Below are 70,546 nucleotides of genomic sequence, written 5' to 3' on the forward strand. Positions count from 1 at the left end.
GTTTCTTTTTCTCTTTTTTTTCCCCTGTTGCTATTCACCCTAGGCAATGGACTTCTTCCAATAGAATATAAGCTTACTGAGAGCATGGGGTGTTTCCTTTTTGTCCATCAGTGTGTTTTGCATGGTATATATTAGGTATTTAATGTACTTGGATTTACTATCAGTATTTAGATAATTTAAATTTAAATTCTTGACAAATACTTTAAAAATCACTTTTTACAGTGGATAGGGCACTGGCCCTGAAGTCAGGAGGATCTGAATTTAAATCTGACCTCAGACACTTAACACTCCTGGCTGTGTGACCCTGGGCAAGTCACTTAATCCCAACTGCCTCAGCAAAATAAATAAATAGAAATCACTTTGTAAATATGATATGGGGGAAACACAGATATTTAGCATTTTGGATGAAAAAGCTCTGGGGGGAATGTCTGGAGTGGACTGCAAGCTCCAAATGGGTCAGTCGTATGACACGGCATCCAAAAAACCATATGGGGCTTTAGACTACACGGAGAAGCATGGGGTCCCAATCAAAGTGTCCTGAGCCCAGGGCTGGCAGCATCTGTGATATAGTGGTCATTAACTGATTGACAAGGACTTGTTAAGCACCTACTTAATGCTATTCTAACACATGAGACTTGACCCATCACTAAACAAATACCCTCCATAGAGAGCTGTTTTCCAGCATCAGAGTATGCACGTTAATCAAAAGTAGCATGGAAAGGATCACTTGTGGCATCCTAGTGTGTGTGACGTCTGGAGCAGCTCCCCACATGGACTACTCCTAGTTCTGGCTTTGATAGAACGTTAAGCTTTCTGGAGTATTTTGTTGAGGGTAGTGATGGTAATGAAGGCTGAGGAACATAAGGGCCAGACAAAACCTCCAAGACGAGGAGGAAGAAGTCATCCCCTACCATGATGTACATGTGTGTGGCCGGGGGGCAAGGGAGGGAGGGTGGTAGGGGTAATAGGGTGTGGGGATAATGGGAGGGCTTCTTTCCACAAAATATCAAGAGGAAGGATCTTCCGTGGGGAATACTCCTTTCCATAGCACCAGGATCTTTCAGCAGAGCAGGGGTTGGTCTCTTTTGCTTTTGTCTTGCTTGTGTCCCACAGTACTTGGCACACAGTGGGTTCTTAATAAATGTCGACTGGGGAGGCAAACCAAGTACAGCTGGTGGTGAGATTTCCCCCCCCCCCCCCAGTTTTGTCTGTTCTTCTCCACACATTCCAGACATGGGAGGGGTCCCCCCCGGATGTGTCAAAAGGATTTCAAAAATAACCTTGGGGCTGTTGAGCAAGCTAACGAAAACCTCACTTCCCTCCTCTTGTTGAGAAGTCCTTCAGGTTCCTCATCACCTGTTGGCCACAGGAACTGCAGAAAGCTCCCCCTCCCCTCAGTCCTTCTGAGACCCCCTTCTCCCTTTCCTCCTCTCCTCACCCCCAAACTGTGGCCCTTTTCTGGATATTTTTCACAAGCAAACTTTATGTAATATAGATGCTATATTTTAGGAAAAGGAGGAAGGAAGTATATATATATATACACACACACTTTAACCTGAATGATTGGTCTTGAATAAAACCACTTATTTTTTTTCTAAAGGCTATCCTTTCCCATCCACTAAAGATGGAGGAAGAAGAGTCCCGCTCCTGTTGTTTCCCATCTTCCCGCTGGCCAATTTGGAGGCCTGACCTTCATTCAGCCAGCTTTAATCAGCTACCTCTCTTCTTTTTACATTGATAGAATGGAAGCTCATTGAGGGCAGGGACGTCTTTGTCTTTGTGCCCCTCGCACTTAGCACAATTTCTGGCACTTGGTAGGTAATGTAGAAATGTTCATTGAGGGACAACTAGGTTATGCAGTGGTTAGAGCACAGGCCCTGGAGTAAGGGACTTGAAATCAGATCCAACTCCAGACCCTTGACATTTAGTATCTGTGTGACCTTGATTAACTTAATCCAGATTGCTTCACCAACCCCCCCCACCAAAAAAAAAAAAATCCCAAAGCCCAACAACAATAAAAGAAATACTTGTTGAATGACTGATTAATTTTGAAGTCCAGGTAACCAGATTATTCTACTCTCTCCCCATCCATTCCACCAATGGAGTGGAAAACCCAGCACTACCTTGTCCTTAAAGAACTTACTGCCCAGCTACTCTCCCCTCTCACACTTCCTAATTATGAGGATCCTCCCTTTCCAAAAGCCTTTCGCTTCTGTGGGCTGTACGTATCAATAATTACCATACATAGGATGTACTAGTATCATTATGAAAATAGTTTAGACCTTACAGATCCCCTAAAACGGTCTCAAGAAACCCCAGTTTCCTTAGACCATATTTTGGGAACTGTTCTAGAGTATCCCACCTCTCCCTTGCTTTCCAGGCTTTCTGCCAACTTCTGGCTTGGCTAACCTCCCTCCTCAGGATGGACTCCACCATTCTCTTGACCTTTCCCTCCCTCCATCCTCCCCTTCTTCATAACCCATTCAGTTACTCTGTTCCTGCCTGTCAAGCCTGGAAGAAATTTCCTCGACTTTGCTCACCACAAATTCACGTTATATAACTGCAGCTACATCCTCCCCGATGCATGGAAATCTGCTTTCTCTTTGGTGGCCTCCCAGCCTCCCAAGTACTTACTCCAAACATTTTCAACCCCACTCCCCACTCATTTTCAGCAGATGACTGAGATCCTGATTTTACCAAGACAAAGAGGCCATCTGTTGTAATTACTCGACCCGTCACCATTTTACCTTGACATTTCCCCCCAATGTCTCCCCATCCTCTCTTCTCAGAGGAAGGATTCCGCTTCCCAAGACTTTTCCACGCTCCCACCACTGCTTTTGACTTAATCTCTTCCATCTCTTCTTTGACCTTACTCCATTTCCTCCTCCCTCCACCCGTTAAATGTTTCCAATAAGAAGTTCCAAAGGCATGTCCTACTCCACATGTGCAAACCAGAACTTGGTCTTCTTTCTCCCTAAATATATCCCCCTTCCATTATTACTTCCACATTTCTTTCAGAGGCACCAGTCATCCACTCATAACCTCAGAGTCATTTTCAACTCCTTGGTCTCCAACCAAACATAGGACAAGTCTTGTTAATGCTACCTACACAACATCTCTTGCACATGGCCCCTTCTCTCTCCTCACATGGCCAACATCCAGTTCCAGCCCTCGTCTTTTCTCACCTACACTATTGCCAAAGTCTCCCGAGTGGTCTCCTCCGGGATCTCCCCATTCTAATCCATTCTCCATACACCTATCAAAGGTGGCATAGGGGGTAGTCATGAGTTCAAATCCTGATTTGGAAACTTAACTTGCTCTGTGCTTTGAGCGAGCACTTAGCATCTCTTACCCTCAATTCCTCCATCTGCAAAATAGGAGAGTTGGACTCTAAAGTTCCTCCCAGGTCTAAATTTATGATCCTTTAAAAAAACAAAAAACAAATTCCTAAAGCACAGTCTTTCTGTGGGGTCATTCCTACCCTCAAGAAGTCCCAGTACCTCCTTGGGATCAAATATAAACTCTTCTGTTTGGTATTTAAAGATCTTCCCAATTTGGTACCTAGCAACTTTCCAGGCTCATTACATCCAGATCTTTAACTGCTCATCTATGATTGTTTCCAAGCTCAACATTCTGTTTTCTGTCTCCCAGGCCATCTCCCCATTGCCTGGAATTCACTCCCTCTCTTCTCACCTCAGAAATTCTAGCTCCCTTCAGAGCTTACCTTAAATGCCATGTTTCCTAATTGTCCCTCCCCGACCGCTAATCACTCCCGAAATGACTTACTATTTATTTTCTTCGTACAAATCAATTTTGCACACCAGTGGGCAAATCGCTTAACCTGTCCTTAGGTATTCCCATAGTCAAAGAGAAGATATTGATGTGATTAGTAGAGTTCCTCACCCAGGAGTCCCAAGATCAACGAAATCCCAGCTTTAGTCCCTAGCCCTTAAATTTCACATTTACCTAGTACATGTACATGTTATCTACTAGAACATAAACTCCCTGAAGGCAGGAAATTTTACTTTTGGCTTTCTGGCCGAGTATTTGGCGCAGAGCAGGTGCTTAACAAACTCCTGTTGATCACTTATTGCCACCACTCCTCCAATGTGTATTGTCTCTCACAGGGCTAGAACATAAGCTTCCCGAGGGCAGAGGATATCTCAATTTTGTATTTGTAATCTCAGAACTGAGCAGCACTGCCTGGCACATAGTAGGCTCCTAAAAACAATTGGCTAATCCTACAAGCCCTGACAGACTTTTCTCTCCCTTATGCCCTCCTCAAGCTACCATTTATTTTTCCCTTCTTTGCCAAATACATCAACATTTCTGGCTGGAAATGGTACAAGGCCATTGTACTTGTAAAACCAAATCCCCCAGCTTTCCCTCCCCTTCCCGACGCCACTATTTTTATCATCTTAAATCATTCTCCCAGTCACCGAGGTTCAAAAATTCTGAGTCATCTTCATTTCCTTCCTTCTCCCCCCCCCCCCAGCCAATTAGTGTCCACCGCCTGTTAATTCTACCTACAGAGCATAATTCAATTCTCCTTCCCTCTCCGCTCCTCCTGCCTCCACTCTGGTTCAAGTGCCCATTACCTCTGACCTAAGACTGTTGCAATAGCTTCCTAATTGGTCTCCCTTCTTTCAGTCTTTTCCTCCCTGCAAGCCATCCTGAATTCCACTGTCAATTAATCTTTTCTAATTATAGCTCGGATCGCAACCCCTTCCATTGCTTCCCATCGCTCCCCAAGAAATTGGAAACTTCTGAAGCTGGTTTTAAAGACCCTTGGGAGCTGAGCCAGACTTCTGCTTATCTCACAGTATTCCCTGCATCCCCATATTTGTCAAAATAATCTCCCCAAAGCCCAGGTTCTACTGGCCGTCTCTCAAGCTCAGGGATCTTTGGTAGTTCTTTGTTTCTCATCTCTGGAGAAACTGCAAAGTCCTCAGTGTCTAGGTTAAAGCCTCCACAACTGACCTTTGCAGATATCTTACATGGTTTCCTTGAATGCAACCTTTGTTTTAGAACCCAGACGGCCTCCTGGAGGTTCCCTGAGTGTTATGTTCTAGGTCCCACCTCCATGACTTTGCCCTGGTTGTACCTCACATAGAATACACTCTCTTCCCAGCATCTTAGAATCTTTAGCTCTGGTCAAAGTCCATTTCTTCTATGGGGCTTCCAGTTTTTACTTTTGCCTTCTTAAATCCTCTTATTTACTCATCTCGAATCCTTCCCGTTCTTTAGGAGAGCGTAATATCCTCAAGGACAGAACTTGTTTCTCTTTTGCGACCTCAGTGTCTTGCCTGTACTATGGGCCTACTAAATGCTGGTTGATCTGAAGTCCACGGAATAATATGAGTGTGTCGGAGGCAGATTTGGCAAAGTGGTGAGACAGCTGGTTTCTGCTAGGAAAACCCGAGTTCAAATCTTGCTTCTGATAGAAACTGATTGAGCCAACCTGTGGCCGGGTAATTTTCTCTATGACTAAAAGCTGTAAATCAGGAGCTCCTGTGTATTAGTAGAGGGCATTTCCTCGCCTGGAAGTACACCGAACCACTGAGATCCCAGCTGCAGGCTGTATTATCAATTAAGGATGGAGATTACTTACTGCCTCACAGCACAGTCCGTCAGAGTCATGGCCACACACAGAAAGGGGCAGACCAGGGGCTACTCTCCATGTGGTCCCCGGATGCTAGGCAGGGATCGCTTCCTTTGGGTCATTAAAAACCCAGGTGTTTGAACGTAACTTAAATTACAATCCCCTCCCTCTCCATCCAGAGTTTGTTGGCTCAAGAGATCTGTTGGGAATGACTTAGACACAGGAGAAAAGCTGCTTGTCTTGGTGTCAGAATTGGTGTGACTTTGAACTTTCCACTTAGGTTTTTCTGACTAAGGGTCACTTAGTAGGGATGTTAACGCGCCTATGACCTTCCTGACTTGCTTTCATGTGTTAGCTAGCATTAATGGGGATGTGTGTGTTCTGGGAGATAAAAATTGGCTCAAGGGGTCAAAGGTGAAAACTCTGGCCAGCTCTGGGGATTTAAGACACATATTGGGGGGGGGGAGAGCGATGACCTTTCCCAAAGCTCCATTCTCTCCAGACGTTGTGGGGGAGCTCATTCTAAAGGACTATTTCCAGGGCTGACCTCCTTAGGGACACAGCCCCTCCACAGTCTCCATGGCTGCTGGAGGGAAGCAGCTGGCTTCAATCAATCCCCTCCCCACCCCACCCACCCTTCTCTCTCCATCCAGAGGCAAAGTCTGGTTCAGCTCCTCCCTGTTCCCAGATCCTCTTTTCAGGCAGAGGCTCTTGGGGACTTTTCTCCAGAAGGTCTGCCCTGGCTTCCTCTGGACACAAATGGAGCTTGGGAACACACACAGTTACTTGCCTCAGAGCAGCCACCCAACTCCACAAGTGGACTCCCTTGTCACGGGTGCCCACGGCAGTGGAAGGCGCTCAGGGAAGTCACAGGATCCGGCTTCAAATATCAGCTCTGCTGCTTCTGGCTGCATGTCACTTACCTGTCTGCATCTCAGCTTCCTCTTCCTCGAGGGGGCCTCCAATCAGACACCTGGGAGTCCCTGGTTTCTGATCTTCACCTACTTCTACCTGATGTTATATCCCCTACCTGAATTAAGACACCCAGAGGCTTCTGGGAGCCACAGCTGGTTTCTACTCTATTTTCCCCATTCTCTACTCAAGCCGCTCTTTGTAACTTCTCCTACCAGTCTAACCTGGAGGGCATTTAATTTTGGGAGGGAAACCTCCCCCGGACTTCAGCAAACAAAATAAATCCAACCCCCCAAATCATCCTTCTGCCTTTCTTGTCTGAGGTCACTCCTCCAAAGTAAGCTAGGGCCTCCACCAAGTGTGAGCGAGAGAACGAGGACGCCTCATAAGGAGGCAGGAAGGCCTCGATGAGGAGGCTCAGCAGCAGAGGAAAATTGAAAAGGAAGAGGGGGCAAGTGGGGGAGCAGCCGGGAGAGCTACCCCTAAGACCATTCTTCTTGCCTGCCTGTTGCTCAGGGGCTTCTAACTCAGGGTCTGTGGAGAAATTTCAGAGGGTCCTTGAACTTGTGTGGAAAATAATGCAATAATGACTTTTGCAAATGTATTATCTCCTTCAGTTATGGATGTAGCAACAAATAGTCATTCTGACAAAGGTTCCTGGACTTAACCGGACCACTCAAGGGGTCTAGAACACAAAGGGCTAAGAAACACTGTGCTAGATGGACAGAGGGAGCCTCCAAGGGGGTGGATTTCCTTCAGAATCCTGCTCAGGTGCCGCCTTCTACAGATAGCCTTTCTTGACCCCTTCCCAACTTCCCCCTCCCACAATCTTGTTTTAATTTCATATACTTATAGATGTTCCTATTCGAGCGATTCTGGGAATTGCTTTCATCTCTTTCGGGCCCACCTTCTTCACCCTCTGTCTGCCTCTCCCTTCATCTTGAATCATAATACTGAATTCAGTCAGCTAATTAGCCACTCAAAAATAATCAATAGGGACATAGGCTGTTAAGTTACTAAGAACATAGGAGATCACAGAGTCCATCCCCAGCCTCCATTATGTTATGGCAAAGAAAGCTGACCCCCAGACAGATCAGGGCACCTTTCCCAGGGCAGGCTCAGAGTTCAAGTCTTTGGGAGCTTTGGGAGTCCCCCAGAATCCCTTGCATGGTTAGACCATTCAGTCCGTACTTGTTGACTGAATAACTGATCACTGCCAGCTTCACCTTGGCTATGTGGGTGTGTTTGGGGAAGGGAGATCAAAGGTTCACCCATTTCTACTGGATTTGGGTTACACCTGGATTTGAGAACTGCAGGAGCCCCAGCTCAGAAAGGGCCCTTAGGAGGCCAATGGGGGACCAGATGAGAATTTGAGCCGGATGGGCCCAAGGGTCACTGGATCTCCCAACTGGTCACTGGCCATGAAGATGATGAAATGGTTTGCCCAAAGTCACACGGCCCCTAAATGATCACGCAAGGAATCTTTTGGCTCCAAATCTCAAGGACTTGGGGGAATCAGAAAGGCCCGGGTTTGAAACCTGCCTCAGAGCTTACTGACGATCCAACCCTGGGCAGATCATGTAGCTCTCCCTGCCCCAGATCCCCAAGAAAGAAGGGAGGGGGCTCCAGAGCCTCCAAGGGCCCTTTCCAACCCACACCCGTGATGGTCTGTTACCTCTTATATTTCTCCTGAGCCGACCTGCAGGGCCCTGCTCTCCCACCCGAGCACCTCTAGCTCCCAGCGTGATGCTGGCAGACGCCCAGCACCTGTCCCGGTCTCCTTCTCCTTCTTCTCCAGATCAGAAATCAGGGGCCCAGAAAGCAGGACATGGGGCTAGCAAGTGGCAAGGGCACCAGAAAGGGAGCAGCCCCGTCTGCCGGCCTCCAGATCCTCTCCTCACTCAGACGACAGGGGCTGGAGCCGCAGGAAACTGGGGGAATATCGGGGTGAGGGGGAAGAAGAATGGAAGACGGGGAGAGCAAAGAAGGAGGCCCGGAGCTCGAGAATTGCTGCAGTCCCTAAAACAGGCTCTTTAATCACATCCATATCTTCACTGAAGAGCTTCTGATAGAGCACTCAATCTCATGACCCATGGGCCGCTCCATGGGGGGAGGAGGGAAGGGAGGACGGAGGAGTGGGAAAGGGACAGCGGATCCTGGCCACGCGGCAGTGGCCCGTGCCCCCTCCCCCAGAATGGGTCAGGGGGCATGTTTCCAGAGCAGTGACCCAGGGAGGTGTGACCAAGACAGAGAGAAAAATGGGGGAGGGAAGGGGAAGAAAGGGGAGAGGACGTGGCCAGCTCCGAAACTCAGAGGATTCCTCTGGAACTGTATTGGGTCAAACAGTCCCCGCCCCCATCAGAGAAGGGGGTGTCCTTGCCCAGAAGCCCCGGGGACTCTGCTCCCTGGGCCTAGTAGAAAGAGTACTGGTTCTCTACTGCCCGGGTCCTGTTGCGGGCACCTTCACTGTCATGATAGTCCTCGGACCCGGGGCCAGGAGGCTCCAGGAGGCGCTCGGCACTGTTGCTGCGGCTTCGGGCGCTCAGCGTGCCCTCGGTGCGATGGTACTGCGGGTGCGGGACGGTGCCCGAGGAGGAGGAGGCCGAGGAGGAAGAGGCGCCTCCGCCCTCTGAGGGGGAAGCCGGCTGGAAGGGCCCGGGGCCGAAGCTAGAGAAGTAATGCTGGGTGGGGGGCTCACTCCAGCAGCTGGGAGGCGGGGGGACCGTGCCTGGAGCCGGGCCAGGGTCTGCCAAAGCAAACAAAGAGTGCGTCAGTGGGCACGCACTGGAGCCCTTCATTCCCCATTGCCCCCCCTTAAGCCCCACTCTGGGCCCAGCGGTCCCCTCCTTGTCTGCTGGGGCTACCAGCTACACTTGCGCCCCACTATCCCTTTGCCCAAATGTTTTCCCCACTCAATTGGCTAGATCTTCTTTATTCGTCCTTTGTTCTCAAAGACATCAGGGAGGTCGGGCTATGAATCGGACTGAGCAAGGGCTGGGCAAGGTCCCCAGCCTCAATTTCCCTCCAGAGCCATCTGGGCCCAGGGGCTGAGAGATCAGGACACCTGGAGATGGCCCTGGGTGCCCTTCGAGGCCTACTTCTTTCGTGAAGCCTTCTTCAATTACCCTAGCCATCGGATTCTCTAGTAACTAACCAGTAAGCATCTATTAAGCACCTACTGTTAAATAGACAACAAATACAAAAACAAAACTCTCCTTGCTCTCATGGAGCCGATATTCTACAAGTCTGGGACCCGGCATTCACAAATGGAATTGGGAGGGAGGTAGCCCTAGAGATGCTCCTGGAGGGGAGCCAGGGATCAGTCCCACTCCCATAACGGGTACTGGGCTTGGAGTGCGAATCCTTCCTCAGAAGCTTCCTACCTGTGTGATCAAGTGATTTCATCTCTCTGTAAAATGTAAAATCTGCAAATCTGCAAAATGAGAGGCCTCTACAGCTCTAGTTCTGGGATCGGGTCTTTTTGTCGGCTTTTTGGGGGGTTTGGGTTTGGATTTGCCTCTTACCTGGCTCCACCTAGGCATCCCTAAGCCAAGGGGAGACACTGAGGAGCTAGAGTCCAGGCTTACCCTCCTGGCTCGAAGGTCGATTATAGAGCAACAGTCCTAATAATGGGGCCACATGCTGATCCACAGCCCGCCTTCCTCCCAGCAGCCCCGGGAAGTGGCAATGAGAGGAGCCATTTTCCAGTGAGGAAGGGCGGGTGCAGGGTTAAGCAGCAACCCCAGGACCACACAGCTTTAGACTGGAAACCAGAAGTCTTCCAAGTGGCCGTGACAAGATGCTGCCGGGGCTCCCTACCTGCCTCGGTCTGACCCCCCTGGAAGCCCCGGGGATGGAGAAGGGAGGCTGGAGATCCTGAGGCAGCCTAGTGTTGCCCATGAGCGGTTCCCTCGGCCCTGGGCATGGCCAGGGCATGCTTCTGCCAAGCCAGGTTACCCTATTTCTCTCTCTATGAGTTTCTTCCAAAGGAATTCATTTTATATTATATTGAGACATATTTATATTATATAGAGACATATTCTATATTATAATGTAATATAAATAGTAAAATTCAATAAAGAAACAAAACTAACTTCATGAGCCCAAGGTGGGGGAGCCACGACTAGATAATGAATAGTCTGAAGCAGATCTGGGGGTCTGGGTGGATCTTAAGCTCAGCAAGATCTTAAGGCTGCCTCAGAATTCAGATTAAGGAAACTCTGCCCTAGCCAGGCGACGTCTGTAATAGACAGTGCTGGGCTCTGGGCCTCCACCTGGTGTCTTCAAAGTCTTAAAGCTTAAAACTGCACAAAGGTTGTGTGCTGATTAACTGGTAGCACCTGGAGGCAAGTGATCAAGACAGTGAAGGGCCCTGAGTCTGTCAACACGGAGGCTCGGTTGGAGGAACTCGGGATACTGAGGCTGGAGAACTTCCCGGGGGAGAGAGGAGAGCCGCCGCCTCCACGGATCTCGGAAAAAGGATTCGAGTTTTTTCTCAAGCCTTTTCCCTTTTGTTCTGATTCTTCTTTCACAATCCGGCTAATGTGGAAATATGTTTAATATGATTGGACACGGCTAACCCAGATCAGGTCTCTCCCGCCCCAGCCGGCTCCCGGAGGCCTGGGTCCCTCTGTTTCAGTCTGACACTGTGAACCTGGCAGAGGTGCTTCCTAAACCTCCACGGACCAGCTGAAGGGGGTCCTTTTAGCCTTGGGGTTCCCTGTTTACTTTCCTGGGGGCAGGGAATGGGATCTAAGCCCCCACCAAGATCGTGGATTGGGAAAGACTTTGGACAGAAAGTGCTGGGCAGGACTGGTGCTTGACACTGCCAGAGAGAATATATGGGGTTCCCACACATCCCACCAGAAAGCCATATACACCTCTGCTCCCTGGTCCCCACCCCCCAACCTCACCCAGGGGGAGGAAAGCAACTGAGGCAGACCCAGCCACTCCTCCTGATGGGGTGCTGGCGGCCTGTTGGCAGGAGAGGAGCCGGGCCCTCCCAGCAGCCTCCCAGCAGGGAGAGAGGCTCCGGAGCACTCAAAACAGGGGGTGGGGGGTGCCTCTTACCAGGTAAGGGGGCCTGGGCCAGCACGTAGCTGCGGAGGGTTATGTCGGCAGCTCCTCCAGACTCCAGGGGGATGGGGTGGGTGTGGAAGTGCCTCAGCATGTCAAAGATGGACTGGAACCAGAGGTGCTGCACGTGGCACTGGCCATTCTCATTCAGGGACAGGCGCAGGTGCTGTGGGGGAAGACCAGGGTCAGTAAGAAGGGAGTGGAGGGAAGGGAGCAAGAGAAGGAGGGAGAAAGGAAGGAAAGAAGGAAAGAAGGAAGGAAGAAAAGAAAGAAGGAAAAGGAGGAAGGAAGGAAGGAAGGAAAGAAGGAAGACAGGAAGGAAGGAAGGAGGGAAGGAAGGAAAGGAGGGAGGAAAGGAAGGAAGGAAGAAGTGAGGAAAGGAAGGAAAGAAGAAGGCAGTGTGGTGTAATAGCAAGAGCCCTGACTCTGAAGAAGAGGTTTTGGGTTCAAATCCTGCCTCACGGCGTCTACCTATGTGACCTTGAGCAAGTTATTTAATTTTGGTTGCCTCATCTACAAAATGGGCACAAGTGGGGTTAGACTAGATGGTCTCTGAGTCCCTTCAGCATTAGATATTATAATCCCAAAGCAAGTTGGGAAGTGTATCAGTCTCGATTGAAGACCAAGGTCTCTGCCATCATGGCTGCTCCTCCTCAATCGGTCTCTGCACTGAGTTGGAAAGAGATGCCGTAGTATCTGCTCTGAGAGTCCCCAGTCCAAGGGGGAATCACAATCCCCTTGAAGACAGGAAAAAATAAAAGCACATAAGCGTAAATGACATAAGGACCCTTGGCCGAGAAGAGACCGTGTGCTGGTTCCCAAGCTGTCAGAGATGACAAATGGAGCACAGTGTGGAGCCAGAGATCAATCACTTTGAAGAAGGCTGACCCCTTTCAGTGGCTCAGTTTCCCTCTCTATAAAATGAGAAAGTTGGACAAGGTGTCTGTCTTCTGGGTCTCCTTCGCTTTCATCTGTGATCCTTTAGTCCAATAATAGTTATGAGGTCAAGGAAAGTTTTCTGGGGAAAGTGAAACTTGAGCAAGTTAGTCTGGAGTGAAGGTGAGTGAGGGAAAGGGAAATAGGCAGCTGTGGATGGATGAGGAGGGAGAGTGAGGAGGGAGTGGGCTGGTTTCTGTCCCGTGGAAAGGTCAGCTTGGCTGGAAAATGTGACAAGCAAGGGGAGTCCTACTAGCCTTTCTTTGGGCTCTCCGGCTGGGCAGGCCAGGAAGAGTGCGGTTTTCTCATATTTACAGTTTTTAACTTTTGTCTCTTCCGAGTGGAAGCTGAAGAAAGGTCAGCCAGCCCTTGGGTCAGGCCCAATTTGGACAATGGGACAATGCTGGCCTGGCTTGGGTCCCGAAGCCCTGAGCTCTCTTTGGGGTTCCCACTGGAGGCAATCTTCCTGTGGTTCTTTAAGGACTTTCCCCCTTCACCCAAGTCCTTACTCTCCCCTAGAACTCCACCCTGCAGGCCCCAAACGTCCAGGCCGGCTGCAGCCCCCACGCAGCGAGAAAACAAATTGCCCCATTTCCTCCTGGGAATTCATTAATCACCTGGTTATCAGAGAGCTGGCTTTTAAGTTGGCTGGCAAGAGTGCGCTGGATTCCAAGAGAAGGGCCCCTGAGGGAAAGGCATTAACTCCGAGATGATCTTTAAGATGTTCAGACATCGCCCAGGCTGCCAAGAGCGCGGCGCCGTGCACGGCGAAGGGAGGAGGTGGCCCAGCCGTGCACCGGTGCTCTTCCGAGGAGAGAGCTCAAGGGCAGGGCCCAGATTGCAGCCCACAGGGAGGGCAGTGGACACAGCAGCCACCTGCTCCTTCCTATGCGGACGGGAGGTTCCAAGGCCGCCATCTGGGCTGCCCAGGGGAACGCCTGTGTCCTTATTACGGCCAACTAGGACAAGATGACTTCTCAGGGCCAGATCAATGACTATGAACGCTCAATTAGCCCTGATGGGGGGGCAGGGAAGGACTAGTACTATAATACAAAGAACCCCCAAATTATTCTGACAGGCCTGAGAGAGGAACGGCAGCAGTATTCATCTCCTGTCTGTGGACCAGTGAGGAGAATAGTGGGGTTCAGCAAAAAAAGTGGGTTCACCCACTGAGTGATCGATTATTTGGCCATAGCGATTCAGGGAACAGTTGTAAAAATACAGATAAGAGCTCCTTGGACTCAGTGCTAAAAAAGACTTCAGGGGCCACTGAGTCCAACCCCTTCATTCTACAGATGAGGAAACTGAGGTCCAGGGAGGGGAAGTGACTCACCCAGTGTTATCCAGACAACAGCAGAGGCAAAATTTGGGTTCAAATCCACCATTTTTTCCCTGTTACACACAGTGTATGTGTGTACAGTGAAAGTGGCAGAAATGGCAAGAGATGGGAAGAATCAGTTTCCCTTTAAGCACTACAAATATTCATTTAACTCTCAGGATTCTAAATGTAAAACCTTTGGCCAACAAAAACAACAGGGAGCATTTATATAGCACCTACTGTGTGCCAGTCCCTGTAGTAAGTGCTTTATAATATAGCAATTCCTTTGATCCTCACAGAAATCAAATTAATACACCCTGGGAGAAACTGAAGCATGTCTATACTTTATGATATAGCACCAACTTTGACCCTCACAGCAATCAAATTAATACACTTTGGGAGAAATTGAGGCACGTCTATACTTTATGATATAGCACCAACTTTGATCCTCACAGCAATCAAATGAATATACCTTGGGAGAAACTGAGGCACGTCTATACTTTATGATATAGCATCAACTTTGACCTTCACAGCAATCAAATTAATACACCTTGAGAGAAACTGAGGCACATCTATGCTTTATGATATAGCATCAACTTTGATCCTCACAGCAATCAAATTAATACACCTTGGGAGAAACTGAGGCACGTCTATGCTGACATTCTTAGCAGGAAGGAAAGCAAAAATCAATCAAATTTCTGCTAAATGAAAGAAGAAACTGAGGTTCTCCAAAAGGAGGTGAAAAAAAGAGCTGGTCAAGTTAACTGCCTGGTAAATCTCAGGACAACAGACTTGTGGAATCATGGAATGCTTGATCACTGCACTCCAGAGGGTTCATGGTGAGCACAGCATGGTGCAGTGAAGGGGCTCAGATTTGGAATCAGGTAACAGTAACACCACCAGCAGCAGCAGTAACACCACCAGCAGCAGTAACACCACCAGGAGCAACAGTAACACCACCAGCAGTTAACAGTAACACCACCAGCAGCAACAGTAACACCACCAGCAACAATGAAGAATTGGCATTTACATAGTACTTCAATGATTCCAAAGCCTGCCTGGGGAGGGAGGTGCTATTCTTTCTATTTTATAGATGAGGAACCTGAGATAAAAGGCAGTCAAATAACTTGCCCAGGTTCACACAGCTGTCAGCGTCTGAGAGAGGGTTTGAACTCCTTCCTGACTCCTCCTCCAGCCCCCTTTCACACCACCTAGGAGATTGAAATTCTAGCTCTAGCACTCAGCACCTGTGTGAACTTTGGGCAGGTTCAGGTCTCAGTTTCTTCATCTGTAAAAGGAGAGAGTTAGACTAGAGAGCGGCTAAGATCTCCCCGGCTCTAAAGCCATGATTGTAAGGGGATTGCCGTGACTACATCTGAAGTTTATGAGCTAACTCTCATTGAAGAGGTTGAAATAAGGGAGTTCTAGGAAGAATTCAATATTTTTCAAACCAAGTCAAGATAGAAAGCAGGTGATGTAAATGCAAAGGTGGGCACGGGGAGGACCGCTTCCCCCAAATCTCGGAAAATATTATTCACAATTAAGCAAATTAAAGAGGCCAAAAGCTTGCTGATTACTCAAAAGATTCACAGCTATATACTGTGGGATCAGGTCGGCGGTGCAGTGGAGAGCACGCCAGGCATATGTTTACAATAACCCCAAACCGACCTAATGGATGACTGAAAAATAGGAACTGGATAAAGAGACTGACGGATTCTTCTTCTTACCGAAACTAAACTCATGTAAAACAGTCACCACAATGGTGAGATTAAGAGGTCCCAGAAACTGCCTTAGACAAAGTTTGATATTCCTCTAATTTGAGTGTTGTGGCCATCGAGGGAAACACTGGTGTAGATATCTAGTTTATTTGGTGCCAAATGTGAAGGAAAGAAGGATGTAATGGACAGAAGACCAGCCTTAGAACCAAGATGACTGGGCTCAAGTCCTGGCCGTATGACCCTGGGCTTATTTAACTTTTACATTTTCCTCAACTATAAATGGGCTTAACTAATAACGGCAGCCACTGAGCAAATAATTAGAAACCGAGGGGATGCCCATCAGTTGGGGAATGGCTGAATAAGCTGTGGCATATGAAGGTAATGGAACCCTGTTGTGCTCTAAGAAATGATGAGCAGGTGGATTTCTGAAAAAATCTGCAGAGACTTACATGAACTGATGCTGAGTGAAGTGAGCAGGACAAGGAGATCTCTACACAGTAACAGCAACGTTGTGCAATGATTGACTATGATGGACTTATCCTTTATCAGCGATACAACGATCAAAGGCAATTCCAAGGGACTTGCGATGGAAAATACCATCCACATCCATAAAGAACTAGGAAGTCTGAATCAGATCAGAGCATACTATTTTCCCTTTTCCCCCTTTCTCTTGGTTTTCCCCATTTGTTAAGAGTCTTCTTTCACAAAATAAATAATGCGGAAATATATTATACATATATAACTTCTACTGGATTGCTTGTTGTCTTGGGGAGGAAGGGAAAAAAATTAGAACTCAGGATCTTATAAAAGTGAATGTTGAAAACTAACTTTACATGTAGTTGGAGAAAAATTAAAACACTATTAAGGGGAGAAAACACATTTTCCTATTATCTATCTATCTATGTCTATCTAATCTATCATTTATCCATATATTCATCTGTCTAGTCTGTCTATCTATCTATCTCTGTCTAGTCTATCTGTCTTTCTAATCTATCATTTATCCATACATTCATCCATCTATCTATCTGTCTGTCTTAGCTATGTCTATCTAATCTATCATTTATCCATACATTCATCTGTCTAGTCTGTCTATATATCTATCTATCTGTCTGTCTGTCTTTCTGTCTAGTCTATCTATCTATCTAATCTATCATTTATCCATATATTCAGCCATCTAGTCTATCCATTTATCTATCTTTCTATAATCTTTCCATCCATCCATTTATCCATCTATCTGTCTGTCTATATACACATATATACAAATAGCACTTACCTTCCAAGATTATTGTGAGGATGGAATGAGATACTATATGTAACGTGCTCAGCACAGTTTCTGGCATGTTTGTACTTCAATCTTAGCTAAAAGCAACTTGAGAGTGGGAGGCAGGAGAATGCCTGAAGTACATTTCGCAACAAGATCAAGGGAAGGAAAATGCATGTTTGAACTCATGATACATTCTTCCTTGGCTCCCAGTGGATTTTATTCATGGAACAATTTTTAGATGGAGAGAGAAAAAGATTCCCTAATTATGCTGTTCAATTCAGCTGTGTCTGTCTCACTGTGACTCTATCTTAGATTTTCTTGACAGAGATGCTCAAGTGGTTTACCATTTATTTCTCCAGCTCATTTTACAGATGAGGAAACTGAGGCTGAGGGGATTAAATGACTTGCCAGGATTCTATAAATAGGGATGGCCCGAGGTAGGATTTGAACCCTGGTTTTCCTGACCGGAAGCCTATGAATATGGAGAAAGCTTGATTTGAAGATTTAGGAAGGAGAGGTGCTAGCTCCACGTTCAGAGTCATCCCATTCCAAGTCCCCTCTCAGTCAGGAGGAGAATGCTGACTGCCCAGGAGACCCCCAGGCCCCATTTTGTTCCAGGGCTCTTTCCTTCACTACACCCCTACCCCCGACCATCCAACCCACGGCCCATCCACACTTGCCTTGGCCTTGCCCTGGAAGTTGAAGGTCAGCACGTACTCGCCTGGCCGAGTTTCGCTCTGGCGGATGACAAATAGGCCGTGGTTCCGGGCTCCTCCTGCCAGCACCAGCTGGGCCGCCTTGATCCTGGACAGAGTCCCATGGAACCAGGGATAGTCCGAAAGGACTATCTCCACATCCACCTGGCTGCACTCCTCCCCTGGGGAGAGAGATACGGGGCTGTGAGTCGGGGGATAAGCCTGACGGACGCCCTCCTCATTGGGCTTGGCTGCTCCAGGTGGGACGAGGACACAGACATGGAATGAGTGAGGACAAGGAAGTCGGTTGGGTGGGGAGAGGGGAACTCGACAGCACTCAGGGGATTCAAGGTGATGGAGTGTCCTAAAAATCCTGGATACGAGGGCCAAAATAGTGCACGGATGGGGCGCAGCGAAGAGCGGGATGGCCTTAGTGTGAAGGAGACCCCGGTTCAAGTGCTCCTGGATATGAGACCCTCAGACTCTGGGCGACTCTGGGAAACTCTAGGCTGCAGAGCAGGTCCGGACCTGTATCGGAGAGCTCCCTGCAGCCACAAAGTCCTAGCTCTGGGATAAAAACTGTGGGGGACCAGCTAATGAAATGTAGTGATTGGGGGGGGGGAGGGTGTGGAAAGACAGGAGGGGCCCTGGAGGCCAGGTCCCCATAACTTGGACTTGATCCACTGAAGATGGCTGGGGAGGGCAGGGGAATGACATTCGGAAAGAGTAACTGCCAGGGGCCCGGGAGTCATAGTCAGGAGGCACTGCACCACAGCAGAGGGACGTGGGCTCTGTGTGACCCTGGTCTCGTCACTGCATTCTCTAAGGTCTGTGGAAACCCATGGGTCTGTGAGCAGATCTGAGGGCATTCTTGTACTTGTAGGGAAAAAAGGGCCGAAACTGAGCATTTCCCCCATTGTGACCGTAGGGCTTCATGGAGGGCTCCATGGCATTCGCCGGACCAGCAAAGGGCCCGTGGCACCAAAGCAGGCAAGAGCCCTGCGGTGAATAAGGGTCTGGGGGGTGGAGTAAGTGTGACACCGGACACGCCGAAGCATTGACCTCCCCGGGAGCTGCCCACGCAGATGGAAGCAGGGATCTGGGAGACTCAAAAAGGGGCCTCACACGGGGTGATGGGCCCACTGAGACCGCCATGGGCTTGGAGAGCAAAAGGAGAAGCCGTCAACCGTTATTCCCAGGAAGGAGAGCAGGTACCTGTGTGGCTGGTGCTGGCGGGAGACTCCAGGGTCTGAAGGAAGTTCTCGAGAGGGACGTGGGTCAGGTGCTCGCCCGTGGAGTCCCTGGCCCTGCCATGAGGGGCCGTGACCACGGCACCCAGCGAGGATTCTGGGGCTCCAGAGCACCTCTCCGGGGCCCGCGGACCATCTGCTAACGGGAAAACAGATTGGCGGGTGAGCTCGGGATCCCATGTGAAGCCCCCTCCTCAGTGGCCCAGCGAGGGGCTACCCTTTCACATACCGTCGGTGAGGAATTCACAGCTGCAGGAAGACACCCGGCCCGGGAGGCAGCCTCCCTGTGCACAGGACGAGAGTTCGATGTCGTCTCCGCTGTCTCTGCAGAGGAAGGGCAGACATTCTAGACTCATGATCCATTCCCCCCCCCCATCTCCCCCCATAGCGCACACATGAGCTCGCCGAACACTGTGCTGTCTGCTTTAGCAGCGGGAATAGGACACAGACTTGGGTGTAAAAGTCTGTCTTCTGTCATCATTCCCGCCATCCCATCTTTGCTCAAGCCATCCTTCCTGCATGGAATTCTCTCTCAATCACATTGTTGTTCAGTAGTTGGCAGTCCTGTGGGACTCTTAATCCCATTTGGGGTTTTCTTGGCAAAGATACCAAAATGCTGCCATTTCCTTCTGCAACCCATTTTACAGTTGAGGAAACTGAGGCAAACAGAGTTAGGTGACTTGCCCAGGATAACACAGTAAGCACCTGAGGCTGAACTCAGGAAGATGAATCTGCATTTTATCTACTGCAGTGCTCCCCAGCTGCCCACTTTCCAGTCACTGATTCACAGATTTAGAACCAGAAGAGAATCTCTGAGGTCCGCTAGTCTCATGTCTTCCTTTTTACAAATAAGGAAACTGAGGCACAGGAAGTAAAGTGATTTACCTAAAGTCCTTCTTCTATACTGCTATGTGCATCATGGTTTAGGGCTTGCTGGTTTTGCTGGGGGACTGCTGTGTGTATGTGTGTGTGTGAGTGCGTGTGTGTATGTTATGTGTCTGAGTGAGTGTGTATTAGTGTGTAAGTGAGTGTGTCTGTGAGTGTGAGTTTGTGTGTGTGAGTGAGTGTGTAAGTGTGAGAGTGTGTGTCAGTGTGTCAGTGTAAGTGTGTAAGTGTGTGTGAGTGTGTGTGTGTGAGTGTGAGTGTGTGTGTGTGTACCCAGCCACAGGGGAGCACATCTGCTCCCTCTCCCTCTCCAGAGTCCCTTCCTGCCTCTGACCCTTGTTCCCTTGTGGTGGCTGTTACTTCCCATATAAAGAGGATTTGAACTCAGGTCCTCCTGACTTCAGAGCTGGTGCTCTATCCCCTGCGCCCCCTAGCGGCCCCCTTTTATGTAGATTGGACTATATTATTATCAACCTATGATTCCCGTTTCCCTTTGGAATTTATGGGTCATTTTCTTTGCATCTGATATTTTGTCAAATACCGGGACAAAGTCCTAAGATTGTAGATTTACAGATGCAAGAGATCTTTGAGGTTGTTTCTTCTCCTTTTACAAAGGAGGAAACTGAGATCCATAGAAGTGACTTAGCCAAAGGCAAAGAGTTCCTTGCAGGGAGTAACACTATTTCTTTTATTGATTCAGCAAACGCTTATTGGGGACCGAAAGTAACCCTAAAGCTAGCTCCGCAATCAGACCGAAGCTGGGGAGTGGGAGATGCTCAGCCCGTGCTCAGCAAGCCCTCCCTCTCAGCGAGCCCTCCCTCTCAGCTTTCTCACATGGGCAAAGACAACACTGAGTTGGGTCTGTCCCGGAGCCTCGATTGTAAAAGCCTCCTTAGCTTGGGGATGTGGCGCACGAGAAAAAGGGAAGAGTACGTTTACTGACAACTCAGCTAGTTCTGCCTCCTCCCTGCCCCAGAGTCCGGCTTGCCCCTAAGGCTTTTCATCAGCCTCTGGGAACATGGGACATCTGCGCCCAAACCCCAAAGGGAAGGAAAGTCTGAGTGTGTCAGGGTGAGGTCCCGCCCGGACCCGCCCGACATGACGCAGCTGGTCTCCCAACGACACAGGAAATGTGAAATTCACTGAGACCCGGGAACTTGGGGGGGAAAATGAGAAGTAGTGTGTTCTAACCGGGAGCGGGACTGGCCACATCCAGTCCTCCCATCTGTGTCAAGTCCAGGCGCGGGGGGCTGCCCCACTGACTCATGGTCCTTCTCCTCGTGCGCCTCCCTTGCCTTCTGCAACCCACCGCTGCTTACCCTGGGTCTGTGCAGTCCTGGATGTCGGCCACCCACGAGTGTTTCTGTAGGGAGTCAATGGTTTCCAGGATGTACTCGGCTCCGTTCTCCACCTAGGCCCAATGGGGAGAGGAAGGTGAATGAGTAACAACAACTGACATTCATAAAGTGCTTACGATGTGCCAGCCACTAAGATAAAGGCTTTACAAATCTAATCACAGATGATTCTGAGAGGTAGGGGCTCCATTGTACAGATGAGGAAACTGAGGCAAACAGGGTTAGGTGACCTGTCCAGGGGCATACTGTTAGGGACTATCTGATATTGGATTTAACCTCAGGTCCTTCTGACTCCAGGACCAGCGTTCCGTCCATTGCACTACTCTATCTTTATTGCCAGAACATCACAGTTCCTACTTTCTCCTTCTTCCCCAACAACGTCACAAGGGTTAAAGGGCAGAAAAATGGCCAGAGAGAGTCACCCCAGCTCTGAAAGGATGGCTGAAAGCCCTTCCTTGACTTTGACCACTGTGTCATCATTCATGCTCGGATGAGATGGTTCCTGGGGTCTCTTCCAGCTCTGAAATTCTGCAGTTTAATGAGGTAAAACTAGGAGGGGCAGGATCCTAGACCAAAGTTATCCCCAGGGAGATGTAGTAATAATAACAGCTAAGGTTTACCTTGTGCTTAAAGGTTTGCAAAATATCTCATTGGAGCCTGTGGAAAATTATCCCCATTTCACAGATGGGGAAGTAGGTTAGTGAGACTATATGATCTGCCCAAGATCACACAGCCAAGTAAGTGTCTGAGGCTGGATTAGAACTCAAGTTTTTCAGACTGAGTCCAACACTCTCTCCTGCGCTACCAGCAAAGGGCTCCTCCCATACTCTGGAGTCTCTTCCTCAGCAGCCTGACTCAGTGCCCCCAGTATTACTATGAGAATCCCTTCAGAAGACACTGCCTGCCTAAGAATGGGCCGCTGTTACCTCGGAGGCACCCAGGGGCACTTGCAGCAAGCTCTTGGTCTCCCCTCTCTTCAGGAGAGAGCAGGAATGGAGGGTGAGGATGAGGAGAAAAGAAGGGACTTAAGTTCTGGAAGAGAAAGGCAGGTGTTCCCCTAAGATAAACTTTCATCCACTTAATGATTCCAGCTCTGTTGGCTCTGGAGATGATCCACATGGGGAAAGGGTTCAATCCTGAATGGCTCTAACTGGGTACTAGGATGCTGAGCCGTAACTAGGGCTGGGTGACCGAGGTTGTTTCTCGGGGTGCCAAAATTTAGAGGGTGCTGACAGTCCTTCTGTTGCCTAGAAACAACTAAGTTTAGCACCTAATTAGCAAAATAAACAGTTAACAGAGGAAGCTACCAGATGGTGTCCTTGGCCACATCCAGGTGAGCTCTTCCTCCCCTTTCCCCTTCATGGGGAGGGACCCCCCTTTTTTGGCTGTTTTCCTCAAGAGTCTGAAGCCACAGTTTATTCAGTTTGGCTCGGGCACAATGGTTTAGTTTTGGCTCTGACAGGATGGCATCTAATCCAAGCTGGTTCTAAAGCCTTTTGCCCTTAGAATAAACAGGAGTCTTGCTCTGTGGCTAAGCCTTGGGAAAGGGAACAGCCAGGGAAGCCTGCAGACTGGAGGCGACCAGGGAGCTTAGAGATCTGCCTGTTCACAAACAGCCCTTTATCCACAAATGAGGAGGAGGAGGAGGAGGAGGAGGAGGAAGAGGAGGAAAAGGAGAAGGAGGAGGAGAAGGAAGAGAGAGAAAGGAGAGGAAAAGGAGGAGGAGAGGGAGGAGCAGCAACAGCAGCCAGGACGGCAGGGAGCTGGCCCCATTCAACAGGAAGCCCATCACCGTGGCAACTCAGCCTATCCAGGGACACCCGAAAAATAGCAAAGACAAGAAGATTCAATGGTGAGCCTGGGAAAGGGGGTGGATGGGCAGCAATAGCCTCCAAGAAGTCCCCTCCCCTTTTCGGTTGTGCCTTTTTTTTTTTTTTTTTTTTTTTTTTTTTTTTACCCTTTTAAAGGCTGAGCCGCCGCCTTTCTCTTCCCCTTCCTTGCCCCACTTTTCGGGGAGGAAGAGGACTCAGGGCTGGCTAAAGCTTGGGAGGTTCCCACACTCTGGTGACCTGCAATGGGAACATTTGCATATCAGAGGCTCTGTGGGTTCATAAAAAGCACATTCGACTCCCTCTCCCCCATCAGCACCGTCCTGGCTGCCTTTCCCGGGAGAGCAGATGAGCAAGAGAGGAAGAGGAACTTGGGGGCTCTCCGTGGTTTTCTCCAGCCGAGCAAGCCGGAAATGGGCACAAAGAGGGAACCATTAAGAACATCAACGGCGCCAAATAATGGGTCAGCCCAATCTGGCTGACAAAGGCCAGCAGTCTCCGTCAGCAGTGCTACTCCCCTTTGTGATGGTGGGAAAGTCCCTTGACTTTTCTGGGCCACCTTAAAGAGCTCTTGAACTCAGTCAGTCAGCAAGTATTTATTAAGCATCTACTATGTGTCAAGTACCTACTATGTGCTAAACTCCCCGGATATAAAGAAAGACAAAAGACACTGCTGGGAAGTATCTCATATTGTGATGGGGGAAATAACATGCAAATAACAACACATAGATAGGAGATTACCAGGCAAACCAGAGATGATCAACACGGGGAAGACACTTGCACAAGAGCTCCAGAGGAGATTTGGCTTGATGGGGAACGGGGACGTCCCACACCCAAAGGTACCTCCCAAGAAACTGGTCACTCTTAAATTGACAAGGCCCATGGTTGCACGTCACCCATAGTTATAAAGAAGGGAGACAGGCAAATAGAATGGGGGGCACCGAGTCCTATTTTAGGATCTGAGGGCTGCACGTTAACTCAGCAAGCCAAATGTGAATTATCACATTGTTTTTATTGGTTTTTTTGTATTTTGTATTTTTTTGTTGTTTTATTGTATTTTTATTTATTTTGTCAAATATTTTCCAATTACATTTTAATTTGGTTCAGGCAGCGCTCAGAAATGCCATGGGCTATGTCCAAATGGTTCATAGATTGAGTGTTTGACACCTTAAATAGCGATGGAAGGCTGAACCAATCATGAAGACCTGGATTCAAATCCTACCCCAGATATTTGCAAACTGTAACCTCTCTAGCTTCAGTTTCCTCATTAACAAAATGAAGGGACAAAATTTGATGACCCCTGTGATTCTTTTCCATTCTCAGTCTCAATCTATGATTCCATGAAGGGCCACACTAGCAGAGTATGGAGGTCAGTCTAGGAAATGGCTCAGAGAAAGGTTATGGAATCATGGATACAAAATTCAAAGCAACCCCTGGGGTTATCTAGTTCAATCCTCCTATTTTACAGGTGAGGAAACAGGTCCAGAGATAGTGATTTACTCATGGTAACGTAGCCAGGGTGTCAAAAGTAGGAATTCTGTTCTTCCTGACTCCCACTATCCACCATCTTGCTGTTTCCCAGGATGATCATCGAGCATGGCTGAGCTAAGCAGGTGGCCAGTCATCAGAGACATAACTGAGCTTCCCCATCCTTCTTTCAGGCCCTAATGTTCAAGTTCAATGCCCCAAAGTTCCTCTTGGGGGAAGAGGGAAATTAAAAAAAATTTTTTTCAATCTGTCTGACTTCTCTCCCTCCCACCCAATTGAGAAAGCTAAGAAAAACAAAAACAAAGCCCCTTTTTACAAACTTGTGTAGTCAAGCAAAGCAAATTCCCGCATTGGCTGTGGCCCAAAACCCCAAATAGTCTCAATCTGCACTGAGCTTATCACTTCCCTATCACAAAGTGGGCGTCAGGTTTCATCGTTAGTCACTTGGGGGAGGTGGTTGGTCATTGGATCAAAACTCCTAAGTCTTTCAAAGTCGTCTGTCTTTGCAATATTATCACTGCAGAAACTCTTCTCCCGGTTCCGTTCACTTCCTTCTACATCAGTTCATACAAATTTTCCCAGATTTCTCTGAATCCATTACCTTCATCATATATTTTCGCACAAAGTACTCCGTCACGTTCACACCTCCCCCCTAGTTTTGAAGTCTTTGTCAGCACAAAAAAGAGCTGCTGGGGATAATTCTGTTCACATGGGTCCTTTTCCTCTTCCTTTGATATCTCTGGGAGGGAGATGGGGTACAGATCTAGTAGAGTTATCAATGAGACAATGGGTATAAAGTTTAAAAGCTTTGGAGACAGAATTTCAGTTATTTTCCAGACAGGTTGGCCCTATCCCCAGTGCCTCGAAAAGACCATTGGTGAACTGTTTTCCCAGGGAAGAGAACCCTCACTTGTGGGGAGGAGAGAACTAGTATATTCACAAGCCAGTCGCAACCCTGGGAGAGAGAAGTCATGTCATTTCAGAACCTGTCACAGAAAAAAAAGTCAACTTTAGAAGGTAGATTCCCACGAGGCTTGTAGATAAGGTTCCTGTGGACTGGGGTTTGGAAGAGGAAGTTGGCTCAAGAGGGAAGACTGTCACTAGTTCACATGACAAGGAAAAAATGAGTGAGAGGGAAGATGGTTTAAGAAGCCACGTATGGAACTGAGGGAGCGCATCAATGAACTCTGGCTTAGAGGTAAAAGCTGGCCTCTCTGAGAAGTCCAGTTGCCCCCTGCTGACTGCCACATAAATAACACCTCTGGAAGTAAGGAAAGTACAGCGGGGCTATGCTGACGTATGGCAAAGAGGAAAAGCATCATGGAACTAGAGCTGAGTTCCTGTTGTTTGGCTTTTCAAGATGGTGTTAGAAGATTATGCTTCTATAATGCTTAATGCTATAAGTCACAGTGTTCAATAGGGAGAAACCCCACTAGATTTTGAATTAGAAAATCCAGTGTCTGAGCTTCTTCCCATAGAAGAATTTACTTTTCACTGCCCCAAGTGGCTTCTGGGAGGACAGAACTGAGCCCAGCTGGATGCCAGTCCCCTTTCCTTTAAATCTGGTGCAGCCTCCCCTTCTTACCACATCCACCCTGCTTCAGTTCCCTGTTCTTGGGGCAGCTGGGTAGTACAGGGGTAAAACTACACAGCCTGGAATCAGAAAGACCTGACTTAAATCTGGGTGACCTTGGGAACATTATTTAACCTCAGTTTCTTTATCTGAAATTGGGGATATTAATAGCACCCATTTCCCAGGATGATTGTGAGGATCATTTGAAGAAATAATCGCAAAGCACTTAGCATAATGCCTGGCCTGTTGTAAGTGCCATTTAAATATTAACTATTATTATTATAGGAGATAATATTTATAAAGTACTTGGCGCAGTGCCTGGCACGCTGCAAGTTCTACATAAATGTTAGCTGCCATCACCACCACCACCACCATCATCATCATCATCACCATCACCATCATCATCATGTTCTCTGACTGAGTGCTGCTGTCAGCCAGTGGGCCGCTGCCCCACAGACTATTTCCTCTTTCCTATATTTCTATCTTCTCTGAACCACAGGCGGTTGATGGGCAGAGAGCTGAGTTCTGCTGCTCACTGCCCTGGAACGGTGAGCGGGAGCCAGGGCGGAACTGCCCGAGATTGCAGCATCAGCAAGGAAACTGCTGAGCAGATCACAGGGCAGACAAGGAGGGGGATTGAATGAGCCCCTTGGGGATTAGCCTTTTCTGCTCTTAAATCACCAGACTGTTGTTTTATTAGATGTCTCGGTCTCCCGACCTGCCAAGACAGCTGCAATTACTTTGCCTCTTTTGCGTAAATCTTATTTGGGGGGATTAGGAAAGGCCGGATGAGATAGCGCAGGATCCCAAAAGGTCTTTAGATAGCCACTGATCCCAACAGAATGGCAAAGTCCCAAACTGGCTTCCCCCCAAAAATCGCAGAAATAAAATAATGTAGTGAGTGGGTGAGAGAGGGAAAAAAGGTGACTCCCCGGGTGGGGTGAGGAGTGGGGCTCTGAAGGACTGGGAAGCTAACTGAGTGTCCAAGGTGAAGGAGATCCTGTCATTCTCAACTCCTCCGGATCATACTGGGGGCAGGATAGAGGGAATTCAGTATCTGGAGCAACATATTTTAAAAAGGACATAAACAACTGAAAGACGTCCAGAAGAGGGTAACGTAAATGAGATCATGGAGGGACTAAAAAACATCACACGTTACAAGGAAGAGTCAGCTGAACGAGCTGGAGATGTTTGGCTTAGAGAAGAAAAACTTTGAACACAATCACTGACTTCAAAAATAGGAAAAATGGTTGGTCACCACAGTGAGAAGTCAGACTAGCTCTTCCAGATGGAAGAACTAGTGACAATGGGTAGAAGTTATAGGGAGGCAGGTAGCGCTCATCATGAAGAAAAACCCTTTAACCAATAGTTATGCAAAAAAAGAAAGGGGGCATCTATCTTTGGCATCATAGTGGCTGAGTGCCAGGCCTAGAGTTAGGAAGACATCTTCCTGATATCAAATCTGGTCTCAAACACTTACTAGCTGTGTTTGCCTCAGTTTCCTCATTTGTCAAATGAGCTGGAGAAGGAAGTGGCAAACACTCCAGTATCTTTGTCGAGAAAACCCCAAATGGCATCATGAAGGGTTGGGAAATACTGAAATAACTCAACAAGAACAAAAATAGAAAGAGCTGCCTCTGGAAGGAAAAAACGAGCAAACGAGGAGTGAATTCTCCATCGCTGGATGTCTTCAGGGACAGGCTGGATGAGCAGTGGAAAATGGGATTCAAGATCTGAGTATGGGGCAGGGTGAAGTAATGATTTGGGAGATTTCTTTCAACAAGATCCTACAAGATACAAAAGGGTAGTTGTTCGCCACCAAAGTTCATCCTTACCCCAGGAAAGGGAATGTAACAGAACAGGGCCCAAAATGGGCATGGGCGGATTGAAAGTTTCATTAACGGATGGCACGGCCCCGCCACAAGGCTATTTCCCCTTTCTCACCAATGTGGTTTTCACTCTAAGAAGGCCTTTCTGGGGCTGTCTGGGATATTCTGGGCAGAGGGCCAGGGAGGGCACTGACTTCCTCTCAGATGTAACAGATGTTCCAGGATGGGGTAGCCCGGAGGGTGAGAATGGGTAGGGAAATTAAAATAATTTCACCCAACCTACTTTTTTCACAAGTAGGAAACTGAGGCCTGGAGAGGTGAGTTGTCTAAGGTCACACAGGCAGACTCTGGTGACCTGACTTCAAATTCCAGGACTCTACAGCACCCTGGACATCTCCAGTCACATCATCTCCACCCTTCCCCCAATGGAAAACTAGACCCTGCTCTGAGGACCTCCCTGGGCTTTGCCAGCCTCCGTTTCAGGACTTAACAGGGCATTGCTCCTCCCTCTCCTGCTCCCCTTTTAAAAATATAATCTCCTTGAGAACAGTGGCTGTCCAGTAGGCTCTTATTTGATTTGATTTTATTTCCTGCGCTGTCTCATCCAGCTTTTTATTTCTAAGCCCAGTGCTTAGTACAGGGCTGGTGACTTTGGCCAGCCTCCCCCATTAACTCTATCTAACTCGCATGTCCTGGTGTCCCCTTCCTGATGTCACGGTCCTCCTTGGGGACAAAGGTCAGATACTAACAACCGAGTGTTTCAGCTGGAGTGCGTGAGGTAGAGAAACACCTTCCCTTCTTCTGCTTTAGTCTTCCCCAAAGTGTTTTCCCATCCGTTCTCCAATCTGAGCCTCCCCATTCCAGAGAAGGAACGATGAGGAAGATCCACAACGTAGAGAACTATAGTCATCCCTTCCTAGAGCAGGGCCAGTCTGCCCTCTCGTCTGACCCGCACAATTATCTTGGGAGGAAGAAAGTATAAAATATATTGACGTCGTTGTTGTTGTTCAGCCATGTCCAACTCTTCGTGATCCCTTTTGGGGTTTTCTTGGCAAAGATCCTGGAGTGTTTTCCACTTCCTTCTCTAGCTCATTTTACAGGTAAGGAAACTGAGGTAAACAGGGTTAAGTAACTCACCCAGAGTCAGGTAAGTGTCTGAGGCCAGATTTGAACTCAGTTCTCCCTGGCTCCAGACTCTGCATTCTATCCACTGCCCTATAAAATCTCATTATCCCCATTTTAAAGCTGAGTCAGTTGAGGCTCAGGTGAGTGAGGTGCCCACGTTTAGAAAGCCATAAATGTCAAATCTGGAGCTGAAGCCCAGGATCCTGCCTCTCTTCTCTCCCTCGGTCAGCCCTGTGGCCAGCTGGCTGCTGATCCCACATTTGCGACACGTCTTGCAGCCATGCTTGTTGGTACTCCCACAGCCCCTTCCTAGGCCAGGTCCTCTCCATCTCGATCGGCCTCCTAGGGGCTCTCCCTGCCTCCAGTCCCTTCCCTGACATGGTCGCCAAAGCAATATTCCCAAAGCTCCAATCTGACCACATTGCTCCCTGTGTAAGCCATCTTTTGGCTTCCAGTTGCTTTTAAGATAAAACACGGGCTGGCATTTTAAACCCTTTTCAGGCTTTGTTGTAGATCATCCCCCTCAGAGGCGCAGCCATCCCGCCAAGTCCACTTCCTTGCTGTTCCCTGTGCCCAGCACGGCATCTCTGAGCCTTTGAAGAGTCTGTCCCCCGTGCGTGGAAGGGCTCCTCTCCTCACCTCTCCTTTTTGGGCTCTCTAGCTTCCTTCAAAGCACAGCCTGGGAGCCGTCTGCCTCAGAGCTTCTCCTAAGCCCACTAGCTAAAAGGAAAACACTTTGAACTCGAATCAATGTAATGAGCAGCCATGATTACGGAGGACTCCTGACAGTGGTCAGGGCCCCGGGAGGCAGAACGAGCGCCACATCCTTGGACTTGGCCAACGTAGCGTCTCTTCTGCTTGACTCTGCCCATTTATTACAACTCGCAGTGGCAGAGAAGGGGAGAATATAAAAGCTGGCTCATTGCAAAAAATGAAAAATTAAGTTTAAAAAGTACTTTATAGCAAGCTTATATTTACTTCCAAACAACCAAATTCAAGGTGTTGGGAGCGTAAACTGAGGGCAGAGAATGTTGCCTTTTTGTCCTTGGATCCTCAGAGCAACGGGCCCCTTGTAGGTGCTCAATGATTGCTTGTTCAGTAAATGAATGATTGCCTCCAAAAGGGCTATTTTTGCTTTTTCTCTGTATCCCTAGTGATTAACATAGTACCTGGCCATCCCACCATCCTTCCCTCCTCCCTTCCTTTTCTTTCTTTCTTCCTTCCTCCCTTCCTTTCCTTCCTTCTTTCTTCCTTCTTTCCTTCCTTCTCTTCTTTCTTCCTTCCTTCTTCCCTTTTCTTCCTTCTCTTCTTCCTTCCTTCCTTCCTCTCTCTTTTCTTTCCTTCCTCTTTCCCTCTCTCCTTCCTTCTCCACACCCATATCCAGCTTTAATTTTGGTATTAAATCAAGGAGCTCCATTTCAGGTGCCTGGTAGGGGGCAAGGTGGTGAAATTAAGACAGTGCTGGTTTGGAGTCAGAGGACCTGGATTCAAGTTCTGCTTCTCCCACCGTGTCATCCATGTGACCTTGAGCTAGCCACTGAACCGCCCCATACCTCAGTTTCCTCCTCTGTAAAATGGCAGGCTGGATTAGACTACCTCTGAGGTTCCTTCTAGCTCTAGAGCTCTGATCTTCTGTGTTCTATGAGAACTTTCTGTCAATCAATTAACAAACATTTATTAAATACCTACTGTATGTCAGGCAGTGTCCCAGGTAATGGGGAAAATGACCTAAAGGAAACCATCCCTACCCCACAGATCTTGCTGTCTACCCCTCCCATTTATATTCTAGGGAAAAAGCAAAGGAAAGAGGGGAAAGAAGTCCCAGGCAAACAATGAGAGACTCAGCCCCTGCAGGACTTGGCTCACCAACACCCCCAACAGTTCCATTCTAGAAAGATGTCTCAAGGTTTCTCAAATGTCCTTCTTGGAAGCTCAAAGCCTTTTATAAACAATTCTTCCCATTTCACAGATGGACAAAGTGAATCTCAAAGAAGCTGGGGCTGGATCCGCAGGAATGGGTCCAGAGGAGGACCCCCATGCTTTGACTCTGCTGATCATGGTTGAGACAGTGTGGAAAAATGGAGCGTCAGCAGGCTTGAACCCCTGCTCTGTATCCCCCCTCCCCGACCTCCCTCCATCTCCATCCCTTCCCATGGGCCTCACCTTTAGCACAAAAGTATTGTCTTTGTCTGGCATCTCCAGGGGCATGGTGGTCCGGACCTCGATGATTGCAGAGAGAGGGATGCTCACCTTGGGTTTGGAGGCCTAGAAAAGGAGGCGAAAGCATGTCTGGTCATGAGGCTGCTGGATAATGCCTTTATACATGGGGTACCAGCACCCACACCTCCTCACACCGTACAAACCTTGCCCAGTACCACAGCTCTAGGGACCCCTTCTAGACCAGCTCCCACCTGGCTCCATTCACCACCCTCATTCCCGCCTCCCTCGGGCCCCCTCCAACTTTCACACAGAGACCTCTACGATTCAGATCTGGGGGAGGGTCCGTACCCAAACTCCCACTGGGCCGGGGCTCCCTGAGGGCAGGGGCTGTCCCTCCCCTTCCAGGCTTTAGGGCATCCAGCCCAGGGCTGCTCTACTCAAGCCTTAGAGGTCAGGCCTCAAGCCACCAGCTGCAACGATTCTAATGGAAAGACTTGGGGGAGAAAAGAGACCAGAACAGTCCTAATTTCCCCTGTGTCCCCAGTAGCTCCACAGCCTTTTAATTAAACAGAACAGGGCCCCAATGGAAGCCGTTAAAGTTAATGTCTTTTGTTCTCCATCCACAGCCTGCTCTGCCTCTGGAGCCCTGCCTGCTTCCTTCAGCCGTGTCTCCCGCAGGGGTCACAGCCGGCGCGCTGAGGTCTGGGGCCAGGCCCCCGGGTCCGGCCCCTCTGCTATTCCACTGGTCCTCCATCCACCCACTGGGAATCCCCAGCGGTGGAGACAGGGGGAACTGGCTTTCCCAAAAGGCTTTGCGTTCGAGGAGCTGGTGGGCAGTCGGCCAATGGGAACCAGAAGCAGCTACGGAAGCCATCGGCCAATGGAGGTGACCCAAGCTGGAGACCCTTCTTGGGGACAAGGGCAGCGGCGGCCTGAATCCCTCGGCAGCATAGCCAGGGAGCTAGAGACTGCTCTGCTCCTAAAAAACTCCTCAAAAGCCACACTGAACAAGGGGCAGCCCTCCTCCTTCCCCCTTCCCACTTCCTCATCTCCACCGACTAAATCAGGAAGGTGTGCTCTCACGGATGGCCACACACACACACACACACACACACACACACACACACACACACGCCAGCTCTCTACTATGTGAGGTCTGAGAGCTTACAGTGTATGAAGTCATTAGAAAGGGTGACAGAATCCTCTCCCACTAAATTTAGACAGAAAGCCCAGACGTAATCCTGAGAAAGGGAGCACAGCGGCCATCGGGCCTCAGGATTTGAGCATTTTCTTTATTATTATTATTATTAAAGTTTTTTATTTTCAAAACAGATGCAAGGATAATTTTTCACCATTGACCCTTGCAAGACCTTGTGTCCCAAATTTTCTCCTCCTTCCCCCCACCCCCTCCCCCAGATGGCAAATAATCCAATATATGTTAAACATGTTAAAATATATGTTAGATCCAATATTAATACACATATTTATACAATTATCCTGCAGCTGAGTATTTCCTTCCGTTCCGACCGTAGGCAACAAATCGGATCTGAGCCGGCGTTTCCCAGATGCTGCCAAAGAGACCCACAATCCAGCAAAGCCCCAGATCTCCTCTCTTCACCGGCACAGACGTTAAACACCTCGCCTGAAGTGACACAGGTAGGAAGCACCAGATGTGAAATCGGAACCCAGCACTCTCCTCTAGACGGGAAATTCCCACATAGAGGGAGAGTGTGGTCTCAAGGGCCTCCAGCCTAGGGCTTAGTGATTTCCCCTCCCCACCCCACCCCACTGGTGGAAGAGCTGTCTGCTTCCAGGTCTAATTTAAGAAAAAGAGACCTTTCAGGTGACAAAGGTGACTGCCTCTGGTCACAGTCAGCTGCCTCCTAAAGCCTACTCAGCTCCCAGCGGCAAGGGGCCTCCCCCAAGGTACGGAGCTTGCCGTGACTCCTCCCCGGGCCACAGGGAGGGAGGCTGGCTTCTGTTAGCCATCTCTGTCATTGGCCTTGATGTTGGTCTTGTCCCAATTCTTGGGTTAGGGGGTGGAGGGACTACGTGTTTCTTGGAGGGAGGCTTTTTTAGGGTGGTGGGAAATAAATGCTTATTCCCTTCTTCCTCTTTCCTCCATCAGAAAACCCACCATCTCAAGAAGACTTCTCTGCAAAGACCATTTCTTTGGGGCAGGGAGAAAACACCCAGGGTCAAGCTTGTTCTAATGGGAAGCAGGGCAGAGGAGGTACCCAGTAGGCCCAGAGCTGTCTGCCTGGCCTCAGAGAACCTGAGTGAAAATCCTGCTACAGCCATTTACTATCTATGGACACTTGGTCAAATGACTTAAACTTCAAAGGCCCCAGTTTCCTTCTCTGTAAGATAAGGAAGTTGGACTAGATGGATCTGTATGATATAGGACAAGACATTGAACTGTTTGGGGCCTCAGTTTCCTTCTCTGTAAGATAAGAAGGATGGACTTGATGGATCTGTATGATGTTGGACAAGTCATTAAACTGTTTGGGGCCTCAGTTTCCTTCTCTGTAAAACAAGGAGCTGGTCCCTAGCTAGCTCCCGAAATCCCTTCTGGCTTTAGACCTATGATCCGATGATGGGTAGCAATAGCCGCAGCCCTCCTTCTATGGGGGACTATTGGCTGGAGGCCAAGATTAAACAAGATTAAAAAGGATGCTGTCCTTTGATTAAAGGAGGCCAGTGCCATGCCATGGAAACAACCAGGAAAGGAAACAAGAAGCTTGGTTCTGGTTCCATTCAGTCCCCAATGGCTGTGTGACCCTCTCCACAGATGGGAAATAAAGTGGCTGAAGCTCTGAGATCCCTTCCAGCTCTGACATTCGAAGAATTATTGTAAAGTAAAAGCAAGAGGGACAGGGCAGTCTTACACTTCAACCTCAACTCTGACATAGTGGGAGGCTGGAGTGAGAAAAATGAACCGACAAACTTACTTCTACAGTGCTGCTGCACCCAGGTCAGGCACCCAGATCTCCTGCAGAGATCTCCTTGGCTCTCAGGGAGCTCACATCTGATCAAGGAACTGACCACAGTTCCCAGTCCATGCGCCACTCCCTCATTCATTTCCCAGCCCACTCAAGTCCATTGACTCCTCTGAACCTCTCCAGCCCCATCTCCATGCTCTACTCCATCATATGAACCTCTTCTAGAATCAAACTTTTTCTTTCTCTCAACTCACCCAGCACCCTCCACCTCAACCCTCCAAACAACAGGGTTTGCTTTCCCATCACAACGCTCTCCCTGACTAAAGTACCTTCCCCGCTCCTCTACATTGTTAAAATGCTACCATGGTTTCTTCACTGGGCTGTGCCCCTAGCCCCATGATCTCTTTCCTGACCACTCCCAGAGTGGGGACATCATGACAATAAAAATCCTTTTTCCTGATCTCTAATCCCCAAGTGTCCATGGGATATTTAATAAATATAGTAAGTGTTTTTTTTTTGGCAAGGGGTAAAGTGACTTGACCAGAGTCACATAGCTAGTAAATGTTTAAGTAACCGAGGCTAAATTTGAACTCAGGTCTTCCTGACTCCAAAGCTGGTGCTTATCTATGGCTCCACCTAGCTGCCCTGCAGAATGCTTCTGTAAAGCATTCTGTATACATTACTGCAATATGACCCTCACAACAACCTTATGAGATAAGTATCATTGTTCCTATTTTGCAGCTGAGGAAACTTAGACTAGGGGGGATCAAATGATTTACTCGGAGTCACAGAACTGCCAAATAACTCAAGGAACTAAATCCAGGTGTTCCTGCCTCCTGGCCTAACACTCTTCCCATTATCCAACCTGGCTGCCTTATTTAGCAATACCTGTAATCATGTTATTTCCCCCCTAAATAAAATGTAAGCTCCTTGAAGGCAGGCTCCTTTTTGTCTATTTACCATCAGCACCTTGGACAGTACTTGGATTATAGATTTTAAATTGGAAGAGAAACTTAGGGTCTCTTAAATTAAATCCCACCCTCCTAAATTGACAGCTGAGGAAACTGAGGCCCTAAGTGACTTGCCCATAGTCACTCAGGTGGCAGAGCCAGGATTTATTTGTTTTCCAACCCCAATCAGTCTTCTTTTCTTCGTGAGCCCTTACTGAGCATTGCTGATGGAGTCACTTAGTCTTCGGATATTTCTCTAGTATTGTCAAAACTTTTCAGTGTACAAATACTCTCTAAACTAGACTGCAAGCTTCTTGCAGGCAGGGACTGGCTCGTATGAGGCACCAGGCACACAGCAGGCACTCAATTGATACTTTGATGAATGCATAAGAAGACTTCAAAGTAACAGCTTGATTTTGTAACAAAAGATTACAGCTTACATAAAAAAGCCAATGCTGTATTCTCCAAGGTTTACATACATACAAAGTCCCTTGCTGCAGTTGCTCAGATGCTAGTGGTCTTCCTTCCTCACTGGGAATTTTGTTCCGGGCCGAGGCAAGCCTATGATATATGGCACCAACTGTAAAGAGTATATAACAGTCTCTACCCAAGCCAAGTGCAGCCGGAGAGACAAAACTCATGGACATCCTTGAGGTACAGTCTTTGCCCTGTGGCATATTTTGACTTTTGAAGCTGGAAAAATGATCAAAAGCCATAGGAAAGGGACAGTTTGGTGGTGCTGTGGATAGAGCATTGGCCCTACAGTCAGGAGGACTTGAATTCAAATCCAGCCTCAAGCTTGCCTCCAAAAAAAGTCACTGGAAGTCATCCTTGGATACTGGAGGTAGATAAGAAAAAGGAACTGTGATTTAAAAAAAAACCCAAGAAAATGGAATTGTAGGATTGTTCTGGAAAACTGTGCTATGTCCTCCTTGGAGTAAGTGTGGAGGTGACCATACCATGGGTGAAAGGATGCAGCCTCCTAGGAAGGCAAAGCCAGTTTTGGATAAAAGCTTTCATTGGAATGGGGAAGTGAAAATGTTGATGTAGGAGACTGGAAGCTCCTTCCGGGGGCAGGACCTGATTCATGTTTGTCTTTGTCCTTGGCTCCTGGACCAGAGTAGACTCTTAAAGAGACGCTTTTTACATTAAATGAATAGATTTTCTTTGGATTGTGAATGTTCAGAGGAAACAACCTTAGACATCATCTCTTTCCCCTCATTTTACAGATAAAGAAACCAAGACACTTCCATTCCTGGGTTAAGTGACTGCCTAAAGTCGCTCAGGGAATACGTGGCAGAGCTAGGAGAGCTGGTTATGAAATGTGAATTGTGAATTGATGCCAACAAATCTTGGTACAACCAGAATCCCAAGGGCACGTGTGGTCTGCTGGAAAAAGGGCTGACTCAATTCAGAAGCCTTGTGGTCATATCCCTTCAATGTATTCTCTTGCCTTTGTTTCCTGTGTGACCATAGGCAAGTCACTTTACACCTCCGCAAGCCTCAGTTTCCTCCTTTTTAAAAAGGGGGATTGAAGAAGATGGCTTTTCAGCTCTAGAAATATGGTCCTCTAAAACCACTTAAAATAAAAGATTTAGAGCTACACCATCTCATCTTACAGAGGAGGAAACTGAGGCTCAGGGAAGTGTGAAGTCATACAAGAAGTAAGTGGCAAAAGCGAGAGAGATGAATTCTAATCCTCTGACTTCTAATTCTAAAAGATGGTAATGATGAATGTAGATTCCTGGGGCAGAGATACCTCCATATTAGGTAAGCTCCTATTCCAGTCCAGCTAAGAGGAAGCAGCTTCTGTGTACAGAGACCCCGCAGTCCGGATAGAGACGAGACATGAATGCTCTTCTCACAAGACCAGTGTATGGTGGAGTAGTATAAATGCTGCCCATTTTACAGAGGAGCCTACTAAGAATCCCAAAGGTAGTGATTTATATAGGGTCATCTAGCTCAGAAGAGTCGGAGCCACACTGGTCACTCAGGTCTCCAGATTCCAGTTTCTTACTGAGCTGAGCACATGCCCGTGAGTGCCATGGCATTCTCTCCCAGCACACTCAGTTAGCTGGGACTCCAGCCCTCCCTCCACCTGGGCCCTCCAAGAGCTGCTCCCTCTCACCCCGCTCTTGTTTCAGAGAACAGACGCTAGGAAGATGAGAAGGACTGAATAGAGAGCAATCCGATCCCTGCCTTGTTTGACAACACCCAGCATTCCCTGCTGTGACAAGAGGCTCCTCCTGCCTTCACAGGTGGCTCCAATAGGATCGACGCCAAGCATCCTTCCTGGATTTACTCACCCAGAACGCCTTCCTCCCCACTCCCATCATGCCCTTCTTTCTAGTCTCAGTTCAGAACTGCCTTCCTTGTGTGAGCCCACCCAATGCCAAGTTCTCCCCCTCACTAGTGCAGCCCCTTCAGCTTCCTCAATATTGGCCCACGCCCACTTCTTAGAAGTGTGCCTTATTATTTAGATTCCCTGGCTGGGAGATCCCTGCAGAAGTTTTTCTTCTCCATCTCCTATCCCCATTCCTAAACCATTTATTCACTCCTTAAGCCACTCATTTATGTATTCATTCATTCATTCAGCCATTCAGCCCTTCCTTCCTTCATTCAACCATTCTCCTCCAATCAGCCATTCATTCATCCATTCCTTCTATCTTTCCTTCCTTCTTTCTAGCACCTCTTCTTTCCTCCCTCCTTCCCTCCCTCCTTCCCTCCCTCTTTTCCTTCCTTCCTTCCTTCCTTCCTTCCTTCCTTCCTTCCTTCCTTCCTTCCTTCCTTCCTTCCTTCCTTCCTTCCTTCTTCCCTTCCTTTCTTCCTTCCTTCCACCATTCATTTAGCCAGTCAACAAGACAGAAGGAGATTAGAGCAGAACCAAGACCACTAGACTGGGAGTGAAACTCCCAGGGTGCTAAAGGCCCACTTTTGTCACTGGCCCGTGTGGTACTGAGCAGGTCACATCCCTCTCTGGGCCCATCCTTCATCTCTAAAGATTTTTGTTCTCTTCTAGTCCATGAACATAGAATAGTCCCAGATGCAGATTTGGAAAGGACTCAGCATCAAGATGGTCAGACTTCAATCTGGTTTTTAAGCATTAAGACAGATTTCTCTGCTTCCCAGAGTGGGGGAGGAGAATCATCCAAAGAGGGCCAAGGGAGTATAGCTCTCAGTCTTTGTCACCAGCCCCATGGCCCATGTGGGACCCTCGGCTTCCCTACCCCCACTCACTCCCTTTGGGTGGCAGGACAGCAGAGCTCCGGAGCTGAAAGGGCTCCATCTTCCCGCCCCCTCTCCCCCACTCCCCCTCACCTTGGGCGGGACGTAGAATTCTAGCAGGAAGCGCTCGCCCTCCACCTTCACGGCCTTGCGGAGCATCAGCCGGCACTTCTGCCACTGGGAGCCTCCCACGCAGCTGGAGTCGTCGGCCACCATGTAGCGCAGCGTGCCCTCCCGCTGGATGTCCGCCAGCTCCACCTTGGAGGCCGGGCCCCGCGAGAGCCGCAGGCGCTGGGCCCACTTCTCCCGGGGCTCAGCCGGGGGCTCCCCGCCTCGGAGGCCGGCAGGTTGGCCCGCCTCGGGCTCGGGGGAGGCGCGTCGGTGCCACATCTCCTTCACACCGTCCACCACGCACAGGCTCATGTTGCGCAGGGAGAAGCCCTTCTTGAACCGCGGCTTGGCCGCAGTGCGCAAAGACACATCCTCAGAGCTCCGGGAGTGGCCATAGGAAGAAACCTTGTGGGCCTGGGCCTGCTGGGCCTGGCTCAGGTAGCGGGCCGGCGGCGGCCCGGCCACGGGGTCCATGCTGTCCAGGGACTCAGTAGAGGTCTCTTCCCGGCAGGGCAGCGGCCCGCGGGCATTGGGCATGTGGCAGGGCTGGAGCCCCACGAAGGGGACGATGTTGTACTTGGTGGGCGAGTCGGAGACGAAGACCCGGCTCACCTCGATGCTGAAGACGTCCAGGAAGTTGGTGGCAAAGTGGTGGGAGAAGGAAGCCTCGGCCCCCGGCGTGTCGTACTGAGGGTTCTCCCGCAGGAACCGGCAGAACTTCTGGGCAAAGTCCACCGCCGCCGCCTGAGCGTGCAGCTCACAGAACTCCCGCCAGTCAGGGACCTGGGAGGAGGTGTCCTGGCAAGGGGCATCACCATTCATGGCTCACAGCCCATTCCAACTTCTGGACAGCTGCAAGGGCAGAAGGAGGCGAGTTAGGGGGCCTGGCACATAGTAGGCGCTGCATTAATGCTTACTCCCTTGGCTACCTCCCTTAAGGGTTCAGGAGGGGGACCAGGGCCGGGAGGAGGAAAGCCTGTACTGAGGACCGCCGGGAAGTACCAGCTCCAGATGCCCAGGCCTCCTCGGCCCACCCAGGCCTCCTCAACCCATCCAGGCGTCCTTGTCCCGCCCGGGGCTCCTCAGCCCATCCAGGCCTCTCTGGCCTGCCCAATCCCTCCTGACAGAATCCCGTTTCTTCCCTTTCCATCCCCTCACACTTCTGGATGGCTGCCCCTCTGGTGCATCAGAGGCTCACTGGATTGGAGCCAAGGGTGACCTTGTGCAGCCTCAGGTCCGGGCATGTGAAGCCCGAGGAAGTGACCTGTCCAAGCTCAGGTAGGCATAAGGGGCAAATTCAGACTCAGGTCCCCTGACTCAAACACTTAAAGCTGAGAGGGACCATAGAGGTCATTGCTCTGGCCCTCGGTTTAGATTTACAGTAGTGGACTGGTAGCAAGTGGCTGAGGTGGGATTCGAACCCTGCTCCTGCTGCTCTCCGGGGCTGAGTCCGAATCCCCCTGGGCCCCGTTAATCCCCTGGCGGATCCCGGCACACCGCACCCCTTGGCGGCCACCTTCTCCCCCCAGCGCAGACCATCCCCTGGCACCCCTGGAAGGTTCATTTCTGCCTCTTCGCCTTCTCCCAAGAGTCCCGCCCTGGCTCTCCCTGCAGAGGCTGAGGGCGTCGGGGTGAGGCCGGCCCGGCCCCCTCCTCCAAGCCCGGAACTTCCAAGGGCGCTGGGCCAGCCGCTCCTCGCCCCCCTCCCCCGCCCCCGCTCCCTCCGCAGCCCCTCCCCAGACACTGCCTCCGAGAACAAATAAGTTAAGCAGCCACTAATATATTATTAGCACCCGCTCAGGCTAAGCTGGCAAGGTTGCTAAGTGCCTCCAGACAGCAGGGAACTGGTGCCCAGAGACTTTCCTTTTCATTACAAGAAGCCTCCCCTTAAACTCATCCTCTTCCCTGGCAGAGGAGGTGAGGGGCGGGGAGTTCTGCAGGCCCAGGAGCAGCTGGGCAGGGCAGGGCTTGCCTGGCTCCCAAGGTGCCAGGGGTGGCGAGCGTAGAGCTCGTCCTGCAGCCACCTGGGAGGGGACGGCCCGGCTGCCGACTCTCCACCACCCAGTGTTTGGGGGAGGGATAGACATTTCCCATCCCCAGCCACCAGGTTCTCAGGGCGGGGATTGGCTGACACCGGGCCCTGGCACTGGGGAGAAAGAGAGGGATTCCTCCCCAAAGGAGAGAGGTGCTGCCCATCCCTGTGCACTGTCTGCAGGGCACAGGCTGCCCAAGCCCCGAGAAGGGGAAGGGCTCGAGCAGATCCCTCTGCACGTCTGCTGGCCTTGACCCTCAAGAGTTTGAGCTGAAAGAAGCAGAGCAGCAGCTTCCAGCAGGGCCAGGGGCATCCTGGCCTCCACGACCCCCAGTATCCCCAGCGTGGATCCCTCCACCCTCGAATCCTTGGGAAGGGGCAAGCCACTCACTGGGCAGGGACGCTGTAACCAGAGCGCAGAGTAACCTGCCTGAGGAGGGGGTTCGAAAGCTGTCCCTGCATGAGGGGTAACCAAGTCGCTCTGAACACTGAGGAGCTTAGCTCCCGGCGGGGGAGATTCCCCATGTAGGGGGCGGGGGCCAGGAGGGGATCTCGGGTGACTGGCTGAGAGCTGAAGGAAGCAGGGTCTCTGTCTGACCGGATTTAGGACCGGATTTAGGCCTGGAGGACCCTTTGGCATGGGGGGTTGGGAGAGAGTTGTGGGAACCTGGATCCCCTGCCTCCTGGCTTGGGAAGGAGAGCCAAGGGGCCTAGTGGACAGAACGCTGGCCTTGGAAGCTCATCTTCCTGAATGGGACCCTGTTTGCCTCAGTTTCCCCAATGAACCGGAGAAGGAAATGGCCGACCACGCTAGTATTTTTGCCAAGGAAACCCCAAATGGGGTTATGAAGAGTTATATACAACTGAAAGGACGCCTACCGAGCTGGCCATGATTCAAAGCTACTCAGGAAAAAAGGAGAGAGGGCAGAGTAAAGGGTGTCACAGAGGAGACTCTGCTCAGTCAGTCAAGAAGCACGTATATAAGTGCCTACTATGTCCCAGACCCTGAGGATGCAAAGGTGAACAAATGAGCCCGTCGTTGGAGAGCTTGGTCCCCGCCTGCCATCGGGGGCGGCTCGGGTCCAACAGGATGTTGTCTGTGAGGTGCTTAGCCAGGGCCTGGCACACAGTAGGTGTTGCTACATGTTTACTCCCTTCTGTGTGACCTCTGAGTGTGCCCCCCCCCCCCCCCAGGGCCCAGACAAAGTCCTCGAGGAGGAAATCCCCACGCTCCCTCCCCCGTGCGCTTCCTGTAAAGCCCTGCCAGGGCCGGAGGACATCGTGTTCTCCCAAGAGCTCCGGCCAACGAGTTAATTAAAAGCAGCGTGTAAAGAGCCAGTTTTGTGTGGCCGAGCTGCCCTCTGATGGACCTGCTGCTCCCGAGGCACTAAAAAAATATGTTTATAATACTCAATTTTTATTGATTGAGTTTAAATCAGCACGAGCCGGACACCAGCTCCTGCGGGAGACGCGGCCACCCTGGAGGAGGGGAGGCGGGTGGCCCCCGCTGCCCGGGAGGGACCCTTGCAGATAGCTACAGGCCCGGCTCCCACCAGTGATGGACCAGCAGTCAGGCCTGCCTTTGGGGCTGCCTGCGGACAGTACCCCCGATGGACAGGGGGACTAAGTGCCCCATGCAGGGGGCAATCCCTGCCTTTGATTGTGGGGCCGTCCTGACGATGACCCAAAGCCTCTTCCTGGGCCCAACCAGCGGCAGGTGGAGGCTTCCTGGGCACGTGGGGGCGGCTCCAGGTCCATCATCCAGGCCCAATGAGGACAGCCAAGGAGGGCAGTGAGAGCCCCCTCTCCATGAGCCCAAGTTCGGGAAATAAGGAGAGTGGGTCGGGCCAGATTTCTGAGGGTCTTGGACGGTGGATCCGTGGTTTCCCGGGAAGACGAAGGCACAGCTGAGATCCCTCGGCTCATTCTGAGAGGCCGGACTCTGGACCATGACCTACCGGACGCCATGACTGCCCCCCCCACCCAAGGAGAGAAAGTGGGCCCGAGCCGGATCATCCCCAAGGTCACCCCCTCCCCTCCCAGGGATCCAGCATCGAGCTAGGAATAGAACCCCGGAGACTCCTGCCCAGACCGGGCTCCTCGGGCCCAGCTCCCTCCAGCCCAAGGGCAGCAGATCGGGTTAAGAACGTGTTGGCTGCACTTCCAAAGAAGGACCCTTAGGGAGCAGGTGGCTGCTTGTCCAGGGGCCAGGGCACAGCCCCCAACCTGACCTGGCGCCACTGAAACCCCCCCACAGGGGGAGGGGGCCGGGGGCCGAGGGCAGCTGCAGGACACCCCGGCCAAGGAGCCTGGAGCCAGAGGAAACCAGAGCCCCCGGGGGACAGGTGGCCAGAGCCGCCCCCATCCCTGTGCTGGGGCAGAGGAACTGGAGGATGAGGAGGAAAACAAGAAGGGATGTGGGCAGCAGGCGGGCACCACGTCCCCCTGAGGGGGGTCTTCCTCCAGAGAATGGATCTGCAGGCTGCTCTGACCCATCGGCTCTGTCCCAGAGGAGCAGCCGGAGGAGAGCAGGCCCGGAGAAAGCCGGGCGGGCGAGGGCCAAGACCTCTTGCTGCCCCCATCTTTCCCCAGCATCACTCGTGCCCCCTCTCAGGACACATCCCTCCCAGACTGCCCCCAGAGGCCCCGTCCGGCTGCTGGGGTCCCTGCGCCTCCAGAAGGGGGGGGATTCAGAATTCAGCATTTGACGGGGAGAGAACACAGAGATATTGACTTCTGGCCAAGGGAATTGTTTCCACCAACAAAAGGAACCGAGCTGAGAGGAAGTCAGCAGAATTAGCCAGGCCTCCATCATCCCCGCCCGCCCCCACCCGCACTTCGGGAAAACCCTCCTGCCGGAGGAAGCCTCTCGGCCTGTGCCCAGAAACACCCCAGGGGCGGCCTCGGCTCTTAATGCAGCGGCTGCATCCATCCTCTCGAGGTTTCCTCTGAATCCACTACCAGGGGAGAGAGGCGGGAGGTTGGACCCAGAGTATGAAGTGCGGGGTGGCTGGTCCAGGGGCCTGGGGCTGGGGAGGGTTATGGGAGTGGGTGCAGGCCCTAGTCAGGAGGATCAAATGCTAAGAGAATCACAGGCTGAGAGCTGGGAGGGACCACCCGAGCCCCACGTTTTACGGGTGAGGAAACTGAGGCAGGGAGTGCCCACCTCCTCAGAAAATAACTCTGCTGAAAGTCAATTAAAGGCACCCAAGCTCCTGAATGGGGCGAGGGGGGGGGGTGGGAAACTCAAGCCAAAATATGGTAGAAATGGTTTGACAAACAGGCTCCGGGAAGGGTTTGTCATTTCTAAGGGCGGCTGTTGGGGGACTACTGGGAAAAGCCATCACTGAGGGAGCCGGGCCCAGCCTGAGGGGGAACCGACCCATGTCTGAGCTACAGCTGTCCCTAGAGAAAAGACCCTGCAGTTTCATGAAGGGAGGGAGGGCCTCCCGGCACCCATCCCTGAAGCAGAACGCTTTATGACGAGAGGGAGGGTGTCAGAGCCCTTGTCCCAAGGCCCTTCCAACATTGCTAAGCAGAAATTGCTAAGCTCCCACAAAGGGGAGCTCCCCCATCCCTTCCACTGCGGTCAGCAAAGACAAGGGCAGAGGGCCGGCAGCTTCCAGCCTGGCTAGCGTCACACCATCCCCTCCCCGGCAACAGGTCTATGGGAAATACTCGGCAAGAGTCTCCTGGGGACCTACTGTGCGCAGAGTGTCACAATATGGATCTGGCATCATCCCCATCTTCCCTAATGCACTCACTTTGCTGGCCTGGCTTCCTGAGGGGCGGCTTTGGTTGGCATTTATCTGCCCCATCTGGCCATTCTCCCTCCATCTACTTTGCTGGATCATCCGTCAGCATGTGGGCCGCTAATGGTTTTGTCCCTGGTCCTTCCCTCCATGTTCCCTGGCTCCTGACGACCTCATCACTTTCCGAAGATCGATGACTCTCTCTGCAGCTGGCTCCCCGGCCAGGCCGTGCTCTCTTGAGCTACTCGGGGTCGCAGCCAATTGTGGGAATCTCGGACCCAACAGGTCCCACCGAGAAGTCCTTCTCTTCTCCCCACTGGCCCCTTCTCTGAACTTCCCTGTCTCTGGCCATGGCACTTCCATCTTCTCAGGCTCGGGCCCCTCCTCCACATGGGCTCCAAACCTCTCCTTTCCACTCCCACCGGAACCGCTCTGCTCTTGGTTGCTGCTTAGTGGGTCCCTTGTCTCAAATCTCTCCCCTTTCCCAGCCAACCAAGCAGATCTGGTTTCAAATTACTTAATCTCTGCCTCAGTTTTCTCATCTGTAAAACATTAGGATAATCCTAGCCTTTCCCTCTCAGAGCTGTTGTGAGAATCAAACGAGATAATGATTGTAAGGCACCTAGTGCGGTGCCTGGCACACAGTAGGTCCTATATAAATATCAGCGAGGATGATGAAGATGATGATGATGTTATCTCAGAAACTTGCTAGGTGAGTATCACTGAGATTTATCAGACTCAGTTTGCTCATCTATAAAATGGAGATAACAGCACCTCCTTTACCCTGTGGTAAAGACCAAATGAAAGCACCTTGCAAACCTTTAGGGCTAAAATTATTATTCACGTGTGCATTTATTTAGTGTCTAACATATGCTCGGTCACATAGTAGGTCCTCAGGAAATTGAGTTGATTTCATGGGGGCCATTGATGGGGAGCAGGGAGCACTCGCCAGTCCTCCTCTGCCCTTGTTTTATTTTTGCCGAGTGGAAGGGATGGGGGAGCTCACTTTGGGATCATTCCGGCTTAGCAACATTAAAGAAGGGTGCGAGTTCTGACACCCCGTGACACCCTTCCCAAAATAAAGTGCCAAGTGAGCCCATGCCCAACCCTGGGGAAGCTCACTTCAGCTCATTCCCCATCTGACTTTAGGGGACTGATGAAGAATGCTGACTGGCCCATGACCAATAAGGGCCCCCCGGGATCCCCTAGAGAGCCCCCTCTCAGTCAGGGGCCTGAGGATAAATTTGGAGGATCTTAGTTGGGGGAAAATATACATTCATGTTTTTATGTATGTATGTGTGAGTATCTATCATCTCCTTATTTTCACTGATCTCTAGCTGAACATCATTCTAAAGATGGGGTGGGTTTACGTCCTTCACCAGATGCTGGGTGGGGCTGTAACACAGGAGAACCTTCCCTCTGAGGGGACCCCAAACGCCCAAGTGGCCGCTTGCCCTGGATCAGCCAATCCCTCCATTACTGCGCCCTCTTCCGGCCTGTCCAGCCATGTCGCCCCCCAGAGACGGACAGATCTCTCCAATGTTCTGCTAAAATCCAGGTGACTGGTATCCCCAGCATCCCCCTGACTTGCTAATCTCGGATAAAAGAGGTGACATTCGAAGAAGTGATACCATTGGTCGGGGGCGCAGGGAAGGGAAGGAATCCCCCTCCCTGGACCAATAACACCTGGTGCCCCCTCTGTAACTCAGAGAACTGATCCACTAGTTCAGGGTCACTCAGCCACTGTACATCAGGTAGGACTCGAATCCAGGTCTTCCCAGCTGCATCTGGGTCTCCGTCCCTCTCCGTCACCCAGTCAGAAAAAGGAAATGAGGGAGTCTGGCAGGAGCCTCTCTTGATGAAGACATGCTGGCTCTCAGCGAGCGCCGCTTCCCCTTCCAAAGGCTCACATACCACGCCTGCCACGGAGGTTACGTGAGTGTAGGTCACCCAGGATGCCAGAACCAGAGCTCACTCCCCCTGTTCCCTCACATTGCCCATCAGGAGGAAATCGGGCCCCAAGAGGGACAGTCGGCTATGCTGGCCCGGGCTGGGGTACCAGCGGAACCCGAGCAAGGCCTAAACACACGTGTAACGGGATGGGGAGGGCCAAGGATGCTCGGTCCTGATGAGCAGTCAGCCTGGCCACGTTATTAAGCCTCTATATGCAGGCACTGTGCAGAGTGCTGGGACACAAAGGCAGACCCAGAAAGAAGCAATTCCTGCTCACAAAGAGCTCAGGCTAATAGGCAACCCTCACCCCCATTCTTCTCTCTCTCTGTCTCTCTCTGTCTGTCTCTCTCTCTCTCCTCTCTCTCTCTCTCTCTCTCTCTCTCTCTCTCTCTCTCCCTCCCTCCCTCCCTCCCTCCCTCCTTCCCTCCCTTCTCTCTCTCTCTCTCTCTCTCTCTCTCTCTCTCTCTCTCTCTCTCTTCCTTCCTTCCCTCCCTCCCCCACCTTCTCCTCTCTCTCTCTCACACTCTCCCAGTCCTCATTGACATTGATGTTGAAATAGGCAGCCTATGGAGAGGGCCAGACCCTCTATCAGGCTGACCGTTGTTCCTAAGACTCTCCTTCCTCAAGGTCAATGCCTCTAATCTTCCCCCCTCCATTGCTCGCTTGCCCAGGTGCCCTAAGACCCCATAGATCTAGAGTTGGGTGGGACTTCAGAGGTCACCTAGTCTAACCTCTTCATTTTTACAGATGAGGAAACTGAGACCCAGGGAAGTGAAATGGCCGGCCCAGGATCACCCAGGCAGTAATCCTCAAAGTTGAGATTGGAAGTATGGTCCTCCAATCTGTAAATCAGCTCTTCTAGCCCTCCTCGGGAAGTGACTCGGAGCCCTGCAGTCTCCTTCCCTGCTCCTGGGGGAGGACAGCACCTCAGCTTGTCTCCCACACCCTCTCAGGGCAGAGAATCCATCCTTCCCCCACCCACCCACTAGGGAAGCCTCTAAGCAGAGAAAACAGAGCTGGGCACAGCATCAACGAATCTCTATGGAAACACCGTATTTACCCACAGAGCCTCCTCTTCCGGATAACGGCAGCCCCCCTTCGTTTGGGACGCCAAGGGAGGCCTGAGGAGCCGCCCCCTGCTGGGAGTGAATGTGCCACCTGGGGGCTGGCTCCCCCCGTCTCCCAGCCTAACTAACCCCCTCCCCCGGAACGCTTCAGGACTGGCTTCTTTTTGCCTTTATTTTATGTCATCATTTATATTAGCTTTTTCCTCTTCTTTTTGTCAATGGATTTACCTTCCTCATCATGTCTCACTCGGGCTAATTTTAAAGTCTATTCGCATCTTGGAACACATGATGCTGACAGCAGAGGGGGAGGAAGGGGGGCTGCAAAGCCACAATGGGACATAGGCTTTTCCTGCTCAGCTCCAAAAGCTCCTGATCAAATGCTGCTGGTAACTGGAAAGCCGCACCTTTGCGAGCTGGAGATGAGGGAGGCTGGACTGGACAGCGGGGGCTGCTCCGGCAAGTCCGCCTTGGATGGGTGCAAGCTGAGCCCTCCCACTTGGCTCCCACCTTCTGATGTCTGCCTTTGTTCTCCCTCTTCTCCTTCCCTAAATTCAAGGACAGGCCTGGGAGTTCAGATCCCTTCTGGATCCAGTTCTGGTCCTGGTCCTGGTCTCAGACCTAGTCCTGATCCTGGTCCTGGTCCTGGTTCTGGACTCAGACCTAGTCCTGGCTCTGGTTCTGATTTTAATTCTGGTCCTAGTTTTAGCTCTGGCTTTAGTTCTGGTCCTGGCTCTGGTCCTGGTCCTGGTTCTGGTCCTAGTTCAAGTCCTGGCTCTAATCCTGGTCCTAATTCTGGTCCTAGTTCTGGTACTAATCCTGAACTTCCTCCTCCTCTTCCTCCTCAGACCCGCAGCCATCCTGGTTGAGCCCCCAATCGCCTGTACCCCTTTCTAGCTTTGTGTTATTCCTGGGTATGGCCCCTTCCCCAAGTCCTAAATGGCCTCCCTTGGCCACCCCTCCTCTCCATACAGACTCACACGTGGCCACGCGAATCCCTGGTATTTATTATCAGGTTTGCTTTAAAGCACTTGGTGATGGCCTCAGTTGATCCTCACAACAACTATGGAGGAAGGAACTGTAATGAGTCCCATTTAACAGATGAAGAAATTGAGTCAACCTGAGATTGGGAGACTTGTCCAGGGTCCTCAGCCAGTGACTATATCCAAGGCTGCATCAGATCCAGTGCTTTATCCACTGAGCCACCTTTAAAGCTACCTTTATCAGTCATGTGCAAATATATATAAACATTATATATGCAGAGAGGAGGGAGCAAGGAAATATCATTTCCCCTTTTAGGAAGGTGTTAATGTTTCTCTCTAGAGGCCCAGGGCCTGGGCCAGGGCCATCGCTGGTCTGGGACTTTCTGGGAGGAGGAGGAGGCTCCCTCTCCTAGGGCAACCGGGGACCTCACTTCCCTCCTAGTCTGCAGGGATGGCCACTTCCAGATTCCCCCAGTCAGGACTCAGACGGGTCAGGGCCCGGGCCGGTGCCGGGGCCTTTGTCACCTGAAGCTGGCTCGCCGTTCGCCTCCTGCTACTTCTGGACCGGTAAGTGAAAGGAGACGGGACTCAGGGAGCAGCGGTTGTGGGTCTGAACTTTCCTTTCCTGGGCCTGTTTCCTAAAGGGGGGGGGGTGGGCTAGCTGGGTCAGGAAACTCAAGCTCAAATAGGGCCCCCAAGGAAGGACCCTGCATGGGGCGTGAGGCTCAGAAAAGCACATTTTAGCATCACTTGTTTACTACATTTCATTTGTTTTATCCCAATCACATTTTAATTTGGTTCAGGCCACCCTCAGCAGTGTTGTTGGCCCTGTGTCATGACCTCTGGCCCGGGCAACCTCTTGGCTCTAAATCCTACGTGAACACACAAGGAAATGCGATGGGGCCGAAGAAAAGGCCTCCGAGTGGGGTACGGGAGGGGGCCCCGGCTCTAGCCTTGTCCCAGTGTCTGAGAATGATGTCAGGGCTATCTCTGAGGCCACGCGTGACTGGATGAGGGGACGGGCCGGGCAGCCCCATTACGAGGGACCAAGGAAGTCAGTAGGAAGCTCTCTGAGACTCACTTTCCCATTTGTAAAGTGAGCAGAAGATCGCTTGCCCTCCCTCTCTGTGCTGGCTCTCTGTGGGGCATCTCCCAGCATCTCAGCTTCCTCACAGGGTTGACCTCGGGAGATTTCGGTCCCTTTCAGCCCCAGACCGCGACTGTTAACTCCACACTGGGGCCGCGTGGGTTCTAGAGGAAGGGCCCGGGACACTGAAGAGACCCTCAATGGGGATGTCCCCAAGCCAGGAACTAGAACGTGTGGGAGGGGCTGGGGTGCACCCCGGGGCAGGAGGAAGTGTCCACACTGCCCAACTCTATCATTCAGCCCCTCTGTGGGGGAAAGGGCTGATTCTTGCCATTACCCACGAGGGAGGCTGGGAAACAAAGGAAGAAATGCTTCCCAAATCCCTGTTTCTTGTTCCTTGGAAGGGAAGTAGAAGCAGCTCAGCCGCCCGCCCCCTCCCCACCCAGAGCCCCCTGAGGCCCTGTCCCACAGAACCGGGAAGAAGGAGGACAGACGGAAGGGCTGCAGCTGGCGAGTAGCCCTCCCCGAGCGCCGCCCCCTTCTCCATCCTTCTATCCATCTTCCACCCCCAGAATGAAGGCGGGAGGGGAAGGAGGGACGGGGCTGGGTCCATTCTTCCAGGGCCGCCAAAGCCCGCTTGACCTTCCTCCCTGCTCGTAAAGAGAAATGTTTATTCTTCTTTTTGTTCTGAAATCATCTGGGCACAAGATGGATGGGAGCTCGATGGCAGCTGACAGAGGGGGAGGGTCGGGAGGGAGGAGGGGAAGCTCGTGGTTGTCTCCCTGGGCCAGGAAGCATCTCTACATATCCATGCACACAGACACATTCTCCTGGGAACAGACACACACACTCACATACACTCACACACACACATACACACACGGCCCTCATTCTGAAGCAAGGGCCGAGACCCCCCGGTGTCTGCTCCGCCAGGATCTGGGTTTGTTTAGGGGAGGGGATGAGGGGGAAGGGCCAGAGCCAGCTACCTGCTCCCATCCTCTCAGATCTGTTGTTGCCAGAGCTTTTGTTTTCACATCACCTTGCCTTCTAAATATATCCCTCATCCCTCCTTTCTCCAGAAGAGAACAGTTCCTGGTACATGTGCAGGGACCTGCGGGAGGGGCCCAGGGACAGCACCCACTCCCACCCGGGCTGGGGAGAACAATAGGAGGACCGCGTGCCAGCTGCCCGTCAGACGTCTGTCAGCTTTGCACCCGCACACAACGGCTCCCACAGAGACGGGGAGGGCTTGGGGGGCTTCCCCTGCCCAGGCCCTGCAGGGTCCTCATGGAGAACAGGGAGGCCACGGGCAGAGGCTCGCCCTCCCGGCCCCCAGCCTGCACCGGGTACTGGCAAAGGCCATGGCCCAGCCCCTGCCCGGCTTGGGAAAGTTTGCCAACCAGGAAGTGCCCTTTAGCCCACCCAGCAGACCCAACTCCAAGAGACTGAGTGTAGAGTTTGGCGATGGATTCCCTGGGAGCCCAGAAGGCAGCGAGGGCCTGACCTCACGTGGCCATCTCCTGGACGGGCCGTCCCACTGGCCACAGGCTTGGACCCATGGCCAGGTCTTGCTGTTTCCCTCCACACCGGACAGACCCTCCCTGTGTGACACACACAGACACCCCTGTCCTCGCCAGGCCCAGGAAGAACCCGCACCCCCAGGCCAGGGACGTCCCGGCCCCACACCTGCACTTACACTGCACACAGCACACGCAGCCTGACCCTCATACATGCTGCACACCCACATACATGTACTCACGTACCCAGCACATATGTGCACACTCACACAGCTCACACACTCACACAGCACATACATGTACACACACACACACACACACACAATAAGCACAGGTACAGAGACCTCCTCCCACACCTGATAAGCTTCTGGTTCCAGGTTCATCACTTTAATCACTTCGCCACCCAGTTGTCTTCCAACTACCTTTGCCCCTCCTGATCGGCCTTTGCTCCTGCACCTGTTTTTTTCCTTTCCCACCCAAACCTTTTAGAAAATGTTCGATGAACAAGCGTGATTTTTTAAAAACAAAGTCCCACTTTCCACGCCCCCTAACAAATAAATGAATGGAGCTGCCCGTGCCCCACCGCACAATCCCTCGGAACAAGTCTCTTTCTGCACTTTAAGCTCATCACTTCTCTGTCTGCAGGTGAGAGGATAGATCAGTTCTAAAGCCTTTCAAAGTGGGACTTCTCAGGATATTGTTACTGCACAAACTGTCCTCCCAGTTCTGCTCACTTCATCCTGCATCAGTTCATGGGAATCTTTCAGTCTCCTCTGGCAATGTCCACTCATCATTCCTTATGGCACAGTAGTAGTCTACTTCATTTGACTGCCTTGATTTCCCATTTTGGGCTACCACAAGAAGAGCTGCTCTAAATATTTTTGTATATTTTCTTTTCCTTTTTTTCTTTCCTTCCTTCCTTTCTTTCTCCCTTCCTTCTTCCTTTCTCTCTTTCTTTCTCCCTTCCTTCCTTTCTCTCTTTCTTCCTTCCTTCTTCCTCCCTTCCTTTTTTCTTTCCTCCCGTTCTTTTTCTCCTTCCTTTCTCCTTTCCTTCCTTTTCTCTTTCTTTCTTCTTCCCTCTCTTCCCTTCCCTTTTCTCCCCTCCTTCTTTCCTTCTTTCCTCTTTCCCACCAAAAGCTTCAGCTTCATTCACTTGGCCCTACTTCCTTCCATGCTGCTACCATACATGGTGCCCACACTTTCCCTTGTGCCCTCTTTCCCTGAGAAGACTCCTGCCTCTTCTCCACTGACCTAAACACTAACTTCAGGGCCCAAATACAGCTCTCACCTCCTCGGAGGGGCCTTCCCTCCCTGCTAGAGATCCCCACAGGACCCATGGCGCTCTCTGAGCCCCTGCCACACTAATGGAGACAGGGACTTGGCCCTTGCCTGAGGCCTGAACTGGCCCCTTTCCAGGGGTTTCAGGGCGGTGGGCCCTGTCCGTCAGCAGGATGGACAGCTAGCCCCAGGCAGAGTCTCGTGTCTCCTCCACTCTTCCAAAGACTGACCCGACCCCGAAGGAACAGGAGATCCTCAGTGAAGATCCGCTGAGTGACTGGCGTCAGGATGTGGCCCTAGGAACAGCCTCCATGCCAGGCTCCAGTGACGTCATGGGTGACATTCCTGCCCCGCCTCCCCCCGCCTCCAGCCCCGCAGCTGTCCCCTCCAGGAGATGCAGAGGAGAGGGAGTGGGCTGCCCTGAACCAGCTGGCCCACGGTGGGGATTATGGGAGCCGCGAGGGACCGGAGGCCACAGTCTCACTTTCTAATGTAACATATGTAGAAACTGAGGCCCTGAGGGGTCAGCTGACTGTCCCTCCCAGTCCCTATGACCTCATCCAGCACATGTGGACTGAGCACCTGATCCCTTCAGTGTCTGTCCTAATTAAAAACTGAGACTGTTGCATCTATGGGGAAAAGCCCAGAGCCCTTGGCCGAGCACTTAGTTTTAGAACCGGCCTCTCCAGGCTTATTATCAATTGCCCCGAGCCCCCAGCCACGACCTCTATTTTCTGGCCAAACAGGCCCTTTATTGTTCCTCATACGGGACACACTGTCTCTGACCTGAGACCGTTACGGGATTGGACGGCGTATGAGGGAGAGTGGAAGCTCTCTTAGGGCAAGGGGAGCTTTTGCCTCTTTTTAACCCCCAATCCTCACAGAGACCTTGGCCCCCAGGAAGCACTTACTAAAGGCTTGCCGAGCGACTGAGAACGGCGGAAGGTTAAGGAGACGGCGCCCTCTGCCCAGCAGGGAGGGGGCCCTTGAGAAGGAGAGACCCCCCCCCAGAGTCCTCAACCTCCTCAGTCACAGGACGCCAGAGGGGGCTGGAGGGCAGAGGGGGCGTCAGGGTGGGGGCAGAGAGACAAGGAGGCCACAGCCCTGGCTTGCTCAAGACCCAGGAGTTCTTCCTCGGGTAAAAATAGCCTCAGTCCCGAGCTGAATGAGCAATTCCGGGCCAGCCCCTCCGGATGGGCCAGGCTCAAGGTCTGTCCCTTAAAATATTCATTAAGCTGCCTCCTGCCTTCCCTTTTAATGGGCAGGCTGCTCTCCCAGGGATCAATCACATGCTAAATGTCGGCTTGAGCCTTTGCCCAGGCTCCTTTAAAGGGCCAGCTCTGGTTGAAGGGACGGCAGAGAGACGAAGGGAAAAATTACCCAGGCCCTGAAGGAAGAGGTCTTTGAGCTGTGAGACAGAGACCCCCCTGGGCATCTCTCCAGTTGCTGGGCACAAGTCCCAAACCATGGAGCAGGCTGCCCACTGGCACTGGGGCGGATGCCAAGGGAGGTTTTTTACCCGGGGTCTGAGCACCTCGCCATCTCTGGGCACGGGGGGAGCAGAGCTGTCAGGCTCAGACTCTTCCACTCCTTCCCCCCGAACAGGTGAATGGATGGGGTCATGTGACTCAAACATTCACAAAAACTGTTCATTTTTCAAGAGGTGTTTTTCCTCCTAAGGAGTAGCTGAAGAGCTGATTCATAAGTCAGAGAGCCTCCAAGTGCCAGAAGTGGAAGGAAGCTCAGCAATTAACTGGCTCATCCGATCCCCTTGTGTTTTACAGAGGGGGAAACTGAGGCACAGAAAGATTAAGGGGTTTGGCAAAGACTGAGTTAGGAAACCAAGAGGAGAGTTCATGACCTGCTGATTCACTGCCGAATTCTTCTTTATCTCCGGGAAGGAAGAGAAATCAAGAAGTGAATCCAGTAAGTCAAGTCACAAGAGTCTCCTCCCCCCGAAACCAACCAAGCCAGAACATTTAAGGAACACTTCAGGTAACGGTCCATGGGAGACATGGGGATGACTAAGACGCAGCCCCTGCTGTCTCTGCAGCTCCACCATAATTTCTGACTCACAGCCCCACACGGGGAAGTGGGAGGCTGGGACCGGCCATGATTGAGCCTACTGCACACAGGACATTAAGTCATCAGGAGAGGAGAAGGAACGGGCCCTTTCCCTTTCTGGCTCCATTGCTGGACACGGAAGGTGGGGAGAGAGAGAACACTGATTTAGGGTCCAAAGCCTGAGGATTAAATCTGCTGCCCACAACCCGTGTGGCTCTGGGCAAGCTGCTTCTCTGTGCCTCGGTTTCCCCATCTGGAGTTAGCTTCTGAGGTCCCTCCCAGCTCTGCCTCTATGACCTTGACTTCTCTGGATCTCAAGGAGACTCAACACTGACTTAGTCCCTCAAGGGGGCTGATCAAGTCTGTGTCCAGGTTAAATTTTAGGAGAAAACAAGCCAAATGTCTACATTTAGCCTGGTCCCTGGGATCACTGATCTGGACCCTACAGGTCTCAAATCCACCCCCCTTATTTGCAGATGAGGAACCTCAGGTTCAGGTAGATGGGCCTTGCCCAGAGTCACACACCTAGTGAGGCGTCAGGCAGAGTTTGACCCTTGGTGTGTCTGGTCCACATCACGCTTCTGCGTGTGGCCTGGGGACACAGGAGCCCATGGAGACACACACATGCACACACACGCACATATAGAAGGGCCGGCCCAGTCAGAGAGGTCTGCCTGAGGAGGGAGAGCTTGGCGACCGTCCCGCTTTGGGGTGGCCAGTGAAAGGTACCCTGGCCGCTCACTTACTGATCTCACTCACCTCACACTTGTTTCTAATCTAGGCTGCCAAGGAGTAACAGACCAGGCCGGAGGAACCCCCAAGTGTGGCCCCTGCACGTTAGTCCCTACCATCCCCGAGGGGGCCCTCAGAGTCGGGGTCACATCAGCCCTCGGGACCTTCAGGCTGGGGAGGAACCCGAAGCAGGCTAAGATGCGGCCAGGCTCAGAGAGAACTCCCTGACTCTGAACCTACTATCTGTGTGGAGTGGGCCAGGCCCCTTCTCTGGGCCCACGCTTTCAGGCTCCCAGAGGGAAGCTTTATTTCTGTACTTTGGACCCAGCCCCTGTCTCCAGTCACTAGAGTGAGACTGGCCTTGGCCATTTTATTCTCTTGTCATCTCCTCTGAACCTGCTTGGTCTCTGGGTCTCCCCCACCTAGTTCTAGACCTACAATCGATCCACGCCACCACTGGTCCTGGAAAGTGGGACCTTCTCCTCAGCCTGCTTCCAGTCCCCTTCCCTATAACTTCCGAGTCCAAAAGGCCCCACCCTGGCCACCATTTCTTGCTCTATGTTGTCTCTCTCTATTAAAATACAAGCTCTCCAAGGGAAGAGACTGTTCCACTTTGTATTTTTATTTTGTGCTTCACACATAGTAAATTCTTAAGTGTTTTTTTTCATTCATTCTTCATTGTTCATTCATTTACTCAATATAATGCTTGATATATAGTAGGTGCTTAATAAATGCTTGTTAATTTATTATGTCTCATCAAACTTTAAAATATAATGCTATGGAGGCAGCTAGGTGGTACAGTGAATAGAGCACAGGACTTCAAATCTGGCCAGAGACACTTAACACTAGATGTGTGACCCTGTGCAAGTCACTTAACCCTAACTGCCATTTGTGTGTGTACATGTTCACACACACACACACACACACACACACACACACACACGTGTGAATATGATGCGATGGATCCTGCTACATCAGGATGTAGCAAAGCATACATAAATTTCCCTAATTCCCTTTTCTCCCCATTATGCCTTCCCCAAACAAAAGTTTCAGCCAGACCCAAGAGACTAACCTCCTGCTCTTAGTCACAAGCTTTTCTCACTTTAATTAGGTCCTGGAGAGAGGAGTCTACACCGGAAGCTTAATTTCCCCATTCCAGTCTTTTGATTCCTTCAGTTTAAATCCATGCCCCCGGCCCGAGATCCCTACCAGCACCTGTCCCCACTCATGGAGGCTCTCCCTCCCTTTCCCCCTGAAGTCAGATCAGGTTTAGTGGCTCACACAATTTAAAAAAAATGCTCCAGTGCATGCCCCTGTACTGAGTGCCATAGGAAGTAGGAGGGAAAGAGCTGCCCTCCAGATGCTCACTGTCCTAGAAATAAACTTTTCACCCACCCTGTTCAGTAGGTAAAATAGGGAACTTTTGATGGAGAAGGAACTGATCTGCCTTGGTGAAGGGAATTTCCTCATCCGGGAGTTCCTTCTTCTAATGAAAAACCCAATTCAGTCCCAGTTTCTATCCCAAAAGAATATAGGCTCCCTGAGTCAGGGCCACCTTAGGTCAATCATTTATTAAACCCCTATAATATTCCAGGGACTGCGTTAGCTGGTAATGTGGGGGGAAGGCAAACCCAATCTTGGTCATCAAAGTGCTTACATCTGAACTGGGGAGATGGTACATAAACAACTGGCTGGACGTGGGAGGTGAGCAGAGTGGATGGAGGGCAATCTGAGAGGGGAAGGAACTAGCACCTAGACGTCCGAGAAAAGCCTTAGGACAAGGTGGGGCTTGAGCTGAGTCTTGAGCCAGAATCCCTCCGAACTGGCACCTGCCAGCACACTATAGGGACTTAATAGTTATCATTGTTGTCCAATCATGACCCAGTTTGGAATTTTCTGGGCAGACACTGGAGCAATTGGCCATTTCTTTTTCCAGCTCATTTTACAGATAAAGAAACTGAGGCAAATGGGTTAAGAGACTTGCCCAGGATCACCCTGCTGAGGGCAGATCTGAACTCAAGCATTTCAAAAGAGGATTTCTCTATATCCTTCAGTGCTGGCAGCCTATCAAAACCCAGCGCAATGTCCCACCTCTTCCGGAGCACAAGGACCACTTCCTTTTGGGAGCCTTCTAGCTCTCGTGTTCCCCATCTGGACATTAGCATCCTTCTCACTTCATGCCAGAATGCCAGGTCTCCAGCTTGGGAGCTCCTGGAGGGCCCTGGGTGTCCCACAGAGTTATCTCCTCCTTCCCAAGGCACAGACTGCCACAGGACACGTGGAAGCTGTTCCTTAAGTATTTGTTGGGAAAAGGCTAGTCTGCTGCCTCCCTGCCCGTCCCGATCATGTGGTACCTGTCATGCTCTGACCCCCAAGTCCCTCTGGGTCCTCATGGTGATTCGCTTGGCAAAAATCTTTTGTGAGGCAGCTGAGAGATCAGAAACAGCTTTGGCTCTGCCTGGCCCTGGGTTCAACCCCTCCCCCCTTTGGGGGCCTCAGTTTCCTCATCTGTAAAAATGAGAAAGTTGGACTGGATGGCCTCTGAAATCTCTTCCAGTTCTCAGTCTCTGATTGGATGATCTCTTTGATGAGGCAGCTCCCTGAGGGCATCCTCTAGGCTGGCTGGAAATGCTCACCCGGGGGGGGGGCAGAAGCAGGCAGAATTCCAGGGTACCAAGGTCAAAAGACACCTTAGAGGCTACCTAGTCAAGGGCTCTTTGACCTGGAGCCTGGGAACTCTAAAACATGTACATTTTTTGATAACCTACTGCGGGGTTATCATTTCCGTCACAACTCTGAGCATTTTATTCCCCATATTTAAAAGCATGAATAATAAGCCTGCCAGGCAACACGTGGCCAATTTGAAACTCAAACCCGGGTCTCCCAACTTTGAGTCCTTGGCATTTGTGTTCAAGCTGACTTGACTGGGCCACAAGCTGTGGGCGACACAATAAATCATTCCCTCAGAAGCGTCCCTTAAGCCACTGGGGGCTTCTTGTATACCTGCCTTGCCCACAGCACAGGAAGTCCTGTGGTTTGGTGGTGAGATGAGGAAAAAAGGCTGGTGGCCGAGCTTGGTGGCCTGGGCCGGAAGGGGATCAACCAGCTAGGGGCCTTTAATGCCAATGATCTCCCCTATAAGCCCCCCTGAACCCCAAGGCCGCACTGAGCCTGGCTAAGCCCAGCTTGGAGATCGGCTCGATGCTCAAGTATAACACGAGGGTGGGAGGACAGGGCAAAGTCATGGAAAATCCACTCCCACTGAAGTCTGCTCGGGTATGAAGTCTGCCCTTGTTTCTCTCAGATCTGCAAGGTTTGCGGAACCCTTGAATGTGTCGAGGTCCGCTGGGCCCCAAAGACAAACTTGGGCATCTTGCTGCTGAATGGAACAGTCTCTCCCTTTCATCTCTTCCATCCCCTTTCTCAGAGAAATGGTACTGGGAAGGGGACAATGAAAAATAAAAATGTTTTTTAAATGATAAAAGTCAATCCTATTCATGGTTTTAGAGCCTTTAAGTGGAACTCCACAGCCAGCCTGTTGGTATAGTCAGCTAGAAAAGTGGGGAGAGGAGGCAATCGATCCCCTGGGTTATGAGGGCTTTCTGGGAAGCCCCTCTGGAGGCCCAAACTGACCCGGTCTCTCGCTGGATTCTTAAAACATTTCTCTGATTTGAACAGTTTTCCTTTTAAGCTCTACTTTATAAATGGAAACAACCATAGGATCTTAGATACAGAATCAAGAAAGGGACCTTGGGAGTCAGCTGGCCTCAACCTGTCATCTTACAGATGAGGAAACTGAGGTTCAGAAACGTTAAATAATTTGCCTAAGATCACACTCCTCATAATCGGCTGAGCTGGATTCAGATCCAGATCTTCTGATTTAAAATTTAATGGATTTGGGAGCCAGGAAGAAAACCTGACTCTGATGCCTACTAGCTGTGTGACTCTCCAAGAGTTCACTTTCCTGAGCCTTCACCTATAAAATGAAAGGTCTGGATGCCATGATCTCTAAGGTTCCTTCCAGTTATCAACCTAGGATCTTTCCCTATCACATGCTGATACTGGAGCCTGAGATTTTACTTCTAAGAAGTAGTAGGGGAGCAGAAAGACACCTGGAAGTTGGGTGAACATGAATGGGGAAAGAAATGTCCAAGAAAGGGGGAGTGGAGGCCCTAGAGACAATGGTTTTGTTGTTCTAGGCGGAGGGATGAGTAAGTACTTCTATTCGTTTTTTTAAAATTTGTCCTTATTTTACATCCTAGCATTTCCCGGTTTCCCCTCCCAGAGAACCTTTATATTATTCTCTTCATAACAAAGAAAAGAGAAGAAAAAGTCGTTCATTAAAGCTAAACAATATGTCCTCCCCCAAAACCCAAAGGTGACATTACATATGCAGTATTCCATACCCACAATCCCCTCCCCTGCAAAAAGGGAAGAAAATCACCTCCAATCTTATCCCTCCTTCCCTCTCGGCCCACCCCGCCACGCTGATTTCCTAACTAAATCCTTGGCATTTCATCCCTCAAGCAAGGGCTGAGGACCAGATCAGCTGACTGGCCAGCTCTGTCCTAGGACACCCTGTCAAGGAGACAGAGAAGAGAGCCTGCCCACAGGAAGCTCACCTTCTGAGTGGGAGGGCAGTGCTCAGATAGCGGAAAGCCCATTCAAACAAAAAAGAAAAACAAATCCAGAGCAGGACACAGGACAGCCCACAAACGGGAGTTCCATGCCTGAGTTTGTAGAATTGGCAAGCTGCTCTAGAACTTTCAAGGAGGAAGTGAAGGGGCTAAACTTCCAGGAAGAGGCTTCAGGGAAGAGGTGGGACTTGCGCTCTCATCTGAAGAATGGAAAGGATTTGATTAGCCAGAGTTGGGAGGGCAAGAAAAAAGGAGACAACTTGAATATGATTTCAATGAGCACGGCATCTCTAGGGGCACCATGCCCCCTGCCAGTGTTTACAGAGGTTTGCCTGTCTAGGTGGGGCTTAGAGGCCCTAACCTGGAGTGGAGACTGAGGCTGGGAATGGTCTCTGGGCTCTGGCCATGAAGGTCCATTCCTTCAGCACCTGGATTCTGATGGACAGTTCCCAGGCAGCAGCTTGAAAGGAAAGGGGAAGGGAAAAGAGGGAAATAGGAATGGATCTTAGGGCCAAGGATGGGAACCACTCTTGATGGGGGCTCCGGCTCCCTCTCCAGATGACTCCAGTATATACCCAGTCTTCTTCAGGGCTATGAGGAGGAGGAGAGAGGCCTGAGTCCATGCCTGTGCACTCATCCACCTACAGTGCTTTAACTAGCCTTGGACAGTCTTCCCAACAGTCACTTTCTTTTGGGTCAGCCAAGGGAGATGACAGATGGAACAAGAAGGGGCTGAGATGGGACTGGGCAATATCTGCGGGCTAAGTCACGACAACGGCTGTCACCCAATGTACCTATGTCTCATCTCTTTCTCAATTCTTTTCTCTCCCTTCTCCCCTTGAGGTCTGAATCAATCAGTACTTCCATCACCGGGGCACTTCTCAGCCCAATCTATGGCCTTCAGTGCCGACTCCTAGGCTGAGGGCCAAGGGATGGGTCAATTCTTCCTCCATTTCCAAACTCAGTCTTAGAACTGTGCCGCTGACCAGGTCCACTTCCAATTTCCATCTTCATTACCCTTGCTGACAGTAATGCTTATATTCATTTCTCGATTCCCCTGCTGACTGTTCCAGAGCTTTTTTATTGTCCTGGAATGGAAACTCACTTCTGTCCCATGAGCCCCTCCAAAATCTTTTTCTTTAGCCTGACTTTCCTGCTCTGTCTAAAGAAAAGAGCTGCCCCCAATTTCCCCAAAGGCCAATTGCCTCTCTTCCTCTTCTGGGACCCCACTTCATCAGTTCTTCTCTCAATCACTTTTTAGCAGTTTTCCTGACTTTAGAGATATCTTCCATCCATTCTACATTCTGCTATAAGATTAATTTTCTTAAAACAGTAGTTTTGAGCATTTTCCTGCTCTAAAAATCTTCAAAATATGGGACAGACAGCTAGATAGTACACCAGCCCAGAGTCTGGAGGACCTGAATTCAAATCTGCCCTCAGATACTTGACATTTACTAACTGTGTGACCCTGGGCAAGTCACTTAACCCCCTTAAAAAGATTCTCCATAATCTTGGAGGAATTTCACTTCTTGTATTTATTTGTAATTGTTTCTTTAAAAGAACCCTTTTAGAGTGCAAGCTCCCCTTGACTAACAATGCCAAATACACACACGGATGCACAGCAGTTCATGGAATTCCCTTCAGATGAAAGGTCATTCTCTCATTTCCACCCAGCAGAATCCCTAGTTGTCCTTGAAGGATCAGCTCAATGACTCCTTTTCCCAGAAATCATTGCCTGATTTCCCCACATTGCCCTCCACAGAACCCCCATTCTTTCATCACAAAGAATTACCATTATTTGGGCTATTTCCATTATTTCCCCTATTAAATTTATTTATAGTAGGGGATATCTCTTTTTCACTTAGTCCACTTTCTCCTCTTCCTCGAAGTCCGGAATGGTAGCTGACATAGTAGGAAGTGGGTTGGTTTTTTTTTTTTTTTGTTATTGTTGGTTTTTTTAAACAGTGAACTAACTGCATTTCCCTGGGGTTAACAAAAGGCAGTGAGCGATCTGAGAAATTGCCTTGTGGGGAAGCAGGGTTAAGTGAGCATGCTCTGGCCAGGGTACAGGGGAAAAAGGGTTTACAGATTAGATGGAACCAAGGAGGGAGAAGAAGGGAATGGTTCTTCAACTTCATTGACCCCATCTTCAGGGAGAGAGGTCCAGCCCAGAGCAGCAGAAGGAGTTCTGTGTCTAGAGTCCCTCATAAACAAGTGAGCTCCATCCACAGGCTCATAGATTTAAAATGGAGACCATGGGAAGAGGGTGAATCGGTGCATCTCGTGCCACCTTTGAGAGGCTGATGATGGCCTAAGGTTACACCCCCAGAGAAGGAGGATGTGCAGGTCCCCTCTCCACACCCAGCCTTGTTCCCAAAGTGCCAAAACTCAACAACCGAGCCCAGACTGAGGGCTGCCACCTTTTTCCAGGGTCATCCCCTCAGCACCCACTGTCATCTGGGACTTCCCCATGGGCCAAGATTGAGAGAGTTTTCCTCTGCTGGGATTCTCCCATTGCGCTCCCTGGGGAAAAGGGAGAAATAAGAAAAGGAAAGCAAATTACAGAGAAACCTTATGGAGGAGGGGAGTCTCACACCTAGCACAGATAACAAGTAGTCTACAAATGCAATAAATGCAAGAAGAGTTCAAAGGAGAGTGAATTTGCTGAGAGCTGGGGCAGTCAGGGAAAGCTTCCTGGAGAAAGCAGCATTCTCTCTAGCAAAAAAAAAAAAAAAGAAAAGAAAAGAAAAGAAAAAAGAAAAGAAAAGAAAAAAGAAAAGAAAAGAAAAAGAAAAAGAAAAAAGAACCAATTTCTCTTCTTCTGGTCTCCTTCCGTCCCACAAACACTTGACCCTTGTTTCCAAAGTCCTAGTTCTCTAACAGGCAGCTGACGTGCCTTCAGAAAACCAAGATCTGGCTGGGGGGAAGTGGTTTCCCTTCACTCACTTCCAGCGTCAGTCCTTCCATTTCCCTGCGAGCTGTTGCTGACAAGTCTCCCAGAGCTGACTGGCTTGCATTCTCCTCGGCCTGGACACTCGAATTTTTTTTCTTTTCTGACTTCCCTATTCATGCCAAGAAGGACTCCGCGCCCGGGTTTCTTCTCAGGGCAAGACCGGAGCGGAAACTGAGCCTGGTGCCTCCCCTGCTGGTGCCTCGGCCCCCCTCCTTCCTGCGCTCCTCCTCTCCCCTTCCCGAGGATCACCCCTCACGGAGGGACAGGGAGAAAGAGGGGTGGCTGGGACCCTTCCCTCCACCCGGCCAAGACCCCCCCCTTCCCTGACTACAGACCAGCATCTCCCCCTCCCCCCAGCCCTCAGTCCAGCCTCGTGACCGAGATCCAGATGTCGTCCATTTGTGAGGCATAAAGAGGGAACGCCCCCCCTCCGAGGTAGCCGGAGCTCCCCTGGGACAGCCAGAGGTCAGAGGTCAAGACAGCCATGAGGGCATGAATTAAATCAAGATACTTCCTCTGAGCACAGAGCCAGGCCAGGCCCCTGAGCTCTGCCTCCAAGGGGGAGTGCTCTTAAAAGAAGGGCACCTTTAGCACAGGGCTTCCTGGCAGTGCCTCCCTGCTTTGGTCACTGAGCTTCGGGAACATTTTGAACTAGAATCCAGTGGAGCAAGAGTCTTTTCATTGAAATATTAGGAGAAAGGAAGAAGGAAATCAGGAAAAAGAGCAGGTGAAGGCAGGGTGAAATGTACAGGCTTTCCATCCTCAGGGGGAAGCCTTGAATCAATAGACACCAGACCCAGAGAAAAAACCTTATTTCCCCTCCACCTCTATCACTAAAGCTGGCTTGGGGAAACCGAGGCTCTGGGGGACAGATAAAATTCAAAGTTCTACCAGCTCCCCCGGGCTCGGAGACGCCCCTGGAGGTCACCAGACTTTGCCAAAGCAGGGATGAGGAACTGATGGTGTAGGAAGATTTTTTTTGGTTAAAACAGCAGTTTTGGATTCACTTAGTTTCCCAGAATACCTGGTGATACCTCACTGTGTGCTCTTCGCTGCGTTTTAGCATCTATACTGAGCTTTAAGGTTGTTTGCCAATTAGCGTAGGATTTCATTTACATTAACTCTCCCCCATGTTCTCCACTGGCCTAACCGGAGTTCCCCCCATCTCATTCATATCCTGGAATATTCTCATCCATTCATATATTCTCTCTCTTCTTTCTTCCCTCCTTCTCTCCCTCCTCCTCTCTCTGTCTGTCTCCCTTCTTCTTTCTCCTTTCCTCTCCCCCTCCTCTCTTCTCCTCCCTTCTCCACCTCCCCTTCTTTCCCTCATCTTCTCTTCTCTCTCCCCCTCTTTCTTCTCTCCTCTCTTTTTCCTTCTCCCTCTTTTTCTCTCCTTCCCTTTCTTTCTCCCTTTCTCTCTTCTCCTTTCTTTCCTCCTCCTATCCTTTTCTCTTCTTTTCTCTTTCTCCCCCTCCCTCCCTCTTTCTTTCTCGTCTCCTCTCTTTCCTTCTTCCTCTTTTTCTCTCCCTTCCTCTCTTTCTTCCTTTCTCTCTCTTCTCTTTTCTTTCCCTTCTCCCCTCCTTCCCTCTCTCTTTTTTCCTCCTCCTTCTTTCTCCCTCTCTCCCTCCTCATTTCTCCCCTTGCTCCCTTTGAAGACCCAGCTCAGGGGTGCTCTCCATCAAGAGGCCTTTCCTGATCTTGCCTTCTGGTCATTATAGATGTTTTATATTTACTTCTCTGCTTGCTCATCTATCTCCCCCCCAACCCCCCAGCAGCTGACTGCAAACTCCTTGCCAACATGGCTTTCATCTCTGACTCTGTGTCCCTAGTACCTAGCACAGAGTAGTAGGAATACGCTGACACACAGCAGGAGCTTAATAAACGCTTGCTGAACTGAATAAATTTCTTCCTCCTCCTTCTGTCACCCTGACTCTTGTTCCTACAATCCAGTATTACTGAAGACCTGCCATGTGTCTACTCTTTCAGATCTCTGCCTCTCCATGACCTTCCAGCCTCAGTGGTTGGAGTCTTTAATAAAAGGTCTCCCCTCTCCAGAAAGAAAAGTCTGGGGGGGGGGGAGGCTGAGGTTGGGAGGTTGGATAAACACTAGCTGAGTGGGGAAAGAGGGTGGAAGAGAGAAAGCAAAATGTCTAAGTTTCACTCACCATCTCTATTCTCCCTACCCATGGTGGGGGATGGGGGAGACAGGGACCATTCATCCAGAGCTGGAGAAAAAGGAAATGGTGGGATCTCCCTGAGGCTCCAGACTGAGTCCAAATAGAGGGTGGCCCGCTCCTGGCTTGGCCACTGTTACAACTGGGAAGAATGGCAATCTAAAGTCAGCCTTTGCTTTTAAGGATTTCAGGGTTCATGGATCTTGTTCCTACCCCTCAGGAGAGGACTATGGGAAAGAGCCATGGAAGAGCTCTCCAGCCTCAGCAAAGTCCCATGCCAAGGTCCTTGTTTCAGCACCCATACCCATCAACCAAAAGGCGGAGGAGCAGTGTCTCAGATCTCCCAGGAGGCGCTTGAGAAGTGTGAGCCTGTTCCCTGGTGAAAGCCACACTTGTAAGCCCCAGGACTATGGCCTCCCATAAAACCTCCCACCTTTGTCCTTCTCTCCCTGGCAGTTACCCCGGCACCTTCGCCTTACAAAAGGGCCGGCTCTCCGCGAGCTTTGAGCCAGCTGCCAACTCTTATTGACACCTAGGTCTTTTACAGAGTCGGGCTGCCCCCTCCCCTCCCCAAGCCGGCCACAATCCTAAACCCAACCCCTCATTCTCCCTCCTCCCGTCTCTCCCCACTCCCCCTGCCCTACGCGGTGGATCTGGCAAATTTAAACTAATTTGAACGTGAATTCAGATGAGAGGACCCGGAGAGGGTCTTGGGAGTGGGAAGAGATATTGATCATGAGGTCACCCAACTGAAGAGGGATCCAGCTGGGATCCCGGCCTCCCTCCCCCTGGGAAACCCCTGGAGGGCTCGGAGAAAGGGCTGGAGAGGGGGTGGGCTCGCTACTAACACAGAGGAAACAGTGACCTCTCACCTGGCAAATGGGAGCCCGAGGCTTCATGGTCGAGGAGGTGACAGATTAAGCCCATTCTCCCCTCCAAAGTCACCAAAGTCCCAGCCTCGGAAGGCAGGACTCCGGGCTCGGCTCACCTATTGTCCCAAAGGTGCCGGCTCCACGGCCCCTCCCCTCGATCCCCTCGGCTGCTTCCCAGGCCAGGGAAACCCTAGCTCATTGAGAAGGGGTGGGGGCGGGGAAGCAGGCGAACAGCTTGAACCTAAAGCCATAAGGGGGTGGGCAACGCTGCTGTGGAGGGGGGAGCCGGATGACCTCCCACCACGCTGCTGCCAACGAACGATCCTTCCTCACCCCCCCCCCCCCCCCCCACTCTCATCCCATGGCCCAGAGGCTGCACGGCTCCCTGCGTGCATCAATTAGGTTTTGGGGGTGAGATCGATGGACCACGCCAAAAGGACTGGGGCTCTAGCAGACCCAAGGACCCAGAACCCCAGCATCTGTCACACCCCACTTGTGGGTGGGGAGTTGTCCCCGCTTCCCCTGGGGAAGGGAAGGCAGGGGCGCCCGGACCGGGGTGGGGTGGAGGGAAAAAACCCTCCTCGGGGGAAATCCAACAAAAGCGGTCCCCAGGCCCCAGGGGGAGGAAGCCTTCCATGATGGGAGAACAAGCCGGCCCCTCTGCCTGACCTGCGGGGGCCCCAGGCAGCTGCAGCAGTCGTGGGCCGGGGGCTCACGGCGGCCTGGGCTCGATGGGGGGGCGGGGATGGGCTGCCCTTCCAGGTGGGTCCGGGGCTCCCCGCGCAGGAAGGCTGGGGGGCCGGGGCGGGAAACCAGGCCCGCCCCCGCCCTCCCCCTCCGCCGGGGCCCTTCCTCCTCCGGGGCGGGCCACCCGGGAGGCCCCCGCCCCTCTCCCCTCCCGGGGGGAATGGGAAGGAGGGCGGGGGAGGAGGAGGGGGAGGGAGGGGTGGAGGAGGGAGGGAGGAGGGGGCGCGCCCGGCCCCCGGGAGCTTTAAAGGGGCCGGGGCAGGTGGCGGCGGCGGCGGCTCACGCACGCTCCCGAGTGGCTAAAGTGGGCAGAGACAGCAAGGGCCCAGACCGGGAAAGGAGGCGCGGGGGGGGTTTCCCCGCTCGGGAGGGAGAGGGACTGGTTCTGCCGGGGCGAGGGGCTGCTCTGCTGGGGGTGTCTGGCTCTGCTGGGGGGAGGGGAGGGGAGGGGAATTGCCCAGGGCGGGGACTGGCCACGGGAGGAGAGGGCAAGTTTTCCTGGGGACAGTTCAATTTGCGGGAGGAGGGGGGCGCTGGGGAAGGGGCGCTTCCGGGGTGGGGGGCTGGCTCCACTCGGGGGAGGAGAGGGATGGGTTCTTGGGGAAGGAGCCTCTGGGGGAGGGGAGGCTAGCTGTGTAGGGGGTGCACAGGAGGGGGGGTGGGGCTGACACTGTCCTGGAGCGGGGGGTGGGGTGGTGGTGGCTCGGTCCCAGTCTGGGACCCCCGACTGCTCCACTCCCGAGTCCTCCAGACTCAGAGAAGCCTTTTCCTCCTGGGGCACTAGAGAACCTTCCCATTTGACAGAAGGGAGAGCTGAGGGTTAGAGAGAGAGGGTGACGGGATCCGGGCCACGTGGAGCGAGGAGCCCCAGAGCTAGCCGTGAGGGTTAGGAAATCTTTGACCTTTGCATTCGCTGCAACTGAGAGGCGGATCCTAAATGATTTGGATTTGTATCAGAGGAACTGGGTTCAAATCCTGACTGCCCAGTTCGGTAGAACCTGTGTCTCTCAAATAGTCCCTTTCACTCTCTGGGTCTTAACAGGGAAACAAACTGACCTGTTCAATGAGACTTGGGGGCTTGATGACCTGAGGTCCCTTAAAGCTCAAAATCCAGGAAGGTTCTAAACCCAGGATGCACCGAGCAACACGTTTCCCAGAAGAGCTGCCTCCCCTGCCCAGCCCTAATCTCGGATCCAATGGCGGAGACCTATTGAGGGGCAGGAAGGGCAGCTCCTGAGCAGACGCCTGTGGGTCTCCTTCCCTCTTCTCGAGATCAGAGAGGGAATCAAAACCAAAATCGGGGTCCCCTGGCCCAGCTACCGGGAAAAGGAGGGTGGGGTCAGGAGGTGGGCTGCAGCGGCCCCCCACTGAAGGCTCGGGCTCAGCGGGATTCAGGACTCCTGACCCTGAGCACCCTAGAATAGGTGGGCTTAGGAGGCTTGTGGCCAGGTGGGCAGTAGGACCATTCTCACTGGAAGGGAGGCTTAGGCAATGGGGGAGGCAGTTCCATTTTGGGGAATCCCCCCTTTTGGGGGATTCAGAAAAAATGCCTTTCCTCGTTTTGTGGCAACTTTTCCCAAAGTCTTCTCACAAATTTCTCACCACCCAAAGCTGAGGCCCTGGGGAGCTCAGAAATTCGGTAAAAGTAACTCATGGATAATCTGAGGGAACATGTCCCCTCTTTTCTTCCCCCCCATCTGTCCTTTTCTTCCTTTCCCTCTCCTTTCCTTCCTCCTTTCTTCCCTTCTTCCCCCCTCTTACTTCCTTTCTCTCTCCCCCTTCCCCTTACTTACTCTCCCCCCCCCCATCTTCTCTTCCCTCTCACCTTGAGAAAAGCTACTTCCCCTCAGCATTGCTTTTAAATAAGAGAATTGGATTGAATGACAGTTACCTTAAGGCTTGTTGAAAGCCTACTGTGTGTCTAGCCCTGTCCTGGGCTGGAGGAGGGGGCAGGAGAGAAGAAGCAGAGAAGGGGGTGGGAAGAGGAAAGCGAGAGGGAGTCCTGAATAGGCTAGCTGGGCTGGAACCGAGGATAGCTATCTAGGGAGTGGTAGGGGATATTATTGGAAAGGCACAGTTTCCCGAGGCTGTGGGGATGAGACATGTTGCTAAAAGTGTGCCCGAGACCAGGGCCCGCTCCAGGTGCCTCTGTTGCCAATGGAGTGTTGGGAGTGGTGAGAGGAGTGGACGGGGGTGCTTTGGCTGCTTACCTCCCCACCCCGAGCAGAGTCAGGGCTACCACCTTTATGTACTCAGGGCTTCCTGCTCCCAGTTCTGGGTAGCAAATGTGGCCAGGGCTATTTCTAAACTGACAAAGGTGCCCTGCAGTCTAGGCATGCTGTGCTTTGCCAGTTATGGGCAAGAAGAGAAACGCCCAGCTGGGTGACTTGGGCCACTGGAATGAAGCTTCCCTTGCTACTCCAGCCCACGGCCTTCTCCCCCAACTGTGAACTGTTTTTCTCCATCTTTCCTCCCTCCCCCATGGATTCTGGATCCTGGAGCTCAGATGAACTACACCTTGTTCCTTCTCCATTGCCTTATGCTTTCCTCTCTCCAAACATTTAGTCTTGCTGTCTCCTCTTTCTTTAGAAACTTACCTACCTTTTCAAGGTCCAGCGTAATCTCCTTATTCCACAGAATCTTCCAGGCTCCCCCTTCCTTTCCCATCCAGCAGAAGAGCTTACCTATTTATCAAACTTTCCATGACTATCGCCTATACCTCTCCTTTGGCTCCTGTCACACTCTACTTTATATTTCCATTATTGGCCTTCCTGTCTCATTTCCCCTAATAGATCATCAGCTCCGGGAGAGCAGAAACAATGTATTATTCATCTTTTCTTTCCTGACTGCAACCCAGAAACCTGAACAGAATGAATTTTGAGGGAAGGAAGAACCAACTTTTCTAATGCCATTAGTCCTATACATGTGGATCCCAGGATCCAAGGGATTGTAAAGGAGAAGACTATCCCCCTTATTTTCCAGATGGGGAAACTGAGGCACAGAGAAGCAAAAATATACAGAGATATAGAGTTGGAGGGACCCTGTCTCCTTTTACAATGAGGAAAAGTGTACTGCCCAGAGTCTTGAGGTAGGAACTAGCAGAGTCTGGATTTGAATCCAGGTCTTGTGCTTCCCAATCTATTACTCTATCTGACAGCACCAGACTGTGGCATCCATTCAGTGAATGATCATGTGGTCTAACCCCATTCCACAATGTCACACCAATAATAATGAGCAAGGTGACGATTTCTATTTCTATAGTACTTTTAACTTTCTCAGAGCAGTCCCACATGCCTTATCCTAGCTGATTCTCAGGAAAGGCCTCATGGTATAGTGGGGAGTACATTGGATTTGGATTCAGGTAGTCTGGAGTTCAAATCCTGTTTTAGAGACTCCTTGGCTGTGTTTCACAAAGATCAGATTAAAGCCTTTTTAAATGTCAGCTGTCAAAATTCCACTGAGGCAGGCAAGTCTTAATTTTCTGCCATGTTGTGCTCTCTCCCCTATGTGAATGTGAGCTCTTTGAGTGGCAGGATTGTCTTGTTTTTTCTTTTGATTTTTGTAGCACAATGAATTTTTTTTTTTAAATCAAAGACCTTCAAAGGATATGAACAGGTAATTTTCAGATGAAGAAATATAGTGAGGAAAAACTTCTAAATCACTATTGATTAGAGAAATGCAATTAAGACAACTCTGAGGTTCCACCTTCTATCTCTCAGATTGATTGAAAGGAAAAGATATTGATAAATGTTGGAAGGGATATGGGAAAACTGCGACACTACGGCATTGTTGGTGGAGTGGTGAAGTGAATTAATCATTCTAGAGAGCAATTTGGAACTATGCCCAAAGGGCTATAAAACCGTGCAAACCCATTGACCCAGCAGGGTCATAACTGGGTCTGTATCCCAAGGAAATCATAAAGGAGGGGAAGAGACCCACATATGCAAAAATGTTTGTAGCCGCTCTTTTTGTGGTGGCAAAAAATTGAAAAATGAGTAGATGTTCATCAATTGGGGAATGACTAAACAAGTTGTGGTAAGTGAAAGCAATGGAATATTATTATTCTATAAAACAATGAACAGGCAGATTTTAGAGAGACCTGGAAAGACTTATACGAACTGATGCTGAGCAAAACAAACAGAACCAGGAATACACTGTATACAGCGACAGCAAGATGGTTTGGTGATCAGCTGTGACAGATTTGGTTCTCAGTGGTTTGGTTTCTCAGTGGTTATGACAGGTTTGTTTCTCAGACAATCCCAATAAACTCTGGTTGGTATACAAACACCATCCAAACACAAAGAGAGAACTGTGGAGACTGAATGTAAACCAACACATGTTATGTTTGGTTTTTTTTCCCTTTTTCTTCTGTTTGTTTTTTCTCTCGCGGTTTTTCTCTTTTCTGATTTTTCTCCCCCAACATGATTCATAAGAAAATATGTAAAAAAATTAATGTAC

The 70,546-nt window shown here is 50.9% G+C and overlaps 1 protein-coding gene across 2 annotated transcripts; it reads right to left on the minus strand.

Moving 5' to 3' along the window:
• Positions 1-8,521: 8,521 nt before the first annotated feature.
• SH2B2 (SH2B adaptor protein 2) lies at positions 8,522-39,799 on the minus strand. 2 transcript variants are annotated; one of them, XM_031967986.1, is made up of 8 exons: positions 38,226-39,799; positions 31,019-31,120; positions 20,976-21,067; positions 19,001-19,095; positions 18,737-18,910; positions 17,507-17,703; positions 11,585-11,756; positions 8,522-9,260 (listed from the first exon to the last, which is right to left on the minus strand). In XM_031967986.1, exons 1-8 carry the CDS (start codon positions 39,063-39,065, stop codon positions 8,926-8,928), a joined length of 2,007 nt encoding a protein of 668 aa, XP_031823846.1. In that variant the 5' UTR covers positions 39,066-39,799; the 3' UTR covers positions 8,522-8,925. The 2 variants fall into 2 exon arrangements, with proteins under 2 accessions (XP_031823846.1, XP_031823847.1); XM_031967987.1 differs by having other exon boundaries at positions 18,737-18,907; positions 38,226-39,798.
• Positions 39,800-70,546: the final 30,747 nt, after the last annotated feature.

The sequence above is a fragment of the Sarcophilus harrisii genome, chromosome 4, assembly GCF_902635505.1.
Source record: "Sarcophilus harrisii chromosome 4, mSarHar1.11, whole genome shotgun sequence".
Lineage (NCBI taxonomy): Eukaryota > Metazoa > Chordata > Mammalia > Dasyuromorphia > Dasyuridae > Sarcophilus > Sarcophilus harrisii.

Excerpts from the sequence above, each read along its gene's own strand:
- SH2B2 (XM_031967986.1), bottom strand. The coding sequence starts at position 39,065 with ATGAATGGTGATGCCCCTTGCCAGGACACCTCCTCCCAGGTCCCTGAC. Across the intron at positions 21,068-31,018 it reads ACAATACTTTTGTGCTAAAG|GTGGAGAACGGAGCCGAGTA; the intron begins GTGAGGCCCATG and ends CATTGGGCCTAG. Across the intron at positions 9,261-11,584 it reads GGCCCAGGCCCCCTTACCTG|ACCCTGGCCCGGCTCCAGGC; the intron begins GTAAGAGGCACC and ends TTGCTTTGGCAG.